Source organism: Pipistrellus kuhlii, unplaced genomic scaffold (genome assembly GCF_014108245.1).
Source record: "Pipistrellus kuhlii isolate mPipKuh1 unplaced genomic scaffold, mPipKuh1.p scaffold_m20_p_4, whole genome shotgun sequence".
Lineage (NCBI taxonomy): Eukaryota > Metazoa > Chordata > Mammalia > Chiroptera > Vespertilionidae > Pipistrellus > Pipistrellus kuhlii.
The window spans coordinates 75,286,455-75,358,543 of NW_023425540.1; the positions used below are offsets into that span (position 1 = coordinate 75,286,455).

Genomic DNA, 72,089 nt, shown 5'->3' on the forward strand with positions numbered 1-72,089 from the left:
GAATGGCAGAAAAGAATGCAAGTGTTACACGCCCTGACAATCTAGAATTGACACAGGTAACAAAAAAAGTGGACAAGAGAAGACAAAGAAGGAAGGAGATGGAGTAATTCTGCTGTTTGCCTCATCTGTAGTAGGTAAGAGTCAGAGAATGTTATGTAAAGCTGATAAATCAAGTAATTGAGGTACATGAGAAGTAATAAAAGCCTATTGATCATTCAAATATAAACTGCGAGGGAACTATTATTGACTCAACTTGGGAAACTAAGGAAAAGGAAGGAAGGACAAAAGAACAGGAAACGCATTACGTTTAGAAGTGTTCATACTAGGAGACTATTAGATACTATGTGAAAAAAATAGGAACTAAGAATCATATGAAGGCAAAATTAATTTTATGAAGATAACAACTAAAACAAAAATAACTCTCTTAAATATCAGAAGAACTAAACACACACACAGCAAAGATCACAAAGTAAATACTTAAAAGGAAACAACTATAAAAAGAGGACAGCCCTGGCTGGGTATTTAAGTGGTTAGAGAGTGGTCCTGATAGGCCAAGGTTAATCCCTGGTCAGTACACATACAAGAGTCAATCAACAAATGCAGAAACAACAAATCAATGTTTCTCTCTGTCTCTGGCTAAAAATCAATCAACCAATAAAAATTAAAAAGAGTACATATAAAATAATATAAAAACCTATATGTGTGATAGTTGTTAACTAGTTTATGTGGTGATCATTTCACAATACTACAAATATCAAATCATTATGTTGCACATTTAAACTAAATAATGTTCTATGTCAATTATATCTCAATTTAAAAATATTTTAAAAATAAATTTTAAAGTAATAATAATATAAAAAAAACTAAGCCCACGTATATGTAAATGAGCCTCAATCAATAGGTAAAGTAAATGTTTTTCAAATTTGTCACGAAGAAAATCTAAACTCAATGCTATAAAGAAGCATACGTACAACAATGCAATTTAAAAAAATAAGACTGGAGAAAGGTATACCAATAAGATGCAAACAAAATGAAATTAATATTAGACAAGGTGGAATTATATTTGCATATAATGTCTGAAAGGAGAATTATATTTGCATATAATGTCTGAAAGAGACACAAAAAACTAGTAATAGTGGTGACTTGTATATGGTAGAGGTGGGGGATGAGTAGGAAGTGAGCCAGTGGGACTGGGGGAAGGAGGAAGGGACTCTTCACTGCAAACCTCATACATATACACGTCCACAGAGAGGTGTATGTGTATGAGTCTGCCTGCAACAGCCATTTATTCAAAACACACAAAACATTGTGCGCAAAGGGTCCTACGTCATAGTTTCTATCTAGGACAAGTAGAGCCTTTTACAGCCTCTTCATAAAAGTAAAATTTCCTTCCTTTGTCCTTTAGTTTAACTGGAAACATAACAGGCCTTCTGTTTTGCTTGTAAATTATCTCCCCTTCACACAATGAATATGGGCCCAATTAAACAATCCGTAGCAGGGGGGAAAAAAGCCCATCACTTTTTCTTCTCTTTCATTATTTTTGTTTTGTATGGAAAGTCATTAGAAAGTCAGGTCTTTTTCTGGAAGATACTAGACCTGAGCTGTCTGCTGTGGCTATAACCTGGACTGTGGCTAGCTCAAATTGCAAAGTTCTGCAAGTGTAAACCACACACCAAAGTGCAAAGACTGTGAATGGAAAAACGAGTGTAAACTATCTCATTCATGTTTAATATTGATTACAAATTGATATTGGGGTACACAAGTATGCTGTTCAAATGAATTTCAACTGTATCTTTTTACATTTGTAACAAGGCTGCTGGGACATTTAAAATTACATGTGTGGTTCACATTATATTTCTACCAGACTGCACTGCTCTCGGTGGTTAGACACATAAGTGGATGGGCTGGATGAGATGTTGCAGCAATAACAAGCAACCCTAAAAAGACCCCTGACTAACCATCACCATGTTTCTGTCTCGGTCACAATAGGTGAGCAGCGTGGACCAGCCAGGGCACCTGTTTCTGCAGTCAGCGGCACTGCTGGGCAGCTGGAGACTTCCTCCAGCGCATGCTCACAGTCACAGCAGCGATAGAAGGGAACATGAACCTCTCATCTGCCCTAACGCTTCCTCTCGGCAGTAACACACATAATCTGTACCACATTTTCCCCATCAAAGCAAACCGCATGGCAATGCCTAACTTCACAAGGGGATTGGGAGGTTTGAGGGGGGAGGGTAATCCTTCTGCAGGCCCAGAAGAAAACAGAAATATCTAATGAATCACAGCGACCATGACATCTCACTTCATGTCCTATACAAGGCTCAAGTCTGTGCCCGCACAGCCCTACATATTGATTCCAAGTGACTTGGTATTAACCATTGTTTGAATTTATGTAGAGATGACTTGCAGCCGAAAGGAAAATTGTTTCAGGGAACACGCAACTGAGTGAAGCCCTGTTGGGTCATCTCAGTGGCCCTGCTGACACCGCCAGCGGCTGGGTTGTCCCCTTCACCAGAAGGAGGCCCATACGCAACGGCCAGTTTTTGCAAGAATTCATACTGAGCCAAATATTATTTTGTGCTTTGTACCTTAATTCGGGGCTGCACAGTGTACATTTCATCAATCTATCACCGAATAGCTTTCAGATCTGTAAAGATGTTTAGCAGTTCTGCTGTTCCTCGTGTGAAATGGTGCTGTATCTCCTCGCTACTGTGGTCTTGCAGTAGGTAGCTGTGTGGGCCACAATTATACAGGATCCCCTTCCCAGAAAAGGAAGTGTGCATTCAAGTTCACTGCCATGGGACTTGCCTGAGCTTGACCTTGTCACATCCAAACAGAAGTTTTAAATGAGATTTCAGAGGTCGGCTCAGACCACTTGATCTTGCCTCTGTCGAAAGTGTGGGCATGTCCCACTTCGGAGCTACTCCATTAGCCTGGGACCCAGAGTGATGAGGTACGTGGAGCAGAGACTGACAGACCCCCAGCATTCCACCTAAAACATGAGCAAGAAATGCTATTACTGTAAGCCATTGAGATGAAAAGTTTTTGGTGTGTGGGAAAAGCTGGCCAATACAAAAGTGGAAATTTTAGGAAAAGTTGAAAGTTTCCTATCTGTCCCACTAACAAGAGATTTTCTCCACAGGATACTTTGTAGTACAATACTTGATTTCATTTATTTCTTTAATATAGCAGTTACTATATGCCAAGAACTATTCCAAATGCTTTATAAAAATTAACTTACTCCATCATCATAAAACCCTCTCCGATAGGTTTCCTTATTATCTCTATTTCACAGATGAGGAAATTGAGGCAGAGAGAGGACAAGATCACATAACAGGTAAGCAGCAGAGTCAAAGTTCACCCTGTCCTTAACCACTATGCTATGCAATTATAACCATTCATATTTATTGAGTTAATTTATACTAAGCACATTCATTCTTATTTTTCACTAGGGGCCCAGTGTACGAATTCATGCACCTTGAAAGGAACTGTGGACCGCGAGGCTATGGTGTGCACAGGGGCGGGTCTCAGCCCATCCTCCAAGTCCCCACCCAGCCCTGGTCCTACTGCAGTCACTGGTCCCCTGTCTGCCTGCAGCCCTGCTCCTGCAGCCAACCACGCCCATGTGCTGATGTGCCAGCCCCATTTGCACTCGACAGCAATTCAGCCGGTGCCATCAGTGGCTGCTGCCCTGATCACCCCTCAGGAGCAGGAGGAGGTAGAGAAGCCCTCAAGGGTAATTGGGGACAGCAGCAACTGCTTGCACTCACTGATGGCACCAAGCGAATAGGGCTGGCACCAGGCACCAACAGCAGGTGTAAGCAGAACTGGCACCAGCAGCAGATGCAAGCCACAGGGTGCAGAAGCAAAGAATTTTCATTAACCACTAGAAACTTGCCCCGATGACAGCAACTGGTACCCTGCCTTGGTTTGGGACCCTCCACTCTCAACTGCTCCAGCATCCTGCTGTGGCCAATGCCTGCCATGTTCCGCACTCTGCCACCTCCTGCTGACGCCCACCATGTTCCGCACGTTCCCCCTGGTGGTCAGTGCATGTCATAGTGACCCATTGTTTGGTTATTCTGCCATTCATTCAGTCTATTTGCATATTAGGGTTTATATAGAGAGATAATAAATCCAGGAATTGGGGAGACCTGAGGCTCAGAGATGCAAACTGACTCAAGGTTACACAGTGAGCTTGATGGCAGCAAAATTCAAGCTTTATAAAGAAAAAGAAAAAACCTCCAAATACTGACATAGTCATCAGTTTACCTCTTTCTGTTCAAATCAACTGAATTGGACCACCGATACATTTCCAAGAGTTCTCTCTATACTGATCACCATCAGTAGCATTAATAAATGTTGGGGAAGACCTTGTGCTAGGTAGATGCACTTGCCCCAATTAAGACTGAGGAAATAAGTAGCTTACTCTAATTAGGTTGTGATGGGGTAAAAGATGAAGTAAGTAAACACCGCAGTGGACAGGGGAGCATGAGCACTCTGGTCAGCTCTCACTTGGTGACTATAGTTTTCACAAGATTGCATAGCAGCCAGCTGCCCCGGGAACAGAAAACACAATATTCCTGTCCTTCTCCAGTTTCATTATCACCAGGGACGGTGTTGGCATTAAAGGAGCAGTGTGAAATGGACAATTCTCACATCTTCCACATTTCTCAACAATGTTGGTCCCTGCTGTTGCCATGGCTGCCGTGGATGCTGCCGCCCCTGTCTTCTCACACCAAGAGTATTAGACATGGATCAGCAGGAAACACATGCAAATAGGCACATACGCACACACACACACACACACTCCCTACAATCCTTCCTCCACTCCCAAGAAATGTCAGGGAATATGGAAAAAAAGGGGAAAGAGGCAGCGAGTTAAAAGCCTTAGGAAGTACACGGGAGTCTTCCTGCAGCACCAGGGGACGTGCCAACAGGCCTCGTGCCATCCTGCTTCTCCAGCCCTTCCCTGCACTGTCAGACTGACCTCGTTTGGGAGGGGTGGTGTGAGGGCCTTCAGGGCCTTGTCTGGTACACCAGACTCCTGCAGGGAAGGAGCAGCCAGTGCTGTGTATCGGTGGTCCAATTCAGTTGATTTGAACAGAAAGAGGTAAACTGATGACTATGTCAGTATTTGGAGGTTTTTTCTTTTTCTTTATAAAGCTTGAATTTTGCTGCCATCAAGCTCACTGTGAGTGAGGCCCTGACCTCAGCCCAAACAGCTCTCCTGAAGCCTCCCCGTTCCAGATACAGGGGCAGCCCTACCAAACCTCTAGGCCACCCTTGCCTTTAATTGGAGAGAAGGAAGGAGCTGGGCCTCCATATTCAGCATTCAGACTTTAGGCATTTCCATTCTGATTATGTAGCCTCATTCTCAAAACTGAGCTTCTTCCCCACTCGTACCAGTCAGGGCTCTCCAGGGAAACAGAACCGACAGGAAACACACACAACACACACACACACACACACACACACACACAGCTTATGATGAGGAGTTGTCTCACATGATTATGGAGGTGAAGACCCAGGGAAGCCAGTGGTATAATTCTAGTCTGAGTCCAAAGGCCTGAGAACCAGGAACTGATGGTGAACGTACCAGTTCAAGGGCAGGAGAAGACCCGTGTCCTAGCTCAGCAGGCAGGCAGGAAGCAAAAGGAATTTCCCCTTCTTAGCCACCTCACTGCTTCAATAGGTTACCTTCCCTTTGACCTTTGACCTCATTCTTTCCTTCCTTCTATATTGCCAAAAAAGCCAAAAGGCTGGGAAGGCAACAAGTGAGAGGGGGAAGATTAGACACACACATAACCCACCTCTTAGGAGGGAATTATTGGTCTTCAAATATTGGCTGATGTGGGGTGAACCTACCAGCCGTGTGTGAACGTTTTCATGTGCTTTCCATACTAATATTTGGGGCCAATGTTGTCCCAGCCCATTTTCTTGTTTTCATTACCTGTTTCCATTCTGCCCTGGCTGACAGCCATATTAACTATGGAGCAGTGATTCTCAAAAATATGGTCCCAAACTAGGAACGTAAGCAAATTTCAGGCCCCAGGAGGACCCACTGGATCAGGCATCTGGGAGTGGCACCCACCAGCCATCTCTTTTAATGAGGCTTCCAGGTGATTCCAAAGCACTCCCATGTTTGAGAACCCCTGGCTTTATAGGCTGGTTCTCGTGCCCTCTGAACATGACACCTCTTTCCAGCCCTTCACCCATCCCTTTGCTTCCCACAGACCTAATTTGAGGAAGGTGGCATTTAAACACTGCTAAAACTGACATTTTCCCTCACTGCCAGTTCTGTCAAGTACCTGATTGCAATTTTATAGTACTCCAAGGCCCAAGCCTCAGAAAATACCAATTCAAAATAAGAACAGATTATTTTAAAAGGTTCATTGGCACATTAATGCACTGGCTGGTTCACACTGACTAATTAATCCTTACTTGACCTGAATTAGCGCCTAATCTGTAAAATGAAGGAGGTTGCTGGAATGCAGCAAATTCGAGACTCTGACACCGAAGGCATGGGAGCGTGGATCCGCATCGGGCTGACATGCGGATTAAAGCACTTCTTCCACGGGTACATTATTTGAAGTTGGATTTTCTTCCTCTCTCCTCTCCACTCCCACCTCCTTCAAGAAAAAAAAAAAAAAATTACCAGAAGACGTGAGCATATTGTCTCCCTTTCTCCCAAATAAAGGTAAACTGACAGCACTTTCAATGAAAGGCTCTGCATGATTGGAATTAAATGTCAAATACGATTTTCTGTTGGCAATTCAAAGTGTCGGTGTCAAAACCATAACTGACAGTGCGACTGCAGATTAGTATCTGTCTGGATCTCGGCGTCACACTGTGGGAAGGTTTATGATTTAGTAGATTAACACAGCTCTCTTCACGCTATCACTTAAGAGATAATTTGTTCGAGCAGAAGCCGATTAGATTACGGCTGCCCGGGAGCAGGAAGGCCCCTCCCCCGAAGTCCTGTCATGCGTTTGATTGCACACCCTGCCCCCGGTGGGGGTCTGCCATCATTATGGGTGACGGGCAGCAGAGGTGAGCCGGCCACAGCTGCAGGCAGTCGGGGCTGTCAGTGGCCACCAGAGATGTTGGTGACATCTGGGGGGAAATGGAGTTCTTATTGATCCAACCCCTATGAAATGGCCCTCTAGGTTGGAGATTTGATTTATTTAGCTCCTGCTTCTCACACGGGATGGAGGGAGGAGAGGGACTTCCTGGCAAGTCATTGAATCATGCACTCTACCAATAGGTTTCAATCAGCTCTGAAAAAAAAAATAAATAAATAAGTAAAAATGTGGGCCATCGGGGCTCAGAGAGGTTAGGGCAGCGTTTTTCAACCGCTGTTCCGCGGCACACTAGTGTGCCGCAAGATGTTGCCTGGTGTGCCGTAGGTGCAGACAAGACAAGAATTTTATAATTTTTCACTATTTTGTTTACTTAATATTTCATAATAAAGTAATTATAAAATACTTTCTTTGTGTTTATTTGATTCCTATTCAAGAGAATTACTTTATATATAGTCAATATAGGCACAGAGTTAAATTTTTTAACATTTTCTAATGGTGGTGTGCCTCGTGATTTTTTTCATGAAACAAGTGTGCCTTTGCCCAAAAAAGGTTGAAAAACACTGGATTAGGGGACTTGTCCAGGCTTAGACCTTGGGAAGAGCAGGAGGAATCGTTCATATTGTTTGATACTCACAAAGCGACTGACACTTCTTAGTCACTTATAGTTCCAATGTCTTCTATAATATTCACAAAGACATTACTGCTATTGTGGGGCAAGGGTACATGGGTATAAGACTAGGCTAAGGGGATAAGGACTTGTGTAAGCCACAGCAAGTCCATCGCTGAGACGTCTGTGGAGTATCCCTAGAGTAAGTATTCTAACTGGGGAGGGGATAAAAGGCTTTTGAAAATTGTGCTTTTATCTTACACACATGCCATTTCTGCTGAGTGGCAGCCCATAGAACCCAGATAATAAAATAAATAAAATGGATGCTCTGAGTCTTGACCAGCCATAAATTGTCACGGGTCCTCAGTACACCTGATTTAAGAGTTTCATCTTACAGAGACGGTGTTTGTTCTTTTTTTTTTTTTCCCCCTCTCGTCTCCACTTATGGGGAAGAAGACGAAACAGTGAAAGCAGTCAGTTCAATGCAGCATTTCTATTATTCAACAATGCCAGGATGTGACAGCATAGGAGACCCACAAGATAATGTTCAGACTCTGGTTTTAGAATGTTTACTCTCTTCTGGGTGAACTCTGACATCCAAATGCATTAATGCGGTGCCATTTTCAACTCTCATGCCAATCTCTATCCTTGTATGTATCAGAATTTTAATGCCTGCTTCCCTGTTTGAGTTATGGTAATTTATTGTAATAGTGTATTTTGACCTTTTCAGTATTTTGTATTTTTATTGGATAGCTGTTTCACCTCTTCCCTGGAGGGTTAGCCAGGCTGAAAATGAGAGAGAATGGTAAGACCAACCAATCAAAATACAGAATAGTAAAAAGGTCAACACACAAGAGCAAACTACTAATTTGGAAAATACACAAATGCGAGAAGAATGAAAGTTCCAAACAGCATGGTGACCAGGACAAGAGTAAGTGGACACAAGAAGGCGAGGGGTGTCCTCTCCGTCCACAGCATAACAGTTAGTTCAACCACTGACTGTAGAGTAGGCCGTCATCAGAAACCAAAGGGCGGTAGGAAATCAGTGAAAACACCAAAGGGTGTAAACTGCACCATTCCTGTTTCTACTTGGTCAATGCAAATGGCAAAGAGAGGTAATGGGATTGAAAGTTCCCATCCCAGAGATGCCAGGACACCTTTCAATGTGATCTTCAAGAACCAGAGGATGCACCAAAGAATATATGTTCAACCTTCCACCTGCAGGCCGAGTCACGTCTCAGGAGTCTGACACCGATGCTCATCCAATTCTCTTTTGAAAGTCTCCAAGGAGTGTTATCCCCAAACCTCTCCAATTGACTCTTTTTAGTTTAACTATATTAATTAAAGCATAATGATGAGCATATATTGATGATCAAGATGAAGAGAATCATAAAAATCCAAAGCATGCTAATTCAAGTGGACCTTTGTGTCTAGTCTACTGAAGGTTATGGTCATCAAGCAACTGAAAGGCACACGGAACCTGGACACAGCTCTTCACCCACTGACATTTACACTGCACTGGTTGTTGGCAACACAGAAAGTTCTCAATTTCCCAGGATGATTGGCATCTGAAAAGAGCCACTTAGAGGAATCCATGTGAGACAAGGACCAAAATCTCTCTGAAAAGTGAAGAGATTTTGACTGCAGCTCATCTTGAAAAATAAAATGAAAATTTAAGAGATTATTTTGTTTAATATTTAATAAAATACAGGTTAAAATTCTAAGCATAGTCTTAAAATAAAAAAGACTTAAGGGTTGACTGAGAAGTCAGAGCACCATAATCATGAAAAGCCCAACTTTTAGAAAATATCCAGAGGACCTAAGATAGGGGCCCTCCTAAATCCTTTTACATTCCAGTGTTTTCTGTTTTAATATCTTGATCCTTGTTTTTTGTTATTCAATTGGTTGATTTCTGATTATCCAATTGTCACTGGTAGGTCCTTACTTTTTGATAGAGTTGAGAGCAACATGAGCCATCCTACCATGTCACTTTCATCAACTTCCTGAAATCCTGTGTTGTTTACAAAATGTGTCATTTCTATTTGCTTTTGATTTACACTGTAGTGCCAAAACACCTGAAAATAACCTGCAAACTGTCCAAATATGGACACCATGCAGGTTTTGTGTTAAACAATTATGTTTGAGTAGGGTTGGATTTTCAAAGTCTGCTAGTGAATATTTGACCACTTTTAACTATGGGTACTCTAATAATGAAAACTCAAGCATATGGGCCCTAGGCTTATTTAAGTGCAAACCAGAATATTTTCAATATAAAACATACCATAGCAGACATAAAAATGATTGCTGAAATATATCCAACTGTTCACATTTTCTAGTCTGATTCTCATGAATTGCAGTCTAAGCAAGTTGCATAAGATAAGAATTTGGAGCTTAGAAACACTACACAGATTTGCAATGACTGTTCTTTAAGAATATTTAATATTTAATATACTCAGATTACACTGTTAAATTAAAAAAAAAAACTTTTTTAAGAACCATGTAGAACATGATCCCCATTTTTAAAACACTATCCTTTATTAAACATTTACTGTGTACCACATACTATACTTTGCAATTTATGTGCATTATACTACTTCATTCTCACAGTGGCTCAAGAGAAAGTCATCCACTTCTGCAAGTTACAGTTAATGAAATAAGACAGAAGTTAAGCAAGCTTCTAATTAGTGGCAGAAAAGGAACTGAAACCCAGGTCATTCTGACTCCAGACACATATTTCTAACCATGCAATTATAATACATTAAGAAGGCATCTAGAAAAATTAAAATACTATGCTATGACTGTGGATGTTTTTATTCACTTCTTTGTATATTTTTAATATATTTTTATTGATTTCAGAGAGGAAGGGAGAGGGAGAGAAAGATAGAAACATCAATGATGAGAGAGAATCATTGATCGGCTGCCCACAACCCAGATATGCGCCCTGACGGGAAATTAAACCGTGACCTCCTGCTTCATAGGTCAATGCTCAACCATTGAGCCACGCCGCTGGCCACGCACTGCTTTGTATTTTTAAATATTTTTATAGCTGCTAAATTAAAGATGATTGCTTTTTATAATCCAATAAAAGAAAACTAATTTTGCAGGAAGTCCAGGTTAGAGATTGGAGATCACCATGTTGCTCATGGCTAATGGGAGCTGTGTGGAAAAAAGGGAGGAAAGTGTCTGGCTGAGTTACAGCTGGAGGAAAGACTCCAGCTGGCCGGGAGCCTTCATATGGAGGTTTTGGCACATCCTGTGAGTGCTACTGACATGGACACTGCCCACTCGACCAACTGAGGAGCTTAAGAGAAATTACTGTGTAGGGGGAGGAAAGAACATAGACCATAGCCAGAGACAAGGACGCCCACCACGTCCCGTCTGACTGCCCATCCCCCAGCCCGTGAACCCCACCTACAGCTCAGTCCTCCCCTCTGCTTTGAGGCTGACTCTATCCCAAGTCAGCACTGAGCATCACAGAATTGCTAATGTTTTCATGACCCCTGATCCCCAAGAAAGGGCTCTATCTTCCCACAGATCTCCTGGAGACTGCAGGACTGTCCCAGCCCACCTAGCCTGCTGAAAGGACCTGTGCTCAGGCTGGAACTAGCTCTGCTGGGCTGCACGCTGCACACAGCCAGCCACTCCTTTCTGGGCCTCATTCCCACTGGAAACCTGACTATCTGGGCCGTCCTTGTCACCAGCTGCCATGGCCTTTCACCCAGACTTCCTGCTGTCTGTCAAAGTCTGTTCCCAGATGCTTAACCCGGGCTTTGCACAGGAGCTTATAGAGAACTGAGATACTGATCTCTCAGCTGCCAGGGTAGCAGGTGGGCCTCAGACCCTTCCTCTCTGGCCCCAAGCAAGCCAAGTGTGCCCCATAAATGTTACCACTCTGTGAATGCCGGGCCTGCAAAGCTTGGGAGCACTGACTTTAAACCACCCTATGTGTTTTCTTAGTCCCCATATACCATCCTCTTCTAGCCTGGACTATCTTTGACCCATTGAGCTTGGCCTCTTGGTAATTTAAATCATTATAGATATAGTATCATTTGTTCACTCTGTATCAGGCACTCTTCCTAATTGCCTTATGTTAATAATGCGTTAGCATGAATGACAAGCTCTCTGGGCCTCTTCTGCGTCACCTGAAAAATGGGGACAGTGGCAATCTCTTTGAGACCCGTCCAGTGTTCTTTGGGAATTCCAGGAAGGAGTACCGGCATTAATGCAGCCATCTCTCAGAACGGGGCTTCGCAGCTCAGCACCAGCACAGAAAAGGAGATCAATTTAGAAACAGAAAAGAACATTTTCTCTAAGATGATGTTTCCAAACCTTTAACCTAAAAACACTGTGAGACTGTCCAGCAGAAGTGGAATAATAGGAGGAAGAATTGGTCCTCGGCTGGAGGAAGCAGGTTTGTGATAAAATGGAGCCACAGAGTAAGGGGTGGAATTGCAGGAGATGGGCCAGTTAGAAAATCAAGCCGGACAGTGAAAAATCAGCTTCCAGAGACTCGCCGGCCCAGGCCCAGGCTCAGAATCAGAAGCATGACTGAGCCTTTCCACAGCTCTAAGCGAGGACTAATGTATAGTACGTACTCAGTGAAGATGTTCTACAGTGAGGGATGAGATTTAGTAACTGTAACATATTTCTTGGAGTTCCCAGTCACCCTATGAGAAAAAAAAACATTCTCCTTCTTCAAAATACACCTGATTTTTGCAGTCTCTCAGTCTATCATCAATTGGTTCCCATTTATGTTATCTGCCTTGAGTTTTACCTACCAGAATATGGTGTTAGGATCCATTCCTGAAATGAATACACAGAGGTGACGGGCAGAGCATGTCATCCTCACACACAAGTGGCTTAACATACCATATTTCCCTTTGCATCTATTGATGTCAGTAAGAACATCATCAAAAATAAGTTGAGCCCAGCGGTATGGCTCAAGGGTTGAGTGCTGACCTATGAACAAGGAGGTCACAGTTTAATTCCTGATCAGGGCACATGTCCAGGTTGCGGGCTCAATCCCCAGTGTGGGGCCTGTAGGAGGCAGCCAATCCATGATTCTCATCATTGATATTTCTATCTCTCTCTTCTTCTTTGAAATAAATAATTTTTTTTTCTTAAGGATTAAAATCAAGAGATCTCTCTTTGCTAGTTCACGGAGTCATCCCTCTATCTTCCAGTAGACCACTTGCGATTATTGTCTTATTGCCTCAACTCCCTCTGAGTGATAGATCATCAAATCGAGTTTTGCTCTAGGAATTTCTTGTGCTGGCTAATTAATACTTCCAGGTACTGAGCTAGAGCTACTAAGCATGATACCAAAGGACTTTTTTTTTTAATATTACTATAGCCCCTTTCTAAGCATTTGCAAATACCAACTAATTGTTCACTGTAGGTATTTCACTGAATTATAAAATTATAGATATTTAAAAATCAATACCTATCACTTATATAGTTACTGTCCTTTCAGAGTTTATGCATTTCCATACATTAGTCTTAAACCAGTGATGGTCTGAAATACCCTATTTCCCCGAAAATAAGACAGTGTCTTATATTAATTTTTTCTCCCAAAGTTGGGCTAGGTCTTATTTTCAGGGGATGTCTTATTTTCGAGGAAACACGGTAACTACTGACCAACCAAGAACCAGTAGTTTCATATTAGGAGGTTTTAAAACAGTATATGCAAGAAGACTAATAGACTGTCAGAGACCTGGGAGGTCCATGACCTTGTACCTTAAATCTCAATTTCCTCGTTTGTAAAATAAGGAAGTTTTAAGTCTTCAGGGAGCTTTATTAGACTGCTATCCTATGTCGTGCAGGCAACCTGCCCCACAAGCAGGCCTACAACAGAGTGGGGGAAACACACACTTCCTCTCTGCAGCGGCCCCTGTCTTTTTCTTGCCCCTCTAAAATCAAATGCACCCTTCAGGGCCAATTCCTGTCTTTCTTTCTCTCTGAAGATTTATTTGACTCTCTCATCTCATAGTGAACTCATCCTAAATGAACCCTGACACGGCGTTAATAGCCTACATCGGCAGAGAGCGTTCACTGCTGTATATTGTTCTAATTGCTATTTATATCTTGTCTAGAAAGCTAAATTGTAAGTGGTTAATGAAAAGAATGTTTCTTATGTTTTCAAAACTCCAATCCCTCAAATAAGAGAATAAACACAGTAGAAAATTAATCCTTTGTTATTTTATCTGTTTCTGTTACTAGTAATAAATTATGAAGGGGATCCTTCCCAAAAATGTAGAGATCAATAACCTCTCATTTATACCATGTCTAACCCAAAACCCGTTTTGTCTTATTGTCCCATTCCTTTTGTCTTTTTCCTGAATCTTCCCTCCACTTTCCTCTCAGTGTATTGCCATTGCCTACATGATGGTCTTCCTTTCTTGAAATTCCTTCTTAAAACATCTACATGCTAATCAATTTGAAAACAAAGGTAACATTTTAAAATTCTAGAATAATATGAATTACTAAAACTCACCCAAGAAAAATAGAAAACTTGAATGGTTATATATATAATCATGAAAGAAATTGATTCTGTAATTGAAATTATTTTCCATAAAAGTATCCTGTTTCCCTGAAAATAAGACAGTGTCTTATATTATTTTTTTTCCCCCAAAGTTGTGCTAGGTCTTATTTTCAGGGGATGTCTTATCTTTCCATGCGCTAGGTCTTATTTTCGGAGGATGTCTTATTTTGGGGGAAACACAGGTAGTAAAAGAAAAACATAATTCCAATATTATATGAACTCTCTCTTAGAATGTGCAATTTATTACATTAGTGTCACTTCATACCAATATCAGACAAAGATGATATGGAAAATGAAACTTATAGGTCCATTTCTCTCATGAATGTAGGTGTCAAAATTGAAAACAACACATTAACAAAATGAATCCAGCAATGTCTAAAAAAGATTTCTCAATTTCAGCTGCTTCTGGAGGATTTCCCAAATCTGCTCTCAGTCATCACATGAGATTCAAAATCCCACACCTCTTTTCTTCTTTCAAGGTTTGAACTCCTCAAATCTTGACATCTCAAACTCTATTTCCCCAGAATACTGGTTCAGGGGATTTTTTAAACCTTCAACCTGCCCTTAGATTGGTGTTTCAGTTCTTCCCACCCCATCTAAGAACTAAGCCATTTTCTTGCATCCAACATCTTTCATACTTCCCGTTCCTCTTCCCAGAGGTCTCTCCACGCCTAGAAGATTGAAAATTATTTTTAAGCTGATTCTTTTCTCCCTGAGTTACCTCCCAAGATCTGAGTGTTTTCTGTTCACACAGATTCTCAAATCCTTCTCTCACTTACAATATACATTTCCAACTCCAGTGAGCACACCTGATCCCTAGCAATAGGAAATGGTTGCTTCATTGTTGCTGCTTGCTTCCTTCCTTCTTAACCAGGATTCCATTAAGTTGTTCCCCTGAGACAATCTAAGATAACCTGCATACAGAGCCCACCTCTTCCTTCTATTTAGTCTGTTCTTGGATAAACTGCACCAACTCCTAATGTTTGAGCCCATCTTCTACGCATTTCTAAGAACACCCTCTCTCAACGAGGGGAAAAAACAACAAGATAATAAAATGAAATTTGAGTCCATTAATACCTACTCAGTCCGAAATCCAGACGCTAAGGTATTTACATCAGAAGTCTGCTTATTTGGAAGTGAGCTTTTTTTTTTTTCTCTCGAGAACTCGGAAGTTTCTACTTCTGCCAAACCCAAATTCCTATTAATCAAAGTCAAAGCATCACCTCTCTCTCTCTCTCTCTCTCTCTCTCTCTCTCTCTCTCTCTCTCTCTCTCTCTCTCCCTCCCTCCCTCCCTCCCTCCCTCCCTCTCTCCCTCTTCCTCTTTCTTTCCCTCTCCCTCTCTCTTGTTTTGCTAATGAAAACCAGATCTTCTCTTGACGTGTGAGTTTCTTCAGGCAGCTAAACCAAAACCCCCAGCCTTTGTGCATATACTCACCTCTGTCCATTGGAGGACAACAGTTGGTAGTAATTACAACGGGTAAATGAACCAGACCTCAAACTCTTGCCCAGCAGCAACCATAACTACTGTCATCCTATCTCAGCTGCCTTCCTATTGGTGTCTGGGGCTGAGGACTTGGCTGTAAATCCCTCTCTGGCCGAAGGCCTGATGATCTAGACTGAGCCCCTCACGAGATTCAAAAGCTCCTCTCACTCTAACCTAAGAGCTGCCTTGCAGCCCTGAGCAGCCTGCTCCATGTCCCTTTTTGGGGGGACCCTCCCTGGGGCCACTTGCCTTTTTTAAGGGTAGAGCTCCTTCCTAGCCCAGCACACCCTTGGCCTGTCTTACTGCACCTTCTGCTTCACATAGAAGAGAAGAGAGCCGCACCCCAGGGGGGCAGAGGGCTAAACCTTCTTTCCCTCTCCCCTCCTGTCCTTGAGATCCCCACTTTGTTTTCTACCCACAACAGATCTCCTCCTCCCTGAGGTCCCGAATAGACTGTGGCCAACTTAGCGCAGTTCTCACTTTAAGCATCCAGCAGCAAAAACAATGAAATAAAACCTCTGACAGTCGTCCCCTCTCAGGACTTCAAAGGAAATAGAGATGAGATTACCGCCACTAGAATCTGCCCAGCTGATCACCGGTGCTGGTGGTGACACGCTGCTGTTGACTGATCCGTGCAGGGATAAGCACAGCAAAAGCAGAGCATCTGCGGAGCGCGGGCTCTGTGTGTTCCAGGAGCCGCGTTCTCCCCACGCAGCCATTTGAATCAAGCCATATGCACTGTGGGCTGACTTTGATTCTCAAAAACAACTGTTTAAAAGAGGACAGAGGCAAGGATTCCAGGTTTGTTGACTCTTGTTGTTCTTGGGGAAGCAGGGGGCATGAGGGCTCCGTTTCAGCGCTTCCCGTGAGAGGCTGGGTCCAAAGGAACGCAGATCACTCATTAGAGGTCTGCTATGCTAGTAGTAGTTTGGGATTAGCTGCAATATATGCCAGGGCCTTCAAAGTGGTGTGGGCTTAAGCGGAAGGATTATTTGTTTTGTTTTACTCATATGTACCAAAAACAAATTCCTCCTCCTGGCTTATTATAAGAACTAACAGTACTCTGATGTGATTGGAACATATTCTGAAAGGTTTAAATGTCCCATGACCACAAGAAGAATTTTTAAGAATTAAATTCCACAATTGGACCATGGCGTTGATAAGTAAAGTTGGACGATTGGGTTATAATAATCTGTGTGTTTTTCCTTCACAGACACATATATTCATGCAGTCATTCAATAGGTTTTCTATGGCCGCCTAAGCCAGGTTCTAAGGATGGGGTGACATTGACCTGGCTGTGATGAGACCCTCCTCAGAGCTTCCACAGATATGACTGGCCTTCTGAGAGTTCCAGGTGCATACACACTGCCTCCCCTACCTCCCACCCCCGCCCCACCCTTTAACTGTTCAGTCAAAGGAATCCCATTCTTCTTGCGGTCAAGAGACCATAAATAACAAGTTATTTTAAAAAAGCACATGAGTTGGCGCCCTCCTGTTCTAGAATCACTTGTACAGCTAAAACGATAGACTGTCACATTTCACAGTTAGTGGAAGAATTCTGGTTCAACTATTCACCTGATGATTGAGTCCTCACTACACCATCCCCACCAAAGCAACAGCAATCTGTGTTTAAATACTTCCAGTGACAGGGAACTCACTACCTTACTAGAAGTCTTTCTCAAACTACCTGTGACTCTTAAGAACCAGAGCTGAGCTTAGTTCTGCCTTCCCACATCTTTCACCCATTGAGTTCTACCATGTGGAGCCACACAGAACAAGACTAATGCCTCTTGCCCTAGATGCTAAACATATGTCCTGAGTTCTTTCTCCTCCTGGCCAATGACCAACAGTTCTTTGATCTGTTCATCACATAACAAGCTTAGTGAGTGACATTACATTACCTATATTATTTCATTTAATCCTCACAATCATCCTATGATGATTTTATGTCTATTTTACAGATGGAAAAACTGAGGCTTGAAGAAATTAAATAGTGTGCCCATAATTACTCAGCTAATAGGGCAGAATATGGACTTTAGCCCATGGTTGACTGACTCCAAAGTTCAATCAATGGCTCTCTAACCTCATTGCTTTCCTATATCTAAAGTTCAGTTTGTATATGTAATCTCTATGATGTTCATCAATCTTTCATGTTTTCTTCTCCTCTAAAAGTATATTCACACTTGTCTTGGCATATATGTCGTAGTTTTCATTGTTTCCTTATAGCATGAAATTATTGGTAAGTAAGGGACTTGCAGAATTATAAAATAGGTATTTATAACAACCCAGCTGTGTCCCACAGAAGGGGAACAAAAATTACCACTTGAACTATTCAATCACCTTCTATTCTGCCCAACAAAATCTGAGTGCTCCCTAGTTCAGAACACTGAACTAGTCACAAAGATGATCACAAAAATGGCTATGCTGTTTAAGGGAGACAAATAGACACAAGAGTAATCATGACACATGGAGGTGGTCCTCTGTATGAAAAGCCCTGAGATCATGTTAGAGAAGAAAGCAGGTCCTGCTAGGTGCTGGAATATGGGGGTGGAAGTTAGAGGAGACTTGACTGAGGAGAGGGCCATTCAGCCCTCTCTTATGGAACCAGGCTTTTTAACAGAGAGGTTAAGAGTTGAGAGGAGGCACTCCAGGCTAATTTAGAATAATCAAAGCCACTGTGGCTTGATGTCATCCAGAAATGCAGAATTTTCTGGTAACACCAATTATGAAATATACTAGAGGGGCTGGGATAGAATGTGAGGCTGAAAATATGCTGCTGGGGCCATCAAGAGCATTTATATAAGAAGCCCATTTATGTTTTACAAAGATATCTCTGGTGGCTTTGTTGTGAATTCTAGAATAAGGTCACCAATATAGAACCTCTAGGCTTGCAATAATACCAACCAAAGTTATGCTTATCTTTTTTCAGCCATATCACATAGTTTACTCTCACTTCTTTTCACATGTGGCAATGTTGAGCCATGTCTTTCCAGCCGTGAGCAGTTGGACCTGGGTTTGAGACCTGCTCCTTACCCTCCTGTATCCATCTGGTTAAATTTGTCCCCCTCTTTCTCTTGTTTACACGCCTTAGGATATTGATTTTTATCTCAGCATGTTTACAAGGCTCCCAGATTCATGTTATACATTAATAAATTTCGTCATGCATTTCTCAGATTAAAAGAAAAAAGAAAAAGAAAAAAAGACGGTGAGGGCAAATCTCCAAGCTTGTCACTACACACTTCCCACTGGATTAACATTTACTTTTAAATCAGTCCCTTTAAAAATAGAGTTCTTTCATCAGTAACTATTCTACTCATCCTTTTCCTTGCCAAACATCATGCTGACATTCAGCATTCTGGAGGAAGTTAATCACACAAAACTTGCTCATGGTGAGCCCATGTTGGCTGCTAGTGTCTGCAGCTTCCTTTTCTTGGTGCTCAGATGCCAACCCTTTGGTCTTCCATTAAGCATCCTTGAAACCTATTTAATTGCAGATTCCATCTTCTTTCTTGGTTGGAAATCTAAAAACCATTAGCTTGTTTCCAATTTTCCAAACCATTTGCATTCTCCAGAGTCACAAAGACCACCCAAAACAGTTGGGTAATCTACTGTGACAGGTTTCTTTCAGTAACATTGGATTTAATTTTCCAGCCTAGAATACCACAAATGTTCATTTCTTCATCTATAAAATGAAGAGGGGTTTGATCATTAAATAGCATAATGCACCTAAAAAAACGATGTCTAGCACATAGGAAACATTACCACTCAAAATTTTAAAAAGCCCCCATATCATTTCTTCCTGAATGTCATTTCAGTATCTCCAGTTTAATTAGCCTAAACACTTAACTCTTCAAAAATCTGCATTTTCTCTTGTTTCCTAAGTCTATAAATGATGCCAATATTCTTTTTTTATGCCAGTATTCTTGCAGTCACTCAAGCTTGACACTGAAAGACATGTTTGAAAACTTGCCTTCACCCCACATCAATCAGTGTTAAGTCTGTAGATTCTATCCCTGCAATCTCTCAGACACCAGTCCTTTATTTCCATCCCATGACCATTGTCATAGACTAAATGTGTCCCCTCAAAATATACATAGTGAAGCCTTAGACCCCACTGGGATTGCATTTGGCCATAGAGCTTATGAGAAGATGACAAAGGATAAATAGGATCATAAGGTGAGGCCCTAATTCAATAGGGCTGGTGCCCTTAATAGGAAGAGGAAGAGTCACCTGGCCAGCGTATCTCAGAGGTTGAGCAACCACTTATAAACCAGGAGGTCAAGGTTCAATTTCTGGTAAGAATACATGCCTCGGTTATGGGCTCGATTCCCAGGGCATACAGGAGGCAACCTATCAATCATCCTCTCTCATCATTGATGTTTCTCTCTTCTTTCCTCTCCCTTCCTCTCTGAAATCAATAAAAATATTTGTTTTGCCAAAACCGGTTTGATTCAGTGGATAGAGCATTGGTCTGTGGACTGAAAGGTTCTGGGTTCGATTCCGGTCAAGGGCATGTATTATACCTTGGTTGCGGGCACATCCCCAGTAGGGGGCGTGCAAGAGGCAGCTGATCGATGACTCTCATGATGTTTCTAACTCTATCCTTCTCTCTTCCTCTCTGTAAAAAAACAATAAAATATTATATATATATATATATATATATATATATATATATATATATATATATTTGTTTTTAATGAAGGCAGTGCATTGGGTGGACAACTAGTGGAGACATGGGTACTTGACCTTCATTTGGGGTGGGAGGACTCTCATCTTTATTTCTCTTCAAACATCTACTAGTTCTCTCACATATACTTTCTATTCAGTACATAAAGGCTTGTTATATTACCAGTTTATGATGACCTACAAATGGCTCCACAATCAATAAGTATCTGCTGGCCTATATTAGGTCTATTAGAAAAAAACATGGAGTAAAGGAAATTATATGTGTCTTCAAGTTAGAAAGACAAAGTGACTGCTGTTAAATTACTTTCCGAAACACAGTAGTTTTTTTTTTTTTTTTACCTGTTTCACATCCCCAGCACCAACATTCACCTTTGCTCAGCAAAACCTTTCTTCACAGGACAGTATACACCACGATCCTCAGCCTGCACCTGGTTAAATTACTCTGATGTCTGCATTCCTCTGGCTTGATTGGACAATGTTTTATTGTAGACGTGCTAAGAAAACTTTGTTACAAAGCAATACACAGGCATACCTCACTTTTTTGTGCTTCACTTTATTGCCCTTTGCCAATTTTGGGTTATTTGATGAATTGAAGATAAGACCCTCTAGACTCACTGAAGGCTCAGATGATGGTTAGCATATTTTAGCAATAACGTGTTTTTAATTAAAGTATGTACCTTGTTTTTTAGACATAATATTATTGCACACTTAGTAGACTACAATGTAAATATAACTTCAATATATACTGGGGGGAAAAGTGTGTGATTTGCTTTATTGCAGTATCTGCTTTATTGTAGTGGTCTGAAACCAAACCTGCAATATAGGTATACCTTTAATTAAACATTACTGCATAAATAACATCAAAAGGCTGGAGGTGACCATTAGAAATGACTCTACAGAATAATTAACGAGTGCACAGTGTATATATCAATAATTACTGATAAGATACATTGAGTGTATGAGGGTATTTATATATGGCTACAGATAGGTCTACAATAGGAATAGGAGTAGAAATAAAAACAAATTTATTTTTATTTACGGTACTAAATCCTTTTTAGTAAAAATAATTATTTACTAAAACATTGAAAGTGATAGTCTCTGGCACTGCACTATAAGGGCTTTTAATTTTTGCTTGTCAATATTCTCCAGATTTTCTAAAATGAAACTTCCTTGTTTTTATAACAAAAAGGAAAAAGGTTTTAGTTTTGTTTTTCCTAACTGTTAGGGGCTTTAGGAGACAAGCCAGCTTTCTGATACTTCAAGTGATGATTCAAATTCAATTACATGAGACAAAGGTGGGTGAACTTAAGTGGCCACAAATTTGAGAGAACTTCTGTTTATGACACCAAAACCACTTGAAGAGCATGAATGAGTCACTAACTCTTATTTGCAGTTTTAGAAACACAAGGAGCAAAAATAGAAAGACAGTTGAACCTGGAAGTAGGTGATGCACAACTAAAAATGATTTGCTATGGAGGTTTACTTATGCTTTTCACATCTTCCGAGGTTCCCATTCACTGCAAAGTGTGACCCCCAAACAATGAAATCATTCAACAGGGAGGATCTATCTTTGGTGCTATGAATGCTACCACCTGTACTTCAAGCCTCCTTGAATAAATAAACGCCAGAAAGCTCATTGCTCTTCTTTAGTTTTAGTAATGGAAGGGCTTTACACAGGATGGACTCACATGATATGATGACAATGACTGTGACATTCAAGTGATTCCTATTTTATAGGCAGTGCCAAACTGAGTGCCAACTTCATCTTACATGACAAAGCAGCCACTTATCAGTAACAACTGCAGCAGAAAAGGCTGCGAAGTCCTAGAGAGCCTGGGCTAATGAAACCTGTTGCCTCTGACTCTGGTGCCACTTCCAAAACTAACCCCCGGAAATCTCAGCCAAGTCATGACCTGTCCTCTTGAACATGCTGGCTGGTTTCAACAAGTTACTCTCCATTTACAAGGTCCTGGGATATGTTATCATAAAATGTTGACACTGAGTTTGCAAGTATACTTTAATTTTTTATATTAAGAAAAGAAATGGAATATGGTTAGAAACAATACTACTAGCTTAAGAATACACCGTAAAAGTGTCCATGCAGTAAGAAAAAAAAGACCTTGAAGTTATAAAACACAATAGATCATAGAAATCTAGATTTGAATCTAGTTTCTGGCTACATTAGATATTCTCTAAGTTCAAGGGGGGAAGAATATGAGCATCTGGATTTTCTTCTAGGTTGTCCTGCCAGGATCTTAAGACAAGGAGGGAAACAGAGATTCAGGATAGAAGCTCAGCACAGAAATAAATTTCGTGCATTGAATTTCTCTGAAAACTAAACTTTCTGGGGGATGGGGCTAGGGTGATGATCTACTAGTAATGCTTTGGAAAGGTCAACTTTCTATGAAAAGGTCAGGTATCAAAAGGTTGTTCTCAGCTCAACACTACTAAATCCTTTTGACTACCAGCATCACTTAAGAAAAACAAAAAAAAATGCATCTCCCAGAATCCCCTTCTCCATATGGTGCTGAGTTTCTCAATGAGAGGCAACCACTGGAGGTTTGGAAGGTGAAGGAAAAGGCCATTATTCTCTAAAGGCAGATGAAGAAAGACACAGGGTCAGAGAGGAAGCTCACTGTGGCTCCTCAGTGAACCCTTTGGAACTCCCCCACTGTGTGTGTGTGTGTGTGTGTGTGTGTGTGTGTGTGTGTGTGTGTGTAATGTGCCATTGGGTTGGCCCTAACTCCTGGAGAACCTAGGAGTGAGTGATGTCCACAGTGTCCTGCCCTTAACAGCCCTACTCAGCTCTTGTAGACGCATGCTCATGGCTACTATGATGGAGTCAATGTCAATCCACCTCATATATGGTCTTCCATGTTTCCTGCTGCCTTCTATTTTTCCCAGTATATTATCTTTCCCAAAGAACCCTGTTTCTCATGATGTGTCTAAAGTAGGACAACTTCAGTTTTGCATTTTTGCCCCCACCTAATTTGTTTGAACCCTCTGGCAATCTAGGATATCCTTAGAGCCAGCCCTCTTCCAACACCATATTTAAAATAAATCAACTTTTCTTTCCCATAAGCCTTCTTCACCATCCACCTTTCACATCCATACGTAGTAATTGGGAATATGAGGGATGTGGATGATTTCAGCCTTGATCTCTAATGACACATCTTTGGTCTTAGTGATCTTTCCTAATTCTTGCATTGCTGCTCTTCCAAGTCTCAGTCTTCTCTTGATCTCTTGGCTGCAGTCTCCATTTGAATTGATTGAACCAAGGTAAGCAAAGTCTTTAACAATTTCAGTGTCTTCACTGCCTATGTTAGAGTTGTGTGTTTCTTCTGTAGTGATTTTTGTCTTTTTGGTGTTCACATGCAGTCCTGTACGACACTTTCTTCTTTCACTTTTATCAGAAGTCATTTCAAATCATTGCTACTTGCTGCCAGTCAAATAGTGTCACCTGCATACCTTGAGTTATTGATATTTCTTCTACCAATTTTCTGCCTTTGAGTCTAGCCCAGCTTTTTGTACAATATGTTCTGCATCCAGATTAAACAAATAGGAAGATACAATGCACCTTTGTCAGGCACCTTTGCCTGAAGGAAACCTTTATGTCTTTCCTTGTTCTGTCCTGACAGTGGCTTCCTGTCCACAATGCAGGTTACGCATCAGGATGATCAAGTGCTGAAATACACCCATTTCTTTCAGAGCAGCCCATCGCTTTCATAATCCACTGTCAAAGACTACCGTTGTACCGTCGCCTATAAAACAGACTAACCGTCTTCTGAAATTCTTTAGAGCATTCCAGTATCCAATGAACACTGGTGATTATATCTCCAGTGACCCTTCCTTTTCTGAATCCAGTTTCAACACCCAGCATTTCTTGCTCCATATAAGAAAGAAGACTGTTGCTTCACCTTAAGCATCACTTTGCTTGTGTGGGAAATTAGAGCGATGGTCCTGTAAGTCAAACACTTGAGAGTATCTCTTTTCTTGAGTATCTTGATGTATATTGAGTATTTTCAGTCTGTAGGCCATTGTTTTGTACAACTGTAATTTCGTTACATCAGACTAAATTCACTGATGGTGGGTTAGCACAAACTTCACTACAGTTTCCTACGTGTCCCAATGGCTAAATTATCTCTAACTCCTTACACTAACATCCTTGTACACAGAGCCCAGAGAATTTTAGGGCAGTGAAACTATTCTGTATGATACTATAATGGTGAATACAGATCATTATACATTTGTCAAAACTTATAGAATGTACAACATTAAGAGCGAATTCTAATATACTAGTAAACTGTGAACTTTGGGTGACAATGTGTCAATGTAGGATCATCAATGGTGTGGGATGTGGATAGTGGGGGAGACTGTCAGAGATCACGAGGGTATATGAAAACTCACTGTATTTTCTGCTTAATTTTGCTATGAGCCTAAAACTGCTCTAAAAAATAAATAAATAAATAAATAAAGTCTGGTGTTTTTTTTAAGTCTTTGTACCTGGAAAGCAAGGAATAGTTTCTGTTTCCTTAGTAAACTTAATGAACCCATTGTTTACTCATTGAAGTATCCTGGAAACTTTAGAAAGAGCCACTTGAAGACCATGGTAAAGGTGGAGACCAGATCGTGAATATGAATATGAAGCTAAATATCTTATAAATATATTGTTAGGGTTGTTACTATATTCTCCCCAAATTTATAAAACTGCATATTTTTAGCTATTTTATAGTTTTGACGTTTCATTTCGGTGTTATGCTATGTTACAAGGTTATCTTTTATGTTATTGTTGTCTTAAAATTAAGATAGATCTCTATCTCCATTTCCTCCACATTCAAATCTTATTGAACATGTGTGAAGAGTCCAAGCACAGGGCCTGGCACACAATAGGAGCTTAATCAATTTTCACTTACATTAATGTTAAGCATGTATTCTGTACCTGGGCTGAGGGATAATCCCCACCCACAAAGAGCTTGTAATCTTTTCAAGAAGACAATATGTACTAGTAGAATACAAATGAGTAATAGAAATTTTAATAGTTTTAACATAGTAATCCAAGAAACACCCCAAGGTAATATGTGTTAACTGCCGTAGAGGGGATGCTGGCAGCAAAACAACAGGAGTTGTGAAAGATGGTACCAATTCTCCTGAATATTCATCATCTTGGAAAACCTCAAGCACTTTTGGAAGACCAGACGGTCAGAGTGAGCCAAGGAAATAGAAAACTCTGCTTCCTCCTCAGCATTCTCCTTTAGAATCTTTTATATCCAGTGGGATTCTTCAGGTTGAATGCAGCCAGATACCTAAGTGGATTAATTATTATTTATAACAACATTTTGAACCATGAAGCATGGATGACCTCCCATCACTCACTCCCCACTAGGTAAATTGTGCAACGGTAATAAACAAATAAATGGAATCTGCCTCCCCACCAAGGATACGCTGCTGTCATCTTTTTTGCCACTGTCATCAATTAAAGGATTAAATAATGAATGAACTGGCAGAGTTCAACTATAATCTTCAGACTGAATCTCCAAAGATGCTCCATGAACAACAGTATGGGATTTATGGCTTTCATTTTCCTCCACCTCGCTCCACAGGGGCACACACAGCCATACACACCCTGGTGCCCAGTGACATACACACAGTTGCACCCCGCACCCCACACCCCTTCTCTTCCAGCTTCTCTTGCCTTTCGCATCGCTTTTTCAATTAGATGGTAAACTTATGAAAATCATGGGGGAAAGGTATTTGTCACGGAGAGCAGTTGCTTTAATTCTTTCGTTGAGAAGAGCTCTGGTAACCTTGGTCAGCAACCTCCACCTGGGGCCAGGAGAGGAGGACAGGCACCCAAAACACTGAGCCAGGAGACGCTCAGCCCAACCCATGGAACAGTGACATGGAAGAGGGGCTGCTGCACACAGAGGCTTCCAGCTGCCCAGGAACCCCACTTGAGGTGATGGTGGGGGCATTGTCTCCCAAAGGTGGCAAAGCTAGTAAGTATGCAGGATTTCAGCAAAGACTTCAATAAGGACATGAGCACTTTGGCCCACTTGGAGCAATAACTGAGAGGTTGCTGGAGATATTGATGAATCATAGTGGTAGCTTACATTTATAAATCCTGTACAATGGCACAGGCACTCTGCCAGATATTTTCCATGGATTATCTCATTGAAGCTTCACAAGAACCCTATAGCATAAATACCATGATTAGCCTGTTCTTTGAAATGAGAAACCCAGGGCTCAGGCTCAGGGAAGTTAAACAACAAAACAAAACAAAAAATCACACTGTTGGTTTGTGCAGTGGAGTTAGGATTCAAACCAGTCAGATTCGGGAGCCCAGTTCATATCACAGCCACATGCCTAACACCTTTCTTTTTTCCCTTTAGCATTCCTAAACTTTTGAGACTCATTATATAGAGGAAAATGCCCTTTACCATATTCCCCACAAACTCCCCCTTAATACCATAATGAGAAACAGGCTATACACATGCATGCATATTGCTGCTGCCCAGCACTAGACAGGTAGTATCCCCAGGGAGTCCTTAGTACCTTGGGAACCAGAAAATCATCACACAAAATAGACAGACTACATAGAGCGCCAAAGTATGCTAAAGTGTCCATCTGAGCACACAAAGGAGTCATTGGCCACGAGCAGCCTCTCCCAGAGCTGGTTCCAAGGAATAAAGGTCAGGTCTTATGCTTGGCAAACACGCAACGGAAGAGAAAGGTGATTGACTCAGGCCTTGTAGAGGCTGTTGCCCCAGCCTATGCCCTTCCACCCTGGCACCCGGACAAAGAGGCTCATGAGTCTGATTCACCTCCTTCCCATGCTCCCTGCCAGCTGCCTCCTGAGACAACAGTCCTGCCTGATTGGCTTTTGTTTGCAGGGGGCATGGTAAGGGGGATGAGGGGGAGCAGCGAGAGGGGGAGGGGAGGTCCTGGGAAGATGGACACAGGGGTTGGTTTTATGCCTTCTTAGGAATGGTCCTGGCTCCCAAGGCCCAAGGGCCATGGTGTTGCCTACAGCTCCTCACAGACTTGGCCTTTGCTTTCAAAGGCACATGTGGCATCTGGAAACATTCCTGTGCCTTGAAAGCCCCATCTGCTCCCTGAAGGAAGCTGCCCACCCAATGGCCAAACTTCCCTCTGTTGTTGTACAAAGAGCAGAGCCTCGTTCTCAAGTCTCCAAACAAGCTTCTTGTCTCCCAAACACAAACACGAACACCCAAATGTCTGGTTTTATTGCATCTTTTATCAAAAATCCCTCACTAGGGGAGCTGAGTCCAACAAAGTGTTTTATCGAAGTCCTCCCACTTCCCACAGGCACCAGTTACAAGGAACACAGCTGCAGCCCCCTCACCGCCTGGGGCCTGGCCGAGGGTAAGAGAACCAAGGAGAATGATGATCCCTTCGGGAGTTCCACTGTGTGAAGCGGGGAGAGCAGAGAACGCCTGGGCACTCATGCAAATGCTGATCCATTGATGCAACTGGGTCAGTGGGGAAAGGGGTTGAAGTCATAAAGAGAAGAATAAGTCTTCCTCCCAATGTTGCTATCGTTTCCATCTCCACATTGAAAATTGTGGTGTGTGTTTTGAATATCTAAATCATAGGTCTCTGGTGAAGTTTGGGTCCCTTAGATAAGAGAGGATGGGACACTCTCCCTGGACATTGGTAATCAAAGGGGTGAGGGATTATATGTACATTCTATCTATAGAAGTTTAAGCCTCCTCTTTCTCTCTTTCCTTTTTTCCTTGTTTTTTTATTAAGTATCAACTGACCACCTGGCTTACTGGCTTCCCTGAGTTACTTCTAAATCAGCAGTTAAATCCTACCACCCACATCTCCATGTTGCCCCCTCACCCCAATGCTGTAGAACTTCAGACAGAAGGAGGTGATATCACCCTGCTTGGGGTCAGAACAGAAGGGAGCTTTCCAACTTGTCACCGCTCTATCAGCAAGTAGCATCCTCCCAAAGGCCAAAGCCATCTGCTCTTACCCTACAAGGAAGGTCACAGCTATTGCATATGAAGCTCTAGTGTGTGCCAAACCCTATTATCTGAGAGGTGGAAGGGTCACTTGGGCTCTTCCAATTGTTCATTTTGAAGTCACTTAGAGATATTTCCTGCTCATCCAACTGAAGTGGTAAGTACAAACATTAGGGATCTCAAACATGAACACCTACATCACCTGAACTATACGTTGGAAAGTGTTCTCATTTCCAAATGATCCTTCAGGTGATCATAACAGATTATAGACTTAATTGCATCCTGTTCACAGCCATTGAATGTTTCGGCAGAGTGGCTTCTATTGTTCCCCCTTCAGGATGGAGAGTCCACGCCCTCCTGCACCCTAACAGCTGCCTCAGGCGAGTCCAGTGACCAGGTGGTATGGAAAGAGCCCTCACACATGGTGGCGAGGCATCAGTTTGAAGTCAACAGTCCTAGACTCAAACCCTCATTCTGTCACCTATACTGTCCAAGTTTCACAACCTTCTCAAGTCTTGGCTACCTGACTATCAGATAGAGGAGATAATAAAAGCATCCTCCTCTTCCGGGTTGTTATAAGATCATGCTAAATGAGACTAAGTGACATCATGTATTGGCATAATGCCTCATAGCATTAAATAAATAGTAGCTGCTATTATTACACTCGGAAGTAACTAGAGAATTTGGGGGTAATACTGAAGCTAAGTCTGGAAGAAAGGAGGGATAGTTGGGACTCAGAGAGACCTCCTTGGTATAGCAGTTTCAGGAAGGCAAAGAGTCAAATCTCAAGAGATCAACTAAGGGAAAGAAAGTGCAGAGAAGCAGACAGTATCTGGTATTTGGGAGATGAAAGAGTCAACAGCAAAGGCTCTCTAGTACTAGGCTCTTGACTCTCAAACAACGTTCTGAAATGTTGGACATCCCAACATCCACAAACAGAAGGACTTGTAAAACCAAGCAATATCTGGTGTCTTTGATATAGGCAGTTGCAAAAGTTAAAAAAAGGTTATTGAGCATCTACTATGTGCAAAGAATAATAAATTGTTTCTACATATATTGTCATCAATTTCTCACATTATGCTGAAGAGTTGTTATCCTTGCCCCTATATTTCAAAGGTAAAGAAACTGAGGCTCAAAGAAGTTAATATATTGAAGGCCACAGAGTAGAATGTGGGTGAGCTAAAAGTTAAAGTCCACCTAACTCTGAAACTTGTGTTCTTTTTCACTCCATGTTCCCAAGAGTGGCAAGGTGAAGGGGATTCTATGAAAATCTAAGAACAAGAGCTATAATAAGGAAGGGCCTGCCATGGCCTAGAGCTGGGAGGCAGTTCAGGATCAAGGTGGTTGCAGGCACCTCAGCCCCTGGAGTTTGCACAGCTCCATTCTAGGGCTCCGCCATCCACAGGAATGTGACTCAGCTAGCTTTCTTTCTTTTCTTTGTCTTTTAAAAAAGAAGTTTCCTAGAAGACCAGCACATGTTGGGCTTTGCCCAGTAGTCAACTCCTCTGAAGTGAGGAAGCAGAGGAGAGGTGTCTCAGAGGTCTCAGCGACAACGGAAATATCACCCTCTCCTAACTTTTTTCTCCATTGTCTGATTCCTGTTGTCATTTCCTGTCGGGAAAGCAGGGGCATGAGGACTTGACTTGGAGTCTGTACTTTCCTGACCTTTGGCAATGCAGATCCTCTGTAATCTTAATTTTTCAACATCCATTCAAGTACATTCAAAAGCATTTTACCTTAACATAGGTAGTTCGTTCTTGTACATAAAGCTTTATAGCAGCAGCACCCAAAACAGAGCCCCTGGTCAATTAAAAAAAAAAAAAAAAAAAAAGGCTGACAACTGTGCAAGAGATTTGGACCAATGAAAACCCAACTACATATTTCTCTTCTGGATCGTAACTGGCACACAATAACATGTACAGTACTATGACTCACTGAATAACGAAAACTAGGTCACAGGAATGATGGAGAAGTGGCCTAAAAGCATGTGGTCCTTACCACCATGCTGAGAAGCCAGTGGCGATTTCCTGTTTCAAGAAAATGGCATTGTTCTGCATTATATTTAGAACGGTGGTTTGCCTGATAGAACGCAGCTGAACGCGTGGTCCCCTGTACCTAAGACACATGATGACAATGTTTATGCACACCCCTCACGCAAGCCCGTGTATGGAATCAATCTGGAAGGATTCTTTAGAGAGGATTTGAGTTCAGCATTGCCTGGGAAATGCCGATGTCAAGAATTCAATAACATGTTAGCACACTGTGTCAAAACAAATGTTCCAGCAAGGCGCGTCACATGGCACCGTCAGAGAACAATAGCATTACCATGTGCCACCTGGTAAAATTGTCACTAAATGTTGTGATCAGGTTACCTGTCGTATTTGGTTTTCTTTTCCTACGTGGGAGATTGGGGCCACTAGCATTCCAGATTAGCTATTAAAACTTTTTTTTTTCCTTCCCACATTTCCCCCAAAGAAACTGAGAGAAAAATATCTGCTTTGGATACGATGCCAGAAATTTGTGTCTCTAATCCAAATACTGCCTTCTTCAAATAATGGAAACCCAGGCAGTGTGTACAAATTCACCTGGAGAGGGAGTGACAGAACCAAGCTCAGAACCCCTGGATTTGCATATACATTTTGCTGAGGCAGGTTTCTAAGTGTGCCAGGACATAACTCCAAGAGTAGAAATGAACCTTTAGGTTTCATCTGGTTTAATTTGGGCGGGAGAAAAACACCATTTCTCATATTTAAAAATAAACCCTTTTAAAGAAGCAAAAAAAGCAGTCTATTCTTGGGGAAAGGACAGGAATCTCTAATTTATAGCAGCTCGACATACAAAATTTCAGGTTGAAATATTATGAAGTAATATCCAGTAATGTGTAATTACTTGAAAGTTGACATTAATAACATTTTAAAAGTCTAATAACAAATTATAAAGGGGTAATAATATTGTGCAATTCTGGGCATCTTATGTATATTCTGAAGACATTTAAGTTGGCATTTGTAGCGATGGAAAAGGCTCTGGTATAAAATAAACAGACTTCGGTTTGATTGAGTCCTAGGTTAGCCACTAACCAGCTGTGTGGCCATGGGAAAGTCACTTAATATTTCTGGGTCTCCATTTCTTCAAATGTCAAATAAAAATGTTTGAAAACAGGACCATCATGGCCCTTTCTTTGATCAAAAGTACATGATTCAATTTTTTTCTTCCCCAAAAGACTGAGAAGGACTGAGAAAATGATGGGTATGACTACAGCCCTAAGGGTTGCTAGCAGCCTTTGCTCAAAGGAAGAAGCCAAGGGCAAGATGTCCTGCTAAGAACAAAAGGCATCTTAAAATCAAGTTCTTTGTCATTCTCCTTCCCTCATCTTTCCCATCACCTCCACCCCTTTGGGGAATTGTATGCAATCCGGAGGTTAAAAGACAGTGCCTGATCTGAAACCTATGCTCCCACTTTCAAAGTCTCTCCCAAGGACCTTTCATTTTACCTGCTTGTCACATCATCTCTCACTGCTTGTAATTTCTGGAACATCTCAGCATAAACACCTCTCAGTGAAAGCACACATTCAATTTTGCAAAGGGAGCTAAGTGGAAAATAAGGTTCCAAAATCAAAGCTTCACTTCATGAAAATGTTATACAGTGTAAGGTGAAAACTGAGAGCTGACAATCGGTAACAGTCAGTATGTGGTTCCTACAGCCAGCCAGCTGGTAGTAGGGGGGTGAGGGGTGGGGGAGCTGGGAAGAGCAGGGAGAGGCTCAGTCTTCATACTAGCATTTGACTTGAGTCCAGTCTTCTAGGTTAGGAATGTGGAGGACTATAAAAACAGAGTTCCAGCTTCTTAAATTCATGTGTATGTTGGGTGAGCGAGCTATAATTTGCTTTTCCTGTTTCCTACGTGGGTTGTCCCTATTTCTCCCCAGTATATCCTTTCTCCCGCCACTTCAGCTCTCCCAACAACTATTCAGTGCTTTGACGTTTATTGTTAATAAAAATAATAATATGTAGCATTTGAAAGTTAGTAGTGTAGTTTGAAAGTCTTATGAACATTTATTTTTCCTTGGATTTATGTCACTCTCTTCACCAAAGCAAAGAACAAATAAATAAAAAGCATTTTAGCATACTTAGAATCTACTCAAATTCAGAGATTTCTGAATAGAAAACAGACGGGAGACACTTAGTAAAGATTACTTTAACTAGAAAACCAACATCTTGCACACAATGCTTTGAAGAAAGATGTTCGTCTGTAAAGATTGTGTCCACACGTGAAACGGGAAGTGGGTAACTAGGTCAATTGCCTCTGTAACAGGTTTCTTCTAGTTTCACCTTTTCCCAGAAATGCTCAGGTAACAAAAGCAGAGGGGGTTTCCTGGCCTCAAGTATATCCTAATAATTGTTTCAATTCTCTGCTTCCTTTTTAGTGTGAAGATCCAGGGTAGAGGCCTTTAAAAAAAAAAATGCAGAAAAGGTTTCCCAGACGTGAAATCGATTTTACAAAAGAAACTTCTGGCAAGTTTAATGTAAGTAAATCAGAAACATATGGACTATGTTTCCCTCAAAATACCCAGGGGTCTGAAAGCCCAGAAAACACATAAAAAGTAAAGGGAAACTGTTTTCCAAAGCCGAGCTGAGTTGAGAAACTGCATGCTGTGACAGAGCCTGGCTCAGCTCCCCAGAGCAGGGGATGGAGCCGGTGGTCAGGCAGCCCACCAGCTCCTGCCCTCGTGCTTGTGTTGACAGTCCTCACGTCTGAGGATGGTGTATGTGATGGATCGCGTCTTGACCTGCGCCTATGGGTGTGGCTGAGAAAAACAGAGCTCTGTGCTTCCCATGCTGAAGACATGGCTTCAGAGCTCCTTTGCAACCATCTGCAGTGAATGTTTATACAGCCTGTTCCTCTTCTGGAAGGCCTCTCGTGCTAACCCATCGGGCTGGTGGTCAGCATCCACTTACTGAGCACTTAGCATGTGCCCCGTGGGGAAGGATAACAAAGAAATGGACACATCATTATGCCAGTCCCAGAGGTGAATTATAGGTTTGGGCTTAGGAGGAACTTCAAGATTCCTGAGTTCCTCCTTCCACTCTGGGTGGGAATCTTCTGGTTTCACTTGTCGTCCAGACAGTGGGAAGACATCTCAGACAATGTTTCAAATGCAATGAACACAGTTTGGAGAGTCAGAGGAGCAGATATCAGGCCGTTTGACCAGAGTCTCAGTTTCCTCCTCAATTAAATGAGAAGAATAGTCAAATCACGTATTGGGGCTGCCAAGGGCACATCAAAAAAATATCTTATCTCTTCCCCACCCAGGCACTAAATAAGTAGAAAAACAAAACAATGAAAAAGATGGAGACCAGAGAGAAGCCAGGCTAGAAAACAGACTAGAATGAGAGACAATGGGCTTGCCCCTGCACCCCAGAGGGAGGCAGATGACTCCTTGAGCCCCAGGCCACCCTGGTCCGGGGAGGCCTCCACATGTCTAGAGAGAATGTCAAATGAAGGCTTGGGGTTAGAGGAGCAGAGGAAACCTCAGATGCTTGATGCATAGGTCACTCCCACAAAGAAATAGGAGGGTTATGATGAGCTGAGCAAGTTCAGATCATTCTGCCCAGACTACCCATCAGATAGATCCCTCTGCTCCCTTGAGGAAGAGTACTGAATGGGCAGAGAACAGCCAAAGTGGACTCACAAGACATGTTCTCTTTATCTGAATGGAAATATCAGAAGTCAGCTAAGCAAGATAAAGCATGTGAAAGCCCTCATGTTAACTGTAAACACTGGTTGCATTTTATGCTTTTGCTCAATCCATCTACATTTATTGAGCATGTACTATTCGCTCAGTCTTGTCACCAGCTTCCAGGATATTTAGGTTTAATGTGGCATTATTCCTTTACCTAAGATTACAGTATTAGGAGGAACAGACAGGGAAGCCAGAAATTGCAGTATGCAGTGAGTGCTCTGAGAGAAGAGCTGTGGGAGACCCATTTTGCACACCTACAAAGAAGACTAAAAAGTATTACACATTCCTGCAAACACTGTGCTCCCATTTCCTTTTCTTTGTGTTTCCACAGTTAAATATGTCTGGGTCAACCCAAAATATTCTTTTTTATATAGCTGAATTAATTTTCTTATTTAACACTAGAGACCCAGTGCACAAAATTCATGCTCGGGGTGGAGAGTATCCCTCTTGCAATCCAGGACCCCTCGGGGGATGTCTGACTGCTGGTTTAGGCCCAATCTATGCAGCCTAACCAGCAGTCGGACATACCACTTGCAATCCAGGACCACTGTCTACTAACAACTCACCTGCCTGCCTAATTGCCCCTAACTGCCTATGCGTCAACCCCCACCGTGGCAACTACACTGGAAGGTTGTTTGGCTGTATAGTCTAATTAGCATAGTTTCTTTTATTATTATACATAAACACTATACAAACTATACACATTGCCCCCCCACTTGCACCTATCATTTAAAAGTATACCTTCAAGATGATATTATATAAGTAAGCACTTTATTTTGCATGTGAGCAAGCATAAATACTCTTCTAGAAGTAAAATATACATTTGGGATTTTAATAGAAACTACTAAATTCTTCTCCATAAACACTATTCCAATTTACTCCCTCACCCCCACCCGATGCCTGCTGTTCAGTACCCTCCCTAACCCAGCATGGTATCAAACTCTTAATTTTTGCTCAACCAATAGCTAAAAAGTGATATCTTATTTTCGTTTTTATCTGCATTTCTACTGTGAGTGCAGAATATGCTTGAACAGGATTAAAGAGCCATTTTGCTAAAAGCCTGTTTACTGCTACCAAACATAATCGCTTTAAGAGACCAGGACTACAGACTCACCAGGAAAAAAAAAAAAAGTGCAACAGCAGGCAGTGTAAACCTCAGCCACTTCTGTGAAGCAATTGACTGCTTTCCACCTATAACCTGAGCATTCATAAGTTGCTTTCTGGACCACAGCAGAGAAATCATAGAGAAGACAGAGACCCAGGTGTGAGTGCTTGCTATATATTCATCAGGCTCCGAGCTCTATACGCACTCTCATTTAATTCTCCTAACATTGTAATCCATGAGGTTCTGAGAGGTTAAGTATCTGCTCAGACTCACAGAGATTATAAATAGCAGAGGAAGAACTGAACCCCATTCTGAATGCCAACACCCGGATTGTGTGCACTCCTGCTATGCTGAGGTGTTTGAAGTCCAATGGCCTGAATCCTGAAATTCATACTCTAGGAGGCCATCTTCTTACTTTAATTATGACCTTCTAAGCAGAAGTATACTGTAGTAGTGCCTACCTATAGAGCCTAAAGATGGGCCTTGGTAAGATTTCTCATGATCCCAGCTTCCCTTAAGACTTACCTGCCACTTAAGACTCAACATGGAACTAACCTGTAGAATTATTGAAGACATCAGGAATTGTTCAGAGATTTAAATATTATTATTAAGACCAGGAAGTTGGCTGGGAATGGGTACATAGGTTGCAGAACTGCATCATTTAGCTCAGCAAGGTAGCCCAGAGGATTTCTTCAGCGGCGAATTGGTGACTCGCCTTGGGAATGGATACAACAGAACTCTAGCACAGTGTCTTGAGAGAACCAGATTTGACCACTGCAAAGCTCCAAATAAGAATTCTAGCCAATGACTCATTACTTCAGATCAGAGTTCCTAACACAAATCTGAGGCCAAACAATGGGAAGACAGCCTCTTCTCCAGAAGCTGGGTAATAGTGATTAGATCCAGAAAACAAACAGTACAAGAGGGTCAAGAATCATGAGGGAAAGTCATTTTGAGAGAAAATATGTTTCAAAAAAATCTATCAAAACATACTTCTAAGCAAAGTACCTCCCATGTGACACTTTCATGGAAGGGGACTACTCAGTGTGTGGTCTGGGGATGATGTGCCACTGGGCCACAATGAGATAATTATAGAAACTGGGAATAAGCATTTAGAACCTATTACAGCAATTTGGCAGGGTAATTTTATGTCTGTTGAATCTAATGATAAAAAAAAATCGGGACATATAAAAAATTTTATTAAAGCCATTAAAATGAAGAAGTGTTTTGATATGTGGCAAGCGCTCACAAGACAGGGTCCCAATTAGTCAAGCTCGAGAAGCCCTGGTGTTCTGTCAGATAAAGAAGGGTTTCCAGGGGCCTCTATATGGCCAGGAGTGCGTGACGTAGGGTGTCTTGGTGGTGGAACAGTACTGCAGGAGCCACAATTCCTCAGGTAAGGCCTTTGGCAAAAGCTGAAACCACCATCAGAATCATCATCACACAACTGTTGCAGTGGAAGTTGTATTATAAATGTGCACAGTAGCTTTTTGGAGAGGAACTTCTATTCACCATTTCAAGAGGTGACAGAGCAAAAGCCTCTTTTAAAAATATAATGGAACATTATGGCACATACTCCAGAAATTTGTATCCAAGACACTGGGACAGCCAAATTCCAGAGAGCTGTCCAGAATTTCCAAGGATATGCTAAGTAAAATAAGTCAGGCATAAAAGGACAAATATGTATAATTCCACTTGTGTGAGGTACCTAAACTAGGTAAAGTCATAGAAACAGAAAGGAGAGGAGAGGTTCCCAGGCCTTAGGGGAAAATGAAATGGGAATCTATGTTTAATGGGTGCAGAGTTTCTCTTTGGGATGATAAAAAGTTTCTGAAATTAGACAGTGGTTATAGTTGCAGAACATTGTAAATGTACTTACTACCACTGAACTGTACACTTAAAAATGGTCCAAACGTCCTTGTGCACTGCTGGTGGGAATGCAGACTGGTGCAGCCATTGTGGAAAACAGTATAGAGTTGCCTCAAAAAGTTCAAAATGGAACTCCCATTTGACCCAGTAATCCCACTTCTAGGAATATATCCCAAGAAACCAGAAACACCAATCAGAAGGGGTATATGCATTCCTATGTTCATAGCAACACAATTTACAATAGCTAAGATTTGGAAACAGCCTAAGTGCCCATCAGCAAATGAGTGGATTAAAAAACTATGGTACATCTATACAATAGAATACTATGCTGCTATAAAAAAAAGAAGGAACTTTTTTACCATTTGCAACAGCATGGATGGAATGAGAGAGCATTATGCTAAGTGAAATAAGCCAGTCAGAGAAAGATAAATATCACATGATCTCACTCACATGTGGGATATAATGAACAACATAAACTGATAAACAAACATAGATCCAGAGACAAGGTAAGACTGAACAGGCTGTCTAACATCAAAGAGAAGGCAGGGGAAGGAGTGGGGGAGAGATCAACCAAAGGGCTTATATGATGCATATTAGTATAACCAATGGACACAGACACTGGGGCAGTGGGGGCTTGTCCTGCAGGGTGAGAGTGGCCAGAGGGGTGGTTAATTGGGGGGAAAGGAGACATATGTAATACTTTAAACAATTTTTTAAAATGGTCCAAATGATAAAAATTTGATATATATATATTTTACTACAATGAATAAATAAATATTCCCAATGTACTTTCCAAGTACTAATTGCTTATTTTAAAATAATAATACTAGCTTCTAATAGCCTTTACCTTAGGCCTGGGTGAACACCAAAAATAAACTAATTAATGAAAGCACAGAAATCACCCCATGCAGATCCAGTTATTGTATTTATAAATTTGAAATATACCGTTTGCTCATAGGAAAAGACTGGGGAATTGCGGGGGGAGGGGACACACATTATTTTTAAAAGCATGCAAGAATTCTATCAATATTAAAATCTCAGTGATTTCGTGTCATTTGACACTCCTAATCATCTCATCTTATTGAAATTTTCCCTACTCCCATGCAAAATCTGTCTCCTTGCCCATTGTCTGAACTGACTCAGCTCATCAAATTGGCAGGGTGAGACAGCCCGTCTTTGTGTACACACCTGCAACCACACAGTTGAGGAGGGTATCATTCCATAAAGACAAACTGTATTTTTCATTTAAGATATGTGAGTAATATTTCCCTTTAAGAGTCTCCAAGCAAGCTCCTGACAAACCCTTCTCCATAAATTTCAGTAGTTTTATGTTCTTCTGGGACTCGTATCTTTCTCCATCCCTCTGGCTCATTGTTAGAATCAATGTTCTCCAAGTAACCATTCACCAGCTTCTCCTTATCTCTCTATGCTCTCTCTTGGCAATCCCATCTGCCCTCTCAACTTTAGTTGAGCCTAGTCTTTCTTACTCAGATGCTGACATTTTTCTCCCCAGCCTCACGATTCCATTTCAATTTGACAGTGATGTCCCACAAACACTTCAAGCTCAGCATGATCAAACGTTTGTCATCTGATCCTCTTCCTGTCTCAGACACTTCTACAAATGGCACCGCCACCATCCTCCCAGTCACGCAAGCATGGAACCTCCCTGACATCTGTGCTATCCTTCTATACTGTCCCTCTGGTTTTCCTTCCATATGGCACATTTCCGGATTGGTTTACTCCTCTGCTAATATGAAGTGTCAGAAACCAGAGCAATAGTTGATCAATCTTTACAAATACTGGAAAGTTCTAAGGACCTCAAGTCCCCACAAACCAGAGGTGAGTGAAAGCACAGGTAATGGAAGCTGGGACTTGCCTGAAACTCAATAATGTGTGTCCAGAAGCTGAAAATGCCCCCACGTTTCTGATGAACCTATAGATGTTTCCCTTATTACTTACAATACATCCCCTAGCACTTATAAGACGGAGGACAGCACCATCACCAGAAAAAGCTGGAGAAGTTGGAGACTCGGCAGGATGGGGTGGAGGCAGCTGTTCAATCTCTCATCATATATTGAGCATCCATGTATATGCCAACCACTATACCAGGCAGCTAGAGACACAGAGAACCAAGCCGTATCCTTCAAGGAATTACCAGCCCAAAGAAGAAACATAAAGTTATCATATGGGGGATCTTACTCCTGCTGAGATATACACAGGACCCTGCAGGGCAGAGAAAAGGTTTCCTCATACTGTTAGAAACGTGGGTGCCGCAGAAGAGTTAATGAGAAACTTCACAGAGGCTGTTAACTCAGCAGAGTTTTGAGTTGAGTTTTAAAGATAAGGAAAGAGTACTTTGAATGAGAAGGACCTTCCAGGAAGAGGAAGTACTTGTGCAGGGTAGGGCATGAGGGCACACAGGTTTTTACAAAATAGCATTACAGCATGGCCATGAAGGAAATGACTGCTAGAGAGGCAGTCAGGCCCAGGATCACAGAGAACTTTGCACAGCAAGCTAATCCAGACCCTCAACCTTCTCTCGTGACCCAAGAAGCAAGGATTACAAATCACCAACCATTAGTGCTTGGAGGTGGAGGTGAACCTCCTTATTATCTAGTCCATTCCTCTTATTTCATAAGTCAGGAAGGTAGTCACAGGGAGAGGAAGCAACTCGCCTAGAGCTGTCTGATGATCCGGGCATATTACACCTTCTCATTCAATAAAAATCCCATGTACAGTGTTGCTGCTAAGAGCTAACTGTGTAAAACAGATTCTGTGGCATGATGGGAGTGAGGATAGCAAGGTACCTGCTCTGGGGCACTCCTCTTAAAAGCAAGCCTGAAGGAAGAAATCGTCATTTGCAGAAAGAATAGATTGCACTACAGACTAAATGAGAAAAATATAAACGCCATTCAAAGACAAGCCTAGCTCTCTGAGTCATCCCTGCCAATGGTGCCAAACCCAGAATGTGCACTTCCAGTCCTCTTATCCCTAAGCAGCCAAAAGACAAAACATCTAGCCTCAGTCATAACCAAGAACAAATGGTCAAAGACAAGCATATAACCTCTACTCTTTTTTAATTTCTGCTAAATTTACATATTTTTTTTGTTTGTATGTTTGTTTCAGAGGCAGTTTCTCTCTCACTGATGTTTCCGTCTCTCTCTCTCTCCTTTTCTCTCTCTGAAATTAAAAAAAAAAAAGAGCACAAGTATCAGACTCAAGAGGATGAATGCAAGACTCAGCTCCTATAGTTACAAGACTTGCTAGCTATGTCCAATAGCAAGTCTCGTAACTTATCTTTTCTCATCTGTAAAATGAGGGACTCAGACCAAATTATTTCAAAATCCTATTAGTTAGTTAAATCCTCCATAATTTGGAGTGACAGTGATTCTTACACGTTCCTGTGTATCAGTGTCACTTGGGAAGCTTTATAAACCTACAGCTCCCCAGCTTTCCTTCTCAGAGATGGTAATTCTGCCAATTTGAGGAGAAGCCTGGGAATTTTGTAGTTTTAGAAAACTCAACAGGTGCTTTGATGCAAAGCCCCATTTGGGAGCTAAGCCGCCATATAGAAACTTCCTCTGCTATCATTTTCAGCTGCATCTGCTACCTACAGAATAATGTTTTTCAATGGGAATATATCTCCAATTTCATAATAATGGTTAAAGGGAAAACTTTACATAAAGTCACCTCAGGGGCACTTTACTGGAACACATCTACTGCTCAAATATGGAAATTACCTGTAGAGTTTTGTACAGTACTTCAATATCTGTAGGATCACCCATTGTTAGCACGTGATTTGATATAATCTTGGGCAAAATACTTTCTATATAAACTCATGTTAGCTGTTTTGTTTTGTTTTTAATGAAAATCTATAAAAAGTTATTTTATGTATAATTATTTATAGTCACCACCCAGGTATATATATATACTGCAGAGTAAGATATATGTCTGTGGCACAAACCAATAGCAGCAGGATAAAACATGTACCACTCTACATAGATATACACTGTAGGTGCCTACCCATCCTCAATGTTTTTTTTACCAGCAGGACTTATCCATTCCAGGCAAAGAATCATAGTGAATCTGAGTGAATTATGACAAGATACTTGGCAAGATACTAATGTTTGCAGCCCCTCTTGCAGTCAGGGATAGCCATGCGATCAAGCACTGGACAATGAGATTTGAGAGCCAGTCTGTTGGTGGACTTCCAGGAAATGGGTGTTTTCCTCCTTGATAAAGGGAAGATCCTTTTTATCTCTCAGATCCCTGATTCCTTCCCTGCATGCAAAGGGCTGCAGCAGCCCTGTGATGACCAGGAGACAGTAAGCATGAGGCCCCAGTGTCCATTCTCAGAGCTGACAGAGTGAACATTGAGAAAGAGCCTGGTGCTTGATGGCGTTGGGAAGCCTCTGCCTCTAACAGCAGACCTCTTGTTAGTAAATTAAAATTAATTTTCTCAATTGCATTAGCCACATTGTTTTTTTTTAATCTAGCTGGGTAGGGGGAGTCTCTAAGCGAACAACAAATGAACTCCTAACCGCAGACCTCCTGTTATGTGAAGCAATTAGGTGTCTTCCTTGTTCCAAGCTACTGTGAGCCTCGTGTTCTATTCCTTGCCGTCAAAAACACATCCTCCCCACATCAAAGTCTAGTCGGGGTTAAGTGTAATCCCCAGGAGGCAAGGAGGCATATTTGGGGTCAGAGTTCCATGCCATAAGGTAGGAAACTAGCTGTCAGCGAGGAAGCGGCATTTCAATAACTGCTCGGAGGACGGGCGAAAGATGAGAAGAGGGGTGGAGGCTGTAATAGCTTTTGTGGAAAAAGCTTGAAAATGAGAGAAAGGAACAAAAACACTTTACGTTTATCATCTGGCAGTCCAGGAGGAAGGCCTTTATGATGGAAACATATAAGTCCAAAAATTTCGGAAGTCAACAAATCTGCTCACATATTCAACTGCTTTCGTTGCTCTTTTTCACTCCCCACCTTGAAGGCTCTGTCTGTGATCCTGGTCCTGCCCAAGAGCTCCACCCCAGAGGAGGTGTCATTTTAGTTCACATGAACTCATCCTGGCACTGAGGTTGGTTCTTGGTCACCAGAGCTGGAGCACCCCTCTGTGGTGCTCACATCAAGCCTATCTGGGCCCCTGGGATTCAGAAGCCATGCGGCACCAGATTCTCACATCTGGAAGTGGTCTCTGGAAAACACCCAGAGAGGCACCACACGTTCTCCCCTCGCGTGTTCTCATTCCCTAACGCTTAAAGGAAATTAAAAAGAACCTCTCGGTGCATTGCGCATTGACACATCAAAGTCCCCAGGAGAAAATATTTGAATCTCTCCCATCTGTTTTCCTCTCCTGTGCTTTATGCTTCTCCACGAGAAGAAAGGTAGAGCTTACATTTCATGTCAACACAAAAGGCCTCCGCTTGTGTGCATTACTTATTAAAGTATTCAGTGGTTCGCTGTCAAGGTATGTATTATACATACTTTTTTTTCCTGGGCCATTATCAGCTTTCTTACAACACTATTATTCTTCAGCCCAGCTAATGCTTCTGTCAGAGATTTAGCAACAAGCATGGAAAATGTCAAACAGTAGGGAAGAGACGTAGCTGATTCCACGCGGGCACACAAAGCCCGCGCTGTCTTTTATGGGAGAGCAGGAGAAGTCTGCCGTGCACACCAGCACGCTTTATCAAGGCGCAGAGGAGTGTGATGGTTTATTTGTTTTGCTCTGCACACCTGAGTCCATCTCCCCTGAATAAGCTTCCTTTCTTCTCTCACCAGTGTACTTAATAAAACAGGGCCGTGTTGTTATCGCTTCACCCTCTCCCCGGGAAGTATCTGGCTTAGAACATGACAGAAATCAGACAGAGTCAGTCCCGTTCTGTCTGCAGAGCAGTCTGATAAGATTTAAGGAGCACTAAAAGGCTCCTCTGGAGAAATATATTTTCCCAGCCTGCTTACCAGGGTGCCTGAAATTACAACCCTTCTGCTTTAAGGCATTGAAAGCCTCCATTAAAATGCAAATACGTTAGGTGAGTTATTTTATCAAACTATCGCATCTTAGCTTGAATTAGTTTATAGCTTAATTCAAAACCCTGAAGTGATGGGGCACTGGGCCATAAGCAAAGATGATACAAAGGTTTAGGGTTTAAAATGTGTTGTCTAAAGAGCAGGCCGGGGGAACAGGACAAAGTGGGCGAACAGAGTATAGTCTGAAGCCACAAACGTGAGATCAATGATCTGGGATGGGCAACAGGCTGGTCCATACGATGGAGACATTGTCATCCTCACGCTTCAGAGGTAAACTCAGGGAAGCATCTGTGTGCATATGCCTTCTTGTCTCCCCACTTATGGGCATCCTCAGTGGATAGTCTTACCATTTCTCCCATCTGAGTGTGCCCAGGACTCTTACCCACTCCCTCCCCAGCAGTTTCAGAGGCTGCATAAAGTCCAATGTAGACACTACCAATACTCTCCACTATTTTCATTTCTCCTCCCCTCCCATCCCCTTGAAGTTAGTAGTGGCCACATGATTGACTTTAACCAATGAAATGTAAGCAAAAATGTGTTGCTTTCAGGCAGAAGTATTTAAGAGCTCCCTTTTGCTACGGTGAACTCTGAAGCATGGTGAACTTGAGTAAAGATACTACAAGGTCAACGCCACCAAAAATGGTGGACACAGAAAATAGCTAACAGGAAACTTACTCAGACTTGCAGAGGACTCTAATTGAGCAGAAATAAACTTCTGTTGTGTTAGATCACTGATATTCTGGTGTTATTATTTTAGCATACCCTCATCTACCCTACTGACCATATCCCATAAAAAGCACTTCAGAACCTCTCTACTACAATACTCTCATCATTCAACAAATATTTATTGAGCTCCTACAATGTGCCAGACGATATTATAGGTACTAGCGAATTAGTAGGACTGTAAGAGTCAAGACAAAGTCCCTGAACTCATGGAGGCTTGTGCCTGTTCCACCCTCACTCAACCCAAGTGTTGGGCTCCCAAGTGTCTCAGAAGAAAGAAGAAATGCTACTTCTATAGTCCAGTGGTTAAGTATAAGGACTGAAGGTAGGCTGTGGGTTCAAGTCCAAGGCCTCCACCTTTCACTGTGTCACTGTAAACAATTACTTAATTTGCTGTGTCTCCGTTTCATTTGTAAAATTAGGCTATTAATAACACCTACCTCCCAGGGCTATTGTGACAATCAAATGAACTCATGAAAAGCACTCAGAAGAGCATGTAGCACACAGTAAAGCTCTCCATTAAAGTGATCAATGTTATTGCGAATCATCTTCCTGCATTACTTAGATCAAATCTCTCTCCCTCCTAACACATCCCCTCCCCCAGCTTTCATTTATTTACTTAATCTGACTCGTTTTTATGCTTACTATTCATAACACATAATCTGCATCCTACAGCACGCTGTCCTGTTCTCTAATTGTTGGTATCACTCAATTTGGCACTTGAATCCATGCTAATGACTGTATGCTAATATGTAAAGCCATGCCTTGCCCTAATTCTTCATGTCTGTGCCTTAGCTTTTCTCTCCACCTACCTAGGAGACTCCTGTAAGCCAATCACACACTTCTCTCACACCTTTACATAGGTAGTGCTGAGCAAGACGCATAAATGCAGATGTGCTTTGTACTTAGGTACTGAGAAAGGGCTTTTCATCAAAACAACTCCAGAAATCCTGTGCGTAGGGGACCAGAATGGAAGTGGGACAATGCTTCAGAACTAAAACTGACTTATATAAACCTCTAAGTTAAGCCCGCCGTTCTCTGGGTAAGGCCTGTGCTATCTCGAGAAGAATGTCATGCATTCTCTTCTTAAAGTTCTCCAAAATAGTCTGGAGAAATAGTCCGATTTATTCAAGATTAAAAACAACAACTTTAGCCTGATCCTCAGACCTCCTAGGCCAGCTGGGGTAATTGGCCATCAAAACAATTAAGCTCTTTCTGACCATTCACCCAGGGCCTCTCCCACTGTAGAGAGAGAAACTAAGCAGAACTCATGGGCCTGCTAGGAAGCAGCCCTGTCTGTGCCATGGCTGTGGGGGCTGCCTAAGCTGCAGAAAGAGCACTACCAAGAGCTTCTGCAATGCAGAGCAGTCCAATTTGCCCATCAGACAGTCTCTCTCCACAATCTTTTCATGCAGCTCATACCGCTGGCGAGCTGTGGTGTGCAGGGGTCAGACTGCAGCCAGTCCAGCAGAATCCAACCCACAGCTCACTGGCTGTGTGACTCGTCACTGGAACCTCTCTGCGCCTCAATTCCTTCCTCCGAAAAGTGGCAGCTATAACAGCTCCCAAGGCTTACAGTTTTCACGAGGATTAAAAGGTTTTAAATTATTATAATGCTCAGGGCAATGCCTGGCTATAAACATTATGCAAGTGCTTGCTAAATAATCTTTAATCATATTTATTTGTATGAATGTGTATGCGTGTATTTGGAGTATTTCTAGGAAATTTCTAGAGACTGGAGAAATAAAAATAAACAAGGTGTAGCCCTTTCCTTTGAGAGAATTCGTTTATTTATTAGATGCACTGGTTTTAACAGCTCTAGGAGAGGTATTGGCAAAGTGCTGGCAGAACATAGAGGAGGGAGGATGGACTCCACCAAGACTCCTCAACAGGAAAGGATCCACACAGCTGACATGTGTAATTGAGTAGGATTCGGGCGCACAGGGAGGTTCTCAACCAGTCTTTGCATTTAAATCACCTGGGAGGTTAAAACCCCGATTCCTCAGCTCCACCTCCAAAGTTTTTAATTCAGGAGGTCTGAGTGGGACCTGAAAATCTGCATTTCTAATAAGTTTCCCAGGGGCTGCTGCTGCTGGTCCCAACACCCACTTCAATAATAGGGACTGCCTTTCAGAATCAGAGAGGAGCAGGTGCCCAGATGCAGGAATCTGAAACAACCTGTCTTTCTTGGGGCAGAAAATAGTCTGTGTGATTGGATCAGGGAAGTGATGAGAAATGGCAAAAGATGAGGTGGGCAAAGGAGGCCCAAGATGATCCGAGAGCAAAGACACTTGGAGCGAATCCTGTATACATGGAGGAGCTTTGGGAATTCATATTTCCAAAAGCATCACTTCGGCATCAGTATGGGAAATGGACTGGAACAGAGGGAGAGTAGAGGAAGGGAGAGCAGTTTCTCTTTGCTAAAAATTCGAGAAACATCGATGTCTGTAAATGTTGGAATACTTGGTGGTATTCTAAGTATATATCTTTGTAACATCTTTAACACCAGGACAGTGAATGAGAGCAATGGCCTGCATTTTTTCATCTAATTTTGACATGTGTGTTATTATTAATCTATCTGGTGTTATGATTTTTAGGACCTATCTTTGCAAAAATAAAACACCCTATAGGTGCTTCATCCATGGATCTAAAGAAGTATTTTATGTCCTACCTTAGCCGGCTTGGCTCAGTGGATAGAGCATCGGCCCATGGACTGCAAGGTCCCAGGTTCAATTCTGGTCAAGGGCATGTATCTTGGTTGCAGACTCAAACGCCAGCCCTGGCCTAGGGTATTCAAGAGGCAACCATTCGAAGAGTCTCACATCGATGTTTCTCTCTGTGTCTCTCTCCCCCTTTCACTCTCTCTAAACATCAAATGGAAAAATATCCTTGGGTGGATTAACAAAACAAAACAAAGCAAAAAAAGCATTTTATGTCCTGAAGTAAATAGAAATGAATAGTTATCCGTCTTTCTCCTTGAGCCATTTTATTAAGGACTTAATCATTCCTTGGCTTTTCTGGGGATCTTGCCATCTGTGAATGGCTCATTGTTACTTTCTGGATCCATTGTAACTCTTGGAGTCTTTGAGAAACATGCACTGCCAGCTGATGATAGCCAGAAGATGACTGCATGTTGGAAAAGCATCATGGCTCAAAATACAGTATTCATGCTTTAATAATATTGAACGTTTATCCGTCGGTCTCAAATGTACCCACTACATTTAGAATATAGCTGCTTTCCTTAATCAAAGACACGGCTTTTCTAAGTGATAGGCAAGAAGGTCTCCTTAGAGACGTTCTGAAATCTGAAGTAATGCCAGAAGACACTGCTGCTACAACTAACACAGGTGGTTAAAACCGAAACTACCTTTTATCAAAAGCATTTGGTAACTTAAAATATGCATAGCAAAAGACTATAATAGTGGTGATTTTTAAAAAAATATATTTTATTGGTTTTTTTACAGAGAGTAAGGGAGAGGAATAGAGAGCTAGAAACATCAATGAGAGAGAAACATTGACCAGATGCCTCCTGCACATCCCCCATTAGGGATGTGCCTGCAACCAATGTACATGCCCTTGACCGGAATCAAACCTGGGACCTTTAAATTCACAGGCCAATGCTCTATCCACTGAGCCAAACCAGTTTCAGCTATAGCAAGCATTCTTTTTTTTTTTTAACCTACTTTTGCCCACCTTGGATTTTTTTTTTAAATATATTTTATTGATTTTTTTACAGAGAGGAAAGGAGAGAGACAGAGAGCTAGAAACATTGATGAGAGAGAAATATCGACCAGCTGCCTCTTGCATACCCCCTACCGGGGATGTGCTCGCAACCAATGTACATGCCCCTGACCGACACTACCACTGAGCCAAACCAGTTTCGGCTATAGCAAGCATTCTTAGGCAGGAATATCTACCTAACATTTCTTAGGATTGCTGGTTTTGGCTAGTGGTGATTTTTATGAATTTCTCTATTTCATGTACTCTTAAAAATAAACCAAAATTAAAAATAAAAAAAAATTAAAATTAAAATTAAAAAAATAAATTAAAAAAAGGCCAGAGCAAAAATCATGAGGCCAGAACTGATACAGGTGCAGTGAAATAAGAAGAAAGGATCAGGTAACTCTTAGGGCACAGAACTGAGCAGATACTCAGAGGCCTGTAGAGGATGTGAGGGAGATGAAAGGGTTAAAGGTCAATCAGGCTGACCAGATCTGATGCCAGGATGGAGGAGGTCCCATCAACTGAAAAGGGAATGCAGGGGATGGAAGAGATTTGGGGGAGAAGAGACCATCACCAATTCCACTTGCAAGGATTCTAAGGTATCCAAGATGTCCACGAGGCAGCTAGACATTCAGATCTGGAGCTAAGCACAGAAGTGAGCAGTAGATGGAGAGCTGGGCACCCCTGTATGCAGGTCCAGGTTAGAATCAAGCTGTGGAAAGGAAGGCTAAGGAAAGAGCCAGGACATATACTGATTCACCTTTCTTACATGGGCTCAGTGATTAAAAGCAAGCAGGGAGACAGGCAGAAGATTTTACAGCGTGCCTTGCCGGAGGAGCACTGTCATCAGTCCAGCATCATAAACTTCTCCCACCTCACCAGGATTGGAGGGAAGGTGCTTGTGCTGGTCTTTGTCATTCTCAAGTCCATTGACAGCTTTTCCTGATTAAGACTGACCCCTGCAAATTACATTTCTCAGGCCCCTTTGCCAACTGGTTTCTGCCAAAGAGAAGCTCCAACAGAATACAGGGAGGAGGAAGGTAGGAAAATCCAGATTATTCCTCTCTCTTTTCCTGCTCCTGCCCCTACCCCATCTGTGACCTGTGCTTCTGCTCCCCCCAGGTACCCAGCTCCTGGGATCGGGGGAACATTCCCCTTCTACTCCCTCCAGCTTGGCTGAGTGGAAAGGAGCAGCTATTGCTGCTAATCTCTATGTTGACTCACTAGCCGATTTAGCTTTTCAGCTCTTCCAATAGCTCATAGCTAGTTCCCCTACAAATTTCTTCTGTTGAAACTAGCTGGCACAGTTGAACCAGTTGGTCCCTGACTGGTAAACATATAATGATAATACACTGAGTGGCCAGATTATTATGATTGCTAAACGAATAATAATCTGGCCACTCAGTGTATATTCTATATAATAAAAGGTTAATATGCAAATTGTCCCCTCAACCAGGAGTTCAACCAGGAGGCAGACCAACCAACCATATCTCCTCCCCTTGGCCAGGCTGGGCAGACCCCACCCATGCACAAATTCATGCACCAGGGCCTCTAATACACACACACACACACACACACACACACACACACACACATACTGAATGGCCAGATTATTACACGGTCAGAGATCATAATAATCTGGCCACTCAGTGTATATCAGTTTCTCTCTCTCCCCACAACTTGTTTCAAGATTCAGAATTGTATTCAGACTGGGATTATCCAAGTTCATATTCACCAAGCCTTCTATAATATTTAAAAGTGAAGGGAAAATTAATTTTAAAAGAGGCAGTAAATAAAGATAAAAGCTGAAATAAATTGTAAAACATAAGGCAGTAGAATAATAAATTAGTTCAAATGCTGTTTTTTATAAGGCTGCTAAAGTAAACAAACCTCTGACAAATATAATTAAAGAAAGATTTTTAATTAAAAATGAGAATAGAGATAGGACAAAATAGAGAAAATAGATATTTTTCCTCCAAATCCAAAGAGAATGTGGCACACATTTGTAGGCTAATAAACTGAAATCCTCAAGGAAATGAATAATTTCTAGAATGATATCGTGTACTAAAAAGGACTCAAAATGTGTAAATCCAAACAGAATAATGACCAAGAAAGAAATTGAGGACATTTCTGATAACCTAAGGAAAAAGCAGCTTGTCCCAATGTTTGCACCAGAATAATCTTCATACTTTTAAGGAACAGCTGATTTTGATGTTGTATAAAACATCCAGAGTGCAAAAAGATATCAGAGTACCTTTATGGTCATTAAGCAAGCATGATCTTCTTCCTAAAGCCTGATAAAGATAAAACACACAAAAAGAAAATTACGAGCACATATCACAAATTAATGTGGATAGAAAAAGCTTAAGTAAAATCCTCACCTCTAAAAAGGAACTTGTTTTACTGTGCTGCTTCAGATCTTTAGAGGAAAGATACGTTTCTGTAACAGCTTTACTGAGATAGAATCCCTGCACCATAAAAAATATGGAACACTTTACGAATGTGTGTGTCATCCTTGCACAGGGGCCAGGCTAATCTTCTCTGTATCGTTCCAATTTTAGTATATGTGCTGCTAAAGCCAGCCCAAGGATGATAACTTTAGAAGTTGAAATTCCAAAGGATGGACAGTTTGCACATTATAGAGATAAATAACCATTTGACAAGACCAGAATCCAAGGGAAAATATAATATGGAGGAAGCTTTCCCAGCCAATATAAAAAGGGTTCATTTCTATGGTATGTAAAGATTTTATACATGTTGACACCAAAAAAATTAAGTTCCCAATTTTTAAAGTTGCAAAGCATGTAAGCAGATAATTCATGAAACCAGTGGTAAACAAGCATGCTTGCAATGAAAGAAATGCCTGCTCATATAATGTTGTAGCACTTTACACCCACCACATTAGAGGATTAAAAGTCATCCAGTATTACAACACTGTGGTAAAAGTAGTACACTCACACACGGTAGGGTAGCCATATAAACTGGTATCATCTTTTAGCAATTCATATCAGGTATGATCTTAAAATTCTACAATATCCCTTTATCCTAAGGAATTTATAAATGATGAAAATTAAAACCACATAAAATGTTCATTGCAGTATCCCTCTAAAAACCTAAATAAATATATATAAGATTATCTAAATCTAATAACAAGGAAATTATTTAGGAAGGGTTATGAATCATTGTTTAAAAATTACAATTTATCAAGCACCCTTTTATACTTAACTTGGCCTTCCCAGGAGGTAGATAAGAATTGCTAAGAATCAGAAAAATTAAGTGGCTTACAAAAAATCACACAATCAGTGGCTCTCAAATACTTCCTACCAAATCCCAGGCTACCTTGATGTTGAAGATGTGATTGTGAGTTGTTTCCTTGAGCCTCTATTTATAAAACAGAGCTAGTAAGAGCACCTGAGGATGGTTATGAGGACTAAATGAAGCTCTTCACACAGGACATGGCACACAGCAGCTCTCAGAAAATTATTGAGAATAATGGTAAGACAGTGTTGTATCCATTCAATGCGACTACAGCAATGTAAACACGTCTGTAAGTGGACAAGGCTCAGAAGAGAAAGAAATAATGAGAATAGCTGCTGTACGAGCAAGGCAAGAGCATAAATCACTTTTCTTTTTGATATTACTTCGTTTTTAGTACAAGTAGAAATCTAGAGAAAAACAAAATGAGAATAAACAAACAAAAAAATCTTCCTAAAATGGACTGGCATCTTTAAGGGAGCTTAATACCAACTTGAAATAATTAATTCAGCACATATGCCCCCTGGAGATGCTGTGTGGTGTGTAGGACCAGCCAGCGGATGGGGCTTTTTCACTTGCCCAATGGATAGAAGAGGTATTTATTGGCCTAAATAATATACTAGAGCAAAATAAGCCAGTGACAGAAAGATAAGTATCACATTATCTCACTCATACGTGGAATCTAATGAACAAATTACATCCAGAGACAGAGACGCATGGAACAGACTGTCAAATCTCAGAGGAAAGGTGGGATGGCTGGGCATGGGGATGGGGAGGGGCAGGGGATGGCTAGAAAGGGTCAATGGAGAAAAAATGGGGACATATATAATACGTTCAATAATAAAGATTTTTTAATTATAATATACTAGTGCTCGTTTTTCAGTTTTCCTTAAAGATGATTTCTTTTTCTTCTTAAAACTGAGACTCAGAAGCATCTCAAGCAAATCTCCAGGTAGTTGAGGACTGGGTCCAAGTTCATTCCTGATGACCCAACATCCCAAGGGGGCTGCTCTTCGGTGAGCACCACCATCTCTAGGACCAAGGAGAATGTGTTTACTTTTCCCTTTGGTCATGTGACTAGAATCTACTAATCAATGAGCAGGAAAGACAGCCAGTGTCAGGCCTGGATTTTAAATCTACAATTCGGGAACAATTCTAACCATCAGAGACAGGTTCCGAGAAATGAGAGAAAGAGCTATAGGCATCTCTTGGTTTTTCCTTTCCTAAAGTCAGCCAGGCCTGAAAATCTCCACCCACGGCAGGGGCGTTGATGGAAAGTTACTCCACTCTCACCTCCCGGATTGTCACAGGTTTGAATCGTGAACAACTGCCTACATGAGTCAGAACGTGTGCGATTAGTCTGTGAGCTCCAATAAAAGAAGTGACAAACTCAGCAAAGGATATAAATTCAGAAGATAAATGTCAGGGGATGACACAGAACCTAGCATGACCAGAGGCTGAATCACACTGAGCTCAAACTCATAGTCCAAATACCACTCCACCTGGGATGTCAAATAGGCATCTCAAATTTTATGTGTCAAACACAAAGCTCCAGGTCTTTGCCCTCACCTGCCCTCACCACTGATAACCTCCCGTCTTGAATAATAGCAATGCCCTGCTGCTCAGCTGGAGTCTCTCTGACTCCTCTCTCCCTCTCACATCCCACATGTAATCCATCAGAAAATGAGCTGTATCTGCAAGATATACCCAAATTCCTCCTCTTCTCATCACCTCCGCTATCACCATCCCAGTCCAAAGCATCACTATTCTCTTGCCTGTCTTCTTATTGTAGCTTCTTAACTGATCTCCCCACCTCCACCTTGGCCCTCCATTGACTCTTTTCAACACAGCAGCCAGAGGTATCCTCCTAACCAAAGTGGGATAACACCTTAAAAGAACAAATCCATAAAAGAACTACCATATTTTTCGGACCTTAAGACGCACTTTTTTCCCCCAGAAGTGGGGGGAAAAAGTCCCTGCGTCTTATGGTCCAAATATAGCCTACACATATACTTTAAAAAAAAAGTTTTTTTACTTGCCCGGCTCTGTGTGGTCTCTGTGTGCTTGCCCGGCTCTAAAATGGTTCTAAATGCTGCTGTTTACTTTACAGGGTTGATTACATGTGTTTATGACTGTGATGTTGGGTTTTAATGCACATAAAATATTTTAGGACACTATTTGTTTCAGAATCTTTTTTTCTTCATTTCCCTTCTCTAAAAACTGGTGCGTCTTATGGTCCGGAGCGTCTTATGGTCCGAAAAATATGGTAATAGACTGGATTTCACCAAAATTAAAAATCTACTGTTCAAAAAATATTGTTAAAATAATTATAGCAACTACAAGAAGCCACAGACCAGGAGAAAAATGTCTGCAAGGCATATATCTAACAAAGGACTTCTATTCAGAAAATGTAAAGAACTCTCAAAATTCAACAATGAGCCCTGACCACGGTTTGGCTCAGTGGATAGAGCACATGTGTCAAACACAAGGCCCGCGGGCCAAATCCGTCCTGCCAGGCCTTGCAATGTGGCCCGCACCGCGCTGTCATCACTGCACTCCGCTGCGTTTCCATCACAATGACAGTTTATGACTGTTCAGTAAACCATTCGGCCCGAGATTTAGGCTGGATTTTAGATTTTGGCCCCTTCTCTGATTGAGTTCGACACCCCTAGGATAGAGCGTGGGCCTACGGACTCAAGGGTCCCAGATTCAATTCCAGTCAAGGGCATTTACCTTGGTTGCGGGCACATCCCCAGAGGGGGGTGTGCAGGAGGGAGCTGATTTATGTTTCTCTCTCTCATTAATGTTTCTGACTCTCTATCTCTCTCCCTTCCTCTTTCTGTTAAAAAAAAATCAAAAAATGAGAAAATAATCTAATTTAAAATCTAGGAAATGACTTAAACAGATATTTCACACACAAAAATACATATATGTAGATGAAAAATAAACATGAAAAGATGCTGAACATGAATAGACATTAGAGAAATGGAAATTAAAAGCACAATAAGATATCACTACCTACCTATTAGAAATACTAAAATTATAATAACTGGTCATGCCATATGTTGGCTACGATGTAGATCTACTGGGTTCCAAAACTGGCAGCACAAATGTAAAATGGTACAACCACATTGGGAAAGAGCTTGGCAATTTCTTTAAAAGTTAGACCTATACACACCATATAATATTACCATTACACGCCCAAGTATTTACCCAAGAGAATAAAGGTATACGCCCATACAAAGATTTATACAGTAATGTTCATAGCAGCTTTATTTTTAATAGCTAAAAACTAGAAACATCTAGAGAAATTGCATACACTCAAATTGTGATACACTCAAACAATGGAATACTGATACAGCATGGATAAGTCTCAAAATAATTATGCTGTGGGAAAGAATGGATTCCTATCCCTTAGTTACTCCAAACATTCCATGGCTTTCCAGCTCATTCAGAGAAAAAGCCAAAGTTCTTGGAATGAGCTATAAGGCCCTACATGGTCTGGCCCTGAAACTCCCATTTCTCTCCCCTCACCCCACTCCACATGGCCTCCTTGCTATTCTCAGACACACCAGGTACACTCCTGGGGATTTCAACATCCTGCCTGCTTATTCTGAAAGCTTTTCGCCAGGTTACTTCATGGCTCACCTCCTCACCTCTTTCAAGTCTTTGCTCAAATGTCACCCTCTCAGTGGGGCCTTCCCTAACATGGTATTTAAAACTAAAACACTTCCTCACCCTGTAAGACCCCCAATCCCCCTGATGCTTTATCTTCCTGTATAACAATTATCACTGTCTCCTATACCACATTTTCTTATTTACCTGTGTTTCTACCCTCTAGAATTAAACTCAGAAAGACAGGAACCTTCTATTGTTTTTGTTTATTAATTATACCCCCCAGTAACTGGTACAGTGCCTGGCAAATAGTAGGTGCTTGGCAAAAATTTGTTGGATGAATGAATGAATGAGTAAATGAAGAGAAAAAGGAATATTATCTGATCTTAACAATCAAGTGTAAAGATTCTTTATGAAGTCACCCCAGCCCGGCCTAGATAGCTGGGCATCTGTCAAGCTTTATTGTCTAAAAAGCTCTTTGTTCAGATTCCATCCTTTTCAGGCCTCACAAAAGTACTCTGATATGATGCCATTGTCATTCCTTTTCTACAAGCGACTGGAGGCTCAGAAAGGTTATGTTTTTCTAGATCAAGGGACCACAAACAACAGAGCCAGCATTTAAACCAAGAATTTGCCGTCAGCCACCAAAGCTCACAATGCAACCCCGAGCATCTAAATTTTTCAACTTTCATATCCTTTCATTTCACTCATAATGGCACTGCTGACAGATTTTAACAGTTCGGCGGTTAACCCTTGTGCCATAAATTTCTATTTGTCACACCCAAAATTCGATATTGTAGAAGGCTACCCTTCTGGCTTTTAAATGGAAATTGATGACATGGTGCCCAGGAGCACAGGAGCTGCAAACCCTCTCCCCAATCTCTCCAGCTATCTGGAGGCAAAAGGAGGAAAGTGAGAAGCACTCATGGCTGCAGACCGGCCCTGCTCCAGCATGGAATGGAGAGAGATGATCCCAGCATCGCCAGGCCAGGCACTCCCCACACCCACCAGGAGGAGTTGGATTTAGCAGCCAGGGCACCCAGAGAGAGGAATGCAGCGGAAGCGACCCTTGCCTGGAGAGCACTCTCCCCTCACCACTCAAGGTGGCCTGCTGTCTGTGAGCACCCAGAAAAGAACACAAACAAACAGGTTTTTATGAGGGCTATAACCCAATTGACAAAGGCGAGCTCTCTCAGCCTGGAAATGTCCCTGCTCTGAACTAGTTGCCTTGCCAACAAACCACATGTTTCCACTCTGCGGAATCCAATTTCTGAGCAATGTGACGGTGACAGGTCCAGAGACATGATACACAATTCCAAGGTGCCTTTGAACACCTGCTGAATAGCTAAGAACAATGTGGATCCCTGGATGTCCATAGCAACATGAGACATGTGCTTGGCAAACACAGGTCATGTCCAGTCTATGCAATAGCCCCCACCTACCCCATCCCTCCCCAGCATCCTGCAAACTACAGAATAATAGTAACACAAGATAAACCATGTTCTTTATCACTATCATTATTATAATCATTGCAAACACTTGTATGGGGCTCCCTCTTTAAATATACTGTGTTATTTGATCCTCTTGACAACCCTATGAGGTAGGTATTATTAGTATCTCATTTCAAAGAAAACAGAGACATGGAAAGGGGTAATTTACCCTAATTCACACAGCTAGAGAAAGGTAGAGCCAGGATTTGAATCTAGACAGTCTGCCTCCAGAGTTCACCCCTTAAACACCCTACTATGCTATCATTCTTTAAATGATAAAGCTGTGAGATTGTTCCAGTTATCAATGCTGTGTAACAAAGCAACCCAAAACTTCATAATGTAAAACACCCATTTTATTATGCTCAGGGACAATGTGGATCAGGAATTTGAAAAGGACACAGTGGGGATAGCTCATTTTTGCCCAAAAAGTCTATCTAAGGCATCAGCTGAAAAGATTCAAAGCTGAGAGTAACTCAAAAGCTGGGGATCAATATCATCACACGCACATCTGGCAGTTGATCCTAGAGCTCCATGGGGACCTCAGATGGGTCTGTCTGCTGGAATACCTGCATGTGCCTCTCCATGTGACCTTGGCTTCCTGTTAACATGGTGGCTGGGCTCCAAAATCAAGTATCCCAAAAGGCAGAAAACAGGAGCTGTTAGCTCCCTAAGATAAAGACCCAGAAATTGCATCAGAGAGGAAAGGAAAGGGAGAGAGAGAGAATATTCAATGATGAGAGAGAATGCCTCCTGCACACTCCACACTGGGGATCAAGCCTACAACCCGGGCATGTGCCCTGACCAGGAATCAAACCACAACTTTCTAATTCATAGGTCAGTGCTCATCCACATAGCCAACTGGGCCCAAGGAATAACTCTTTATCTTCATTATATTCTTCTTTCTACTTTTGTGTCTGTTTGAAATTTTTCATAAATTTTTAAAGGAAGAGAGAAAGGAAGAAGGCACAGAGGGGAAAGGAAAGAGGGAGAGAGGAAGAATGGGAAGGAGAGGAGAGAGAAAGGCTAGTCAGTCTCAGGGATTCTATGGTAAAGTAAAATATCTTTATGTGAGGTAATGCAAATAATACCCGCCCAAAAAAAAGAAAAAAACACAAAACTCTGAATTTGTTATTTCTGTGTGTGTTTTCAAGTTGTATATACATGTGTATATGAACACATATATGAAATATACATGTTTTTAAATTCTAATTTCTCTATATTGCATTTTTTAAAATCTATAATAATTAGTCTTATAAAGCATGTATCTCTATCAGTCTTCATTTCTCTCCCCCTCTCCCTATTTAGGTCTCAATCCTGGTCAAGTGAGAGTCTCACATCCATCTTGGTTTATAGAAGACCATTTGCTTTATATATACATATAAATATATATATATTCCTTTAGACATAGTCATTTTTTGAGTGGACACAGGGACATTCCACACAGCCTGTGATCACTTCTTCCACCTGCCCTTTTGCTTGCCTTGGTTTTCCTCTATCAATTCTAGTCCCACTCCAGCCCATGAAAGAGAGTTCATCAATTCTCCCTCAGTGTCCCATTCACTGACATAAAATCTGAAAGGCTCTGTTTCGCAGATCAAAGTGCTTGTGAGGCACTCGCTGGTGGGCTCCATGGGAGTAGAGAGATGAGAAGGGGAAGCTAATAAGAGCCCGATGCCACTGGGTCAGTACAGCCCCAGAAGAAGGAGCATGCGCCAGGTCAGAATCAAGGGCAAAGCAGTGCCTGGGGAAGCCACTGAGAATGTCTTGAAGAGCCAAGGTGGAGTCTCATTCCTGCAGTTATATTTTTATTTTCTTCTTTCTCCCTGCCACACATAGCCTGGCAGGCACTTAAAGTCCAGTCATTAAATTCAATAGTGGATGACAGGATTCCCCAACTCCTTGCCTAGATTCCCTTGACAGAACTCGTTCCATCAAGAGTATGAACTAAAAGACTCAAAATGGTGCTTAATCTTTAGTCCCTAATCATATTTCTTCAGAATTTAGTCCAAGAGAATACAGGCCTCTTCAGCTCCTTATAGTGCAACTCAAGGGAGAAATTGCTAAGGACAATTTCCCAAAGAAGAGATCTGTACACTGTGAACTTACCACAGTCTCTTAGTTTTTTTGTGGTTTTTTTTTTCAAATTCTTCTTTCCCATCAATATGTCATGACTATCTTTAGTATTTAAAATACTAAATTTAATACTCGCTTCCCCATTTTTAGTATTAAAAAAATAAGAAACTTTAAAATCAGTCAACAAATGTCCATTGAATACTCTCTAGATAAATCTTTGGGCAGAAAAGATTTAACAGCAAATGTTTAAGTTGGAATGTTGATTTTTATATACAAATATGTAACAAAATATAGCCCATGAAGGGTAGATATCAGACAATGGTTTGGAAAAGTCAATTTGAAGTTGACAAAAATCACATGAGTTGTTGACCAATGTTTAAGTTAACAAAACGTATGCACTATACCCTCTGGGATGGGTTTCTTTAAAATTAAATGACCACAAAATGGAAATGGTATAGAAGTTCTCAGCCCTTTCTTTCCTAGCTCTTTTTCACTATTCTCCCAAATGATACCTTGAACTCATGTCTCCTATCAGTCCATGGCAGAATGAATTTTCGTAAGTTGCTTCAGTCATACCTCCTAAGTCATATGTACTTCTTACAATGTGATGGTGACACTCCTTCTGATGGGAGGTGGAGGGTGGGTGTCTTTGCTCCCTCCTCTTGAATCTGGGAGGGCTTGTCCCGATGGAGGAAAGGATGCCTTGGGACTTCTAAGGCCAGGTCAAAAACACCTGGCTGTCTTAGGATGTTCACTCTTGAACCAAGTCCCCATGCTATAGGGAAGTCCAGGCCACATACAGAGAGCACATGTGGGTATTCCAGCCAACAGCAATGACCACGATACAGACATCATCTGACTGCAACCACATGAGACCCTGAGCAAGAAGTGTCTGCCTGAGCCAAGCCAACCTCCAGAACCATGAGCATGAACGATAAAATATTTATTGTCATCTTAAGTCACTAAGCTTTGGGTTAGTTTATTATGTAGCAGTAACTGGGACACATCATTGTAAAACATCACAGCCACGCCTTAGCCAGTTTTGCTCAGTGGATAGAGCATTGGCCTGTGGACCAAAGGGTCCCAGGACCTCTCTACCAAGTAGTTTTCCAGCCCTTGATTAACTTCTTGCAGTGATGAGGGACTCGCCACCAAGAGGCAGCCCTAACAACCTATCTTCCCACAGCTCCATGTGTAGCGCGTATATCCTTCTATTGACCTGGAACCTTCTCCATGTACTGTCTATCCATTGGTCTAACTCTGCCCTACAAATCTCTCTCTTTCACAAAACAGGCCTTGAATGTTTAAAGACCCAATCAGGTGACCCCCATCAAGTCTTCTTCCCTCCAGACCCAATATCCCCAGGTCCTTTAGCCATTCCTCCTTTAGCACATGATTCTGAATCCTCTTCCCACCTAAGCCTCCTTCTCTGCCTCAGGCTTGACAAGAGGCATATACTATTGATGACTAGAGAAGCTTTCATCCTGCCCCCGGAGGCTTGTAATACATTTATACTTTCTCAGGATGACACATACTCTAGGAGTACTAAGAATTGCTGTCAATCTCTCTGGCATCGTGAAGGACTCTGGCATTTCACCATATAATCCTTTTTTTTTTTTTTTTTTTTCTCTCTCTCTCTCTCTCTCCCAAAGGGCTGCCTGCTGGAGGAAACTGTCATAGTCTTCAGCCAAGAGGAGCCAGTGTTTGGAAACAGATAAGCCTACCTCTGTGAGGTAGTTCCTTCTGAATGCTTTTCTGATAAGCATCAGCTGTGGTAAAGGAGCTCAAATAACCTGCCCTCATGGATACTGGCCGCATCCCAGCTCCCCATGACTCACTAGCCTTAAAGAACAGGGGAGGGTTTTTGTCAGGTTAGGCTAAGTTATGCCATGGTAACAAAGAGCCCTCAAATCTCTGTGGCTTAGCAATAAAAACATATTTCTTATTCATGCAAAGTTCAGTGTGTTTCTGGGGGCTCCCCAGGGACATTTCCTTTCAAGTGGTGGTGACTCATGGATCCAGGGGACTTGCACATCTGGAAGATATGGCTTCCAAGACCCTGAGGTCAAGGAAGAACCAGCTCTTAATTGCTTCAATCTAAAGTCAACAGAGATCACGTCTGCTTATAGCTCATTGGCCAGAACTAGTCACATGGCCGCATCAAACTGCAAGGGGGCTAGGAAATTTGGGTGAGCATGTGGATATTCCAAGAGCAGTAAATGTTCTGCCACACAATCTTGCTGGCCCTTTGACCCGAAACACCTCCCCATACATCATTGCGTTACCAAACTCCCCATCTCCTGGTAATTCTTAGGATCCTCAGCAGCCATGGTGTTTAATGGCGGCTATCACCAATTTCATTCTCTGAGCCCCTGCAGGGAGATTTTAATTGGCAGCCACAGACAACTCTCTCCCATCTCTCGCTGCTGCCATTGACTTCACTGGGGCCCTCGTAATTTCAGTTCTGACTCTATTAGCACAGTGCTCTTATCTTATTTCCATTCCTCTCTCTGCCATGCCACTGCCCATTATCTTTTGCAATTTATAATTTGAGTATTCCCTTATTCTGCTTCTAATCCTGCCATAGTCACAGAGCCAACAGGACAGATCTACTTGCCTTAAAACTGCATCAGAAACCTTTTGTAATTTGGTCCCAAAAACCCTTCTAGCATCATCACTTTGTGCCCCAATGTTGTGTTCCCTGTGCTCAAGCCACCCAAACTCATACCTACTCCTCAAGGCGCCACGGGACTGCCCAACATACTCCTTTCAATCTGCAGCAGCTGTAGAAACTCTACTGAACCTACAACATCCAGCTCAGTGTCCCGTCCTCTATGACAATTTCCCCAGTTCTCCCCAGAGCTAGCTGCCCTGGTTTCCAGATGCCCTATTAATGTGCCTCAAGTGTACTTTTCTCTGGACGTATCCATCTCTTTCCCTCAGTAGATTTCTCTTGGGTGGTGGCCATACCTTACCATTTCTGTATCACCAGTAAACAGAATAATTCCTGTCCCAGGGTGTGTATCAATAGGGATTGAATAAATTCATGTAACAAATTGCCCCATCTCATCTTACACTTCTGAAAAATAAGTATTCCTTCATACATTGCTACATTTTATTCCAAGAGTGAGAGAAGTGGAAATGGAGAAGATAATAATTATACACCTCATCCTGGACTGGGGCAGAGGGTTAAAAGGAGTGCATTGAACTCCCTTAGATTTCCCCGGAAAACCAGAAGCTCTAAGGGTACCACTTTGACTTTCTGGATCATCCTAAATGGACTCTCTACCTCATTCAGAAATCCTATGAGGACGGGCTGAAAATAAATAGCTGTTTGATCAAGCCAGTATTGAGCTATTCCAATGTATTCCCCCTCCTGCCAGGGAGATTGCATGGTCTGAAATGAAAGAAGAGCATGTGAAAGCTCTGGTTATTCAAGGGAGCCGGGGAGACTTAAAATCTCTCCAGAAAGCCTTCAGCGCTGTAACTAAATGTTAATGTTTAAAGATATCCCAATATTTCAGGAAGCTATTGGTAGTGCCACACTAAAGCTTATTCTAGTTTTAAAGAGAAATATTTGACTTGGAGGGACAGACTCCATGCTGGCTCCAAGATAAACTTTCCTAGCTCTCTCAGGCCAATTTTAATGCTAAGAGCAGCTCCATCGGAGTAAAAGTTCATTTTGGGGAGGGAAGCCGTGAATTATGCTACAGGCTGAGCGGAGCAGTTGGTCTTTTGCTGATGAAAGCAGAAGCCTGAATATGATACAGAAGTGGAGGGGGGATTATCACAGAAGGTCAGACTAATTAAATCGAGAGAAGTCACCAGAGAGCCACAGCTCCCACACACACACCATCTTCAAATGCCCTGACACATGCAGGGCTTGATAAGAGAGAGAGTGTTGAATTGCCACTTTCATCTGCCTGGGAGGACAACAGTCAACCAAATAGAACTTTTTAGTGTTGGTTTAAGCCCAGGTAGGGAGGGAAGAATTGAAGCTGCTGCCAATTACAAATGATGCACTTTGAATCAGAGACAAGGACAGTGAGAGGCCAAGTCCAATGGTCTCCCATGTTAGCCATTGAACACATGATTGCTGAACAGCTATTATGCGCCAGGCCTAGCACTGGGTGCTAGGGCTAATACAAATAAACATTCCCTGCTCTCAAGGAGCTCAGATTGATAAACTTCGGCAATAGTGTTACACAATGTGATTGATGCTCTAGAAGAGTTATCTTAGAGATTGCAAGGAGCACTTCCAGGGGAGTCTAACTGCCCAAATAGTGTCAAGGCTGGCTCTAGAAAGGAAACAACACATGAGCAAGCCCTTAAGAGTAAGAATTCTCCAGTTGGTGAGTGGAAAAGGCAAGCAAGGCAGAGGACAGAATACAAAGGTCAGGAGGCTTGCAATCATGACATTTTGAATGGCTTGGAAGAGTAGAATGCGTAGGACATAAAATCCAGGCCAAGGAATGCCGAAGGTAAGATGGATAAGGCAGTTGGGCCTGCAACCTAAAGCATTTAGAATTCATCTCTGTAGGCAATTCAGAGCTGTTAAAGATTTTAATAGGTGGCATGCTCCAAAATGTATTTGAAAAAGATCACTTAGCCACAGATAGAAGATGGAAGAGACAATGGGGAAAGATCTCTTTCCAAAGGTACTAACAATACATGTCCCACACGGCAGGTCTAAGCAACACCTTCTCTCTGTCCTCCCTTTTCCAGCTTGTCCTCACAGTGGGGATGCTGCCAAGCAAGCAATTCCTGAGAATGTACTATGTGTGCCCAGTACCACACTATCTGTTCTCAGAGCCACAAGTGTGCTGGAGGTAGCTCCTAACGGTTCATACTGGATCATACTGCCTTATATTGGCTCATACTGGCTCATGAGAGCTGAGAGCAATTCTCTCCTTTTGGCTTCAGTAACATCTCATTAGTAGTTTGAAATCAGCCATAGTGGAAGCTTTTTACACCTCAGAAACCTGCAAATGCTACAAACCGAAGATTCTTCCTTTTCCAGAGAACTATTTATTAAAATTTTTACAAGCACCCACTTGAAAAGTCCAGTCCCAGACCTCCATGAGAGCAATATCTATTTAAAAACAAAAATACAAAAAATACAAAAAATACAAAAAACAATACATATGACCCTCAGTTTAGAATTTAGCACTCACTGAAGAAGGAATCAAGGACAGGATGGGGTGGGGAGCCAGGGGGAGAGAGTAAATCCTATCTAATAAAAGATTGATATGTAAATTGACCATACCTCTGTTATACAAGCCACTCCCACCAGCCAATCAGGAGCGAGTATGCAAATTAACCCAACAAAGATGGCTGAGGCCACAGAGCAAGAAGGAGGTTTGGGTTTCCCCAGCAATAGAAGAAGCCAAGCTTTGCACACACTCTGGCCAGCTGTGGACTCCACTAAATGCTATAAAGTGGCTTCTGCTTGGGTCACTGGGGGGGGGGGGGGGGGGGTATGGCTGGCCTGCAAACCACTACAGGCCCCTCGCTCAGGCCACCCCATACCCCAAGGGAACTCCCACCCTGATCCAGGTCACCCTTCAGGGCAAACCAGCTGGCCCCCACCTGTGCACCAGGCCTCTATCCTATCTAATAAAAGAGTAATATGCAATTGACCATCACTCCAACACATAAGATGGCTGCCCCCATGTCGTCAAAGATGGCTGTCCCCATGTGGACATAAGATGGCCATCACAAAATGGCCAGCAGGGGAGAGTAGTTGGAAGGGAACAGGTCTGCAAGGGAGGGCACTTGCGGGGTGATCAAGCCTTCAGGGTAGGGCAGTTAGGGATGACTAGGCCTGCAGGGGAGGGCAATTAGAGGTGACCAGGCCTTCAGGGAAGGGCAATTAGGTATGACCAAGCCTGCAGGGGAAGGCAGTTAGGGGCAAACAGGCTGGCAGGGGAGCACTTAGGTATCAATCAGGCTGGCAGAGGAATGGTTAAGGGGTGATCAGGCTGGCAGGCAGAAGTGGTTAGGGGCAATCAGGAAAGCAGGCAGGCAAGCGGTTGGAAGCCAGCAGTCATGGATTGTGAGGGGACTGTCCGACTGCCCTTTAAACAGGCAGTCAGGTATCCCTCAAGGGGTCCCAGATTGGAGAGGGTGCAGGCTGGGCTGAGGGACACATATCGCTATGCACAAATTTTGTGCACTGGGCCTCTAGTAAAAAAATAAAAGGCCCTTGAAGAGCCAGGTTCTCCTTATCTTAGGCTCTGCCACTCTCACTGGGGTTAATGAATTAGGTCTCATCAGCTGTTAGTTATCATGATCAGCAAGTTCCAACTATAGTCTTCAGAGGTGACAGGTGACCCCAAGACTACGTATGCTATCAGAGAACTGCAGACTTAGAAAGAGCCTCACAGAGAGAATCCAGGCCAGACCCCATTTCATTCATCCGTAAAACAAGGCATTCATTTGAGTGAGTTAAGTAAGTCACTTGCAACTATTAACAGTGACGCAGGATCTTGAATACAGGTCTCCTCTCAGCTCAGCATACACTCTACTGCCCATGGTGCTTTCACAATAATAAACATGTGTTCCCCCAGGACAACCTACCCTTTCCTTAGACCCTCAGCAAACACACTTTGTACAATATTTTCAAAGATTAGTACTCCTTGAAATGCCTTATATCCAAGAAAGGCATGCCAGATACTGTGAACTGAATAGAAATTTAATTAATAACATATAAAAGTATCATATCAGAAAATATACATGTAAACTGTCTTCTGAGGTGTCATGAGGAGTTTGGCCATAGATCCGTAGCTAAGGTTCTGGTACTGGAAATAGTCAGGGAGGTTGCTCTGAAGGCCACACACAGGGATGATGGCAGAATCAAGAACCAACTAAGTGGTCCAAAGATCAAATGAGCCAAAAGAGTCAGACAGAGCAGAAGAATCAAGAACAAGTCAGGTGGTCCAGGGAAGAGGGAGAGTGTCTATAATGGAGGGGAGTGAGTGAGAAGGGACAGTCCCAAGAGTGTCTCTGTGGCCAAAGTCACAACCACTAATGTTTTCACTACATACCTAGAGTTTCGAATGTGGCTCCCGAAAAATTGGGTTTCATGCTCTGAAACATTTTCCTAAAAAGATTTTTGGGACTAAAATAGAATTGCCCATTTTTTTTTCTTTTGCCAAAACTAGAACAAAAATACAAAAAAACACATTAGCAACTTTTCATGAAATTTAGAGAGAACCAATTCTCATATAAAAGGACATTCATTTAAATTGACTAGATATAGCTCCATGAAAAACATACAAAACACACTACATCGGCCACTGCTTTGCTCACTGCACCATGGACTGCTGGACTAGACCAGGTGGGAGGAAGTGCCAAGCAAGTCTGAACATATTTGGAATCAACCAACTCCTCTTATAGGTGCATATTCATTTCATTTATGATGGACAAGTCAGAAGAGCATTCTAGAGGGTCATTTTCTCCACAGCAGGTGTTAAGTGCTATTGCTAGCCCTTCCAGGATCCCTTAGGCCTCTTCCATTTACCGTATAGCAAGTCTGAATCCCAGGTTTACTATGATTTGCACTGCTCATCCCTGTAGCCTAATCAAAGAGGAAGGAAGAAACCCCACTTCCTTTGCCTTGTGTAAGACCATCATGGCTCCTTTGTTACTCAAGTGTTAGAAATTTCAATTAAGAATAAACGTAAGCCCAAAGTAAACAAAAGGAAGGAAATAACAAAGATCAGAGCAGAAATAAATACAATTGAGACCATAAAAACAATAGAAAAGGTCAACAAAACTAAGAGCTGATTTTTAGAAAAGGTAAACAAAATTGACAGATCTATAGTTAGTCTAACAAAGAATATGAGAGAAGACTCAAATAAATGATATCAGATATTAAAGAGGAGGCATGACAACTAATACCAGAGAAATACAAAGAATCATAAGAGACTATTATGAACAATTCTACATCCACAGATTGGATAACCTAAAAGAAATGGACAAATTTCTAGGTTATCCAATCTGTGGGTGTAGAATTGTTCATAGTTGCCTCTTATGACCCTTTGTATTTGCAGGTAGTGTCCATGCTTGCTCACAGCCTCACAGCCTCACAGACTCCACTTTTTTTTTTTTCCTACTGCGATGGTTTTCCAAGTTTCCTTTAGCAGCAAACTTCGGTCAAATGAAATATTTCACCAAACCCCAAAGATAAAACAACAAAAAGTAGTGGAGTGAGGAAGTCTTGCTTTCACTCCTCCTTGCTCCCTTTAGCAGCCCTTCACCCACTGCCACTGCACCATGGGGCCCCCAAATCCCTGAGCTCAGTGAACCTCATATAAACCTCCCATTTGTACCTTTCTCTCCAGTGTCCTTTCCACCAGCCCAGCCCTCACTCAGCTGCCAGTCTAATATTAACACCAGCCTAATCTTAACACCCCTTTTAACCTGTCACCCTTGGTTCCATCGAGTCCAAACCCTCCTTGCTGACTCCAAAAGTGTCATGAAACTAGCCACACATTCAACAGCCCTCTGAGCTTACTGTCCCACTTCTTCACTCTACTCACATCACGTTGGCTTCCAACAGGATCTTCCATACACACCACGCTGCTTTCACTCATGGGACTTCCTGAGCCTGTGATGCTTATGCACAGCTCCCCCTTTACTCCTTCCTCTCCCTCATCAAGTGGCCCCACTCCACTCCCACCCTCACCTTCTTCTGGATGCTGTTGCACCAGGCACCACCTTTACTCTTCCCAAAATCCAGAGAGTCACCCTAAATTCTCCCTCTCCATCCAATCCATTAACAGTACTTGGATTTGACCTTGTGAGTGTCCCTAGCTGCACGGCCACCGTCCAATTGCAGTCCCCTCTCCTGGCCTGAAACCTTTTCACAGATTCCACCGCTTTGCCTTAAGGCCCACACTCTAAGCTGAGTATAAAAGGCTATTCATCCTCTGACCTCCACCTGCCTTTTGACCTTATCTCCTACCACTTCCCTACCTCCAGCGATGAAGGGTGAATGCCTGGCCAGCAAGAAGCCAAGTTGTTCAATACCTTGGCTCTCTCACCCCTGCCTGCCTGGAATGCTCTGCAGGGCACCCTCAGCTTGCACCTCCCTTCTCCCCAGCCCCTGATGTCCTCTACTTCCTCCTCCAGCTTCACTCAGTCACTCCCTCCTCCGTGCTCCTACCATAGTGTAATTTCTTACTCATCTCTCTCCCACATTTCATTCACATCACAGATGCTCAGTAAGTGTTTGACGAACTACACCTTCTTGCAACTCAGAAGTCATGCCTCTTTAAAGCTCTCCAACTCCTCTCATACTCATAATTCTAGCCTTTCACACATCTGGTTCTTCCCCGGGGGGGGGGGGGGGGGGCTTGTTGTGTATAAAGCTAAGCACATAGTAGGTGTTCAACAAACAGGATTTCTAAGGCTAGCATGTATGCACCCACCCTCTAAAATGAGAACATTACAGCCCTCCTTAGCTGAAATCAAGAGATCCAGCTGGGGCCAAGTAAACTAGGAACGAGCTGCCAAAAACAGCTAAGCACACTCATCCACACAGCTGGTGAGCCAAGAAAGACTCACTCCAGTTCTGCCTTGTGAAGGAGGAGCACGTCACCACCCCCCTCCTCCCCCCTTTAGGAGTTTTTCCTCTGCCCTCCGTGGAGATCCCAAATAAGGCAGCCCGAAGCCAGCTAGAGGGAGATAAAGGAGGGGATCAAACAAGGCTCTTGTTGCAGCTACGGGGTGCTGTGTGTTCTTTTAAAGCAGAGACAAAACGGAATCAAAAGACTGTCTTTTTCTCTTCCAGAAACAAGCACAAGCAGAGTCACCCAGCTTTTCCACCTTCAGCAGATTTCTCCTAGCAGAGCTGGAACACAAGCGAGGGTGGGTGTTGGCTCACCCACCTCCTACTGAAGCCCGGAGCATCTAAATCTCTTCTGCTGTCTGGGCTTCCTGGGCAGGCTGGGGAGGAAAAACAAGGGGAGAAGGGGGAGAAATACAATCAACAACTACTACAGGCTAAGCCCTGTGCCTAGCATTTTACACGTGTCCTCTCCCTGAACCATGGAACAGCCCTCTGAGCTTACTTTAAAGCAGAGAGGACTGAGGGTCGTATTTTAAAGCAGAGAGAACTGAGGCTCAGGAATGTCCTTTTATTTCCTCAAGGATGGAGGGCCAGCAAGTGGCGGAGCTGAAACTGTAAGCCGAGATGCCTGGCCACGATTCTAATTCACTCTCCCCAAAACTGCCGCTTCTTGTCCTTCCTCTGGATGTTCCCAAATCTCCAGCAAGACCAAGCTTCGCTTGACACCCAGTCCGTCTCCCCACTTTCTGCTTGGCGAAGCAGATCCACACGTGCTTTTCACAAGGTCAGAGCTCAGGAGTTATAGTGGATGGGGATTAGGGACAGCACGGCCTCTGCGGGACCAAGGCAAGTGGAGCGCTGGAATCGCCCCTTGGGGAAGCCTGCGTTTGAAATGTCACCTATGCTGATTAGTCCTTGGCTCCTATCTAGTGTCACCCTCCCCATCCTCCCCAAACCCCCCTCTCTGTCACAGCACATCTGTAGTTTCTCCTTTCTCCTTATCACAATCTGAAATTACTCTTTCCCCCGTGTTTCCTTGAGCGGTGTCTTTCCGAACCACTAGAAGGCCAGCGAAGTCAAAGGCAAGGCAGGCTGTCCAGGAATTCTGAGTCAGACCAGATCCCTGTATCCGCCTCTTCCACTGCCCAAGAGGTTCTTCCCCGGGCCTCTCTGCCTGGCTCGCTCCCCACCACTGGATTCACTCAGTTTACCTGGACTGAAAGAGACGTGCGTAATGCATTACACAAGGAGACGCTGGTCTCCAGCTGGACATAGTCTTGCAACTCCGTCTGTGTCTGTCCCTGGGGGATTCCTCCAGAAGCTGGAAGCATCCGTCTAGATCCCAGAAGCCACTGCAAAACGGGACAAGGGTCCTCCCCAATCAGCTGTTCTCTGGGATGCCCTGGCTGCCCGCACCTTCCATCCAAAGGATGGAGACGCTGCCCCCACTTCCCCACGAGCCGGCTGTTCGCCAGTCACAGATATTTGACCATCAGTTTATAGCAGTCCCTGGGGTGCCTGTCAAAAACGAATATTCCAGGGCCCTGAACTTCTCATTCTGATATTTTGTGACCTTTATTTTATTTTTAAATATATTTTATTGATTTTTTACAGAGAGAAGACAGAGGGATAGAGAGTTAGAAACATTGATGAGAGAGAAACATCGATCAGCTGCCTCCTGCACACCCCCCACTGATGATGTGCCCACAACCAAGGCACATGCCCTTGACCGGAATCGAACCCGGGACCCTTGAGTTCGCAGGCCAAGGCTCTATCCACTGAGCCAAACTGGTCAGGGCATGACCTTCATTTTAGATGTACTGCTTCCCTACCACTCCAAAGTAAAGAAGGACTGAGTTTACCTAGTTAGACAAATCAGCTCCTGGAAGTGTTTCTTAGAGTTGAGCAAGATGTAAAATACGCAAAATTAAACAAATGACACCAACACTTCTCTTTACTCCTTCCTTCCCTTCTAGGTTTGAGCTGTCATCACAATGGTGCTGTGTTTCTGAACTGCATTTCTCTCCCTAAGCACATGAGCTGTTTTATTTGCCTGCCTTGTGCAATTGCCAGGCACAACAGTATCATACACCTGGCATTTCTAACTCCTCTGTGTTTTCGCCTTTCCAGCCAAGCTCTCTGGCCTTCTGTACCTGCTCCGACTGAAGAACACTTGCTTGAATGCAACTTGACAACCCAATTCAGTTCACTCCACGAGCATTCTATTTCCATTCGGTAAATTTGTACCTCTCTGTCTGCAATTAAGAAGGAAATATGGTCCGTGTACCCCCTACGTGTTACAGCAGGAAGAAAAATGCATATGGCTGGCTTGAATGAAAAGTCACAGCAAGCTAAGATGTAAAATTCTGATCATAAGTAGGCTTTGCCTTTCTCTAAGTGGTTTCTGCCCCGGGTCAAGCATTCCTTATCCTTGCCCTTCACACAGGGGAACTTTCCCAGCTATCCACTTTCTACAGGAAGCGGAAATTGAAGGGCCAAATAGAAGCAATGCATGTGATTTAGCTGTAACCTTGGGCCCTGAGTCCAAGACACTACCTGTCTAAATAGGTTACTGCCATCCATGTACTTAGGCAGAGGCTCATCTTTATCAATAGCTCTTTTGTTTGGGGTTTTGCAAACTCCCCTGCCAAAGGCAGTTACCCTTGGCAGATGTGAACAATAGCAGCGCTGGCTAGTGTTTCTCTGACTTAACCAAGCTGCGGTTGCTCCAGCGATGAGAAGTGCCTGAACGACACCGCCGCTGGCCAGCAATCTGCTAGGCCTCCTCTTCCAGTCCTCTCCTTCCCCCCACCCCCCCACCCCCTTGTCTGGGCCTGTTTCAAGTGTTTTTGGTTACTGTGGCTTGTTGCCTGTGAATGTTAAATATTCAGCAATCTTCGGGCTCCTTAGTGCTTTTGTGCAAATAGGTTGGCTTTGAGAAAAGAACAAGCTGATCTCAACTAAAGGGATCAACACAGCAAGCCAGCAGAGTCAACAGTTCAAATGAAGTTACAAAGGCAGAAGGCTGCCTATTCAACAAGACACACTCCACAACACAGCACAGCAGGGCAGGAGCTAGGGTGCATCTTTATGAGAGGCGGGGTGGCCTGGGGTCAGGACTCCCGAATGGGGACTGCCAGGAAATGAATCCTGCAAGGCCTGGGGCAAACATGAGCCTCCCTGGGTCTCCATGTCCTCAAAAACAGAGATTTGTGCCGAATTGATGGGGTTGTTTGTGAAGATTAAATGAAATGAGGCATGCGCTTGGCTCAGTAAATGTGAGCTCTGATTAGAAACCAAAACACACTGCTGAGGGGAGACTTGAAAATTATCTACCCAAAGGAAGCTTCCATCTGCAGATATTTTAAGTCTGGAAGTTCAAAAAGGGATGGATATGGATATGTTTCCTCTACACACACACACACACACACACACACACACACACACACACACACACAGTTAGCCTGTCTTCCTTTGTATTCCTTGGAATAAACAATGGTTAGCGTAATCATGGTACTATGGCCACCACTGAGGGAGCATCTACCATATGTCAAGCTGCACTTGGCACTTTATCTACATTCCTCTCGCCTTTACAACAGCCCTAGAGGGAATGGCTAGGTCCTATTTCAGGCATGGCGCTTGAAACTCAGAGAGAAGTAACCTACCCCGGAGTGCACAGAAGTTTAGTGGCAGATCCCAGAGGTGAACTTCTGGGCTGTCAGACGCCAATGTTCTTATCGCTGTGCAGTACTACCTTCACCGTAAGGAGAGAAAGCTGCTGAGTGCACGTCAGAAATATCTATCCAGCCTGGCCTCCTGTTCCCCAGATGTATTATGGAAAATACATAGCATGCTAAAGGGAAATGGAAATGTAAAAAATGTAATGTAAAAAAAAATACATGAACACAAGCTTCCGTTCAGAAAGAGGTGAATGTCTCCTTGTTTGAGCTGCCAGTCTATACTGACCAACCATGGTCCCACAGAACTACCCAAATCCCTGTCCTGCCCAGTGAAATCCCCTCCCCCGTGGGTCAGCCCCAACAAAGTGCCAAGGTTCTCTAGTCCAAGGGCATGACCTCTGACCACTTTCCAGTGTGAAGTGACAGCAAATGTACCCTCAGGAGCACAGGACACTCTCAAAGCACAGGCACATGCCAAGCCTAATTAGCTTATTTTTACCTACGCTGCTCCTCCCAGCAGTGTCCAATCCCCGCAGCCAAAAGGCTAAGAACCCGACTGCCAGCATCTCTGCAGCAGCTTCTCAGAGCCTGTTCATAATTAATTTTATAAAGGCCTTGGCTCCCCAGCCCCATTCCATGTGCCTGATTCAGGTGAGATCATGACAGCAATCGTTGCCAAATCTCTGTCCAGTGGAATAAGCGCTCACTGGTGTGTGTGTGTGTGTGTGTGTGTGTGTGTGTGTGTGTGTGTATCAGGGTTAGGGTGTGGGGGAGGGGCGGCAGAAAGAAAAGGCCTCAACACACATAGAAGCTAGCAAA

The 72,089-nt window shown here is 42.5% G+C and overlaps 1 long non-coding RNA gene and 1 other non-coding gene across 2 annotated transcripts; both read right to left on the reverse strand.

Moving 5' to 3' along the window:
* Window positions 1-32,504: 32,504 nt before the first annotated feature.
* LOC123651224 lies at window positions 32,505-50,162 on the reverse strand. The gene is made up of 3 exons (XR_006739778.1): window positions 50,058-50,162; window positions 49,988-49,994; window positions 32,505-32,515 (listed from the first exon to the last, which is right to left on the reverse strand). It is a non-coding gene; the product is annotated as an uncharacterized LOC123651224 (long non-coding RNA).
* On the reverse strand, window positions 50,062-50,168 carry LOC118704071. The gene has a single exon (XR_004983284.1). It is a non-coding gene; the product is annotated as a U6 spliceosomal RNA (small nuclear RNA).
* Between the last annotated feature and the right edge of the window lie 21,921 nt (window positions 50,169-72,089).